Genomic DNA, 72,089 nt, shown 5'->3' on the forward strand with positions numbered 1-72,089 from the left:
CACCGTTCTTACGGTTGACACCCGATTTAGTTCAGGTGACCTAATGAATTCCAGGTGAATTCCTAGGATTTTACGTTCAATGGTAATGAACGCATTGAAAATAGGGTTTTCAGAAAACAAATCGGTTTATAATTTTGATCAAAATATTTTCTCGTTCAAGCTCGAGTTTAGATATCATTGAATTCCATGAGTTTGAATTCTCAATCTTTAAGGTCAATCTCTAGGATTGAGTAATATCAGTCTTAAAAGCTGATTTTTAATCTTTAAGGAGATTATCCTTTCTGGGGATCTGATTCATTAGTCTTATCCAGCTAATTTGCATGGTGCCCCCCCCATTGTACGAGATAAATCCTTCTCATGGTTAGGATAAATCTGACCACTTGGCGACCCTGTTTAATGCTGAGGTCCGTGGATTTCCTGCTGATTTTAGTGATGACTTTTCTAGATTTTTCGTCAACCTACAGCTGGTCTGGACGACAACTTCATGACCTAAATCAAGAAGCGCGTGTCTTTTTCGGAAGACTTTACTTCCTTTTAAATGATGGAATTGATTCATCGTGTAGATCCATCTCTTCTTTTCTTTTATCGGGTAAAACAGTTTAGTTTAGTCCAAAGCAAAAGTATTTTCAGTTATTTGTTACAGATATATGTGACATATGTTTAAAATAACTTGGTAAATTTTCCCACACTTGGCTTTTATTTTCCTTTTTATCGTCCTCTATTCCATTTTAAATGAATTTTGACATTTTAGTTTGTTTCTTAATTTATGTTCTTTCTGAGATAACAATAATTTCGGTGTTAAAACCTAGTTTTATCGTTCATAAATATGTATAAACATGATTTGAATTCATTTAATTGAAAAATTTTACTAGATTTGGGTAGTCAGTATATAAGACTAGGGCTGTTCTTTTTTATCAGAGAGCACTAGATTCTAATACAACTACTGCTTTACTAGTATTTTTAATGGTAACCAAGTGTATAAAGTAAAAAATTTTAAAATCCGAAAGAATTTAACCCCTTCCCACACTTAAGATCTTGCAATGCCCTCATTTGCAAGAAATCAGTAACAATTTAAATTATTGAGGGTTATTAGCGTAGAAAAATGATTAAATTTTACCAAAGTTTCAAACATATTGTCGTTTGATTGTTGAATGATAAATGGTGCACGTCATTTGTTCATTCCGTCTTGTTGTTATTTCACATATATTTTGCATCTTTGTCGTCAAAATTACTTGCTTTTGCTGAACTTAATGCCAGTCTTTGAAAACGCGTTGTTTTACCCTGTTTTGTGCATAAAATAGAATACATACAATACAAATATAATCATACATGCAATTTGAAATGGAACTTTGGCATCCCACTTTCAAACTATAAGAAAAATATTAGTACATAATAATGAAAAGAATATCAAACATTACATAAACGTAATAAAATGCTAAGTGTTTAAAATAATAAAAATATAAATTACCAACTTATCTCTACTGATCAGGAGGTGGGTTAGGAGGAAAATTAGGATATGGATCCCAATTCATGTTCGCGTCCGGGTTCCATGGCTGATTATAGGTGAACTGGTATGCTGCGTCATAATCATAAGAATCATAGGGTGGTCTCATTTCTGGCTGATGTGCGGGATAGTATGCGGGTCGGGTCGGATAATACATCTCGCCAGGCTGCAACTGGCTTATAATTTGGCGCTGATGATAATCCCATCGGCCATGCTCTCGTTGCCGGGAATGCTCGTAGTCATTCCGACGTTGCCATGCCTCGTACTGCATATGCCTATCATAGTTCGTCATGTATTCATCCTCCATACGAACGCCTAAATCAAGAGCAGTCTCCCGAACAACTCCTATAATGTTGTTCGCCTCTTCCATTTCGTCATCCGAACCTCTTTCTACCTGTCGCTGAGGTCCCTCGTATCGATATACCCGACCACGTCTCATCAATAATACCCTTGCACCGTGATAAAGGTTTGAACTTATAGTTTCACCTTCGTCCTCTATTTCGTTCATTGGACCCCCTTGGTGCTTATCCACACCTAAATACTCTCCAATGAGAGTAATGAAAATACCACCACCTATAATACTCCCCGATTTCATCCCCCAAACTACATTAGCAAGATAATAACCAACACAATAGGGAATGTTAACGAAACTCCTCGGGTCTCTAATACACTTGAGGTAGAACAAATCGTTTACGGTCAATTTCTCTTTATTCTTACCCCTTTGTGTAATTGTGTTTGCTAAGAATCTATGAATCACCCGGAGTTCAGCTCTGTCTATATCTAAGTATGTATGATTTCCACTGGCGTGAAATTCATTAAAGTGGGACATACACCTCCAGACGGCGTTAATATCAAATTCCCTATCTCTCCTTTCTCCTTGGGCAATCAGGCTATTACAGTCGGGGCTCAAAAGTTCAGCAGGGGTGTAAATCTGTAAGGCCCTGGCTAAATCTATCATGGACATTCTGTACATGCGTCCACCTAACAGAAATCTAATAAAGCTTCTATCATCTATCCTCCTAACATCACTGTTTAACTTAATAGTACTAAGTAATTCTATACACCATTCCCTATATATGGTTCTACGAATGGAAAATAGGCGCATCCAATCGTTAAACTGAGAATTACCATACCTTTGCACCAATAATTCCCGAATCGGTTCGGCAAGGTCAACTGTTTCCAAAGGTGCCCAGTCAATTGCCCTTGGCATTTCAATAACCTTAAAGTAGAGAATGTGCATGTTCTTTTGATAATCTGGATACTCTATCCAACATCGATCAAATCTCAGATTTGGGTGTAACTGATCTTCATTAATGTCTAAGCTCAGAATCATTTGATGTGGAGCGAATTGACGAAACTGATTCATGAATAATTGATCTTGATCGTGATATGGAATATGTTGCTCCTCATGTTCTTCTTCTTCTTGTTGCATATGTTGTTCTTGTTCATGAAACATTTCCGGTTCGGGCTCTGGTTGTCTGGACGATGATGCACCGTCCGTATCTGTATTTCTCTTTCTCCTGAAAGGGTTGAGACTACTGAATCTAGGCATGATTGTTGTGAAGTTTTGCAAGAAATTTGGTGAAAAATGATGAATTTTTGAGGGGATTTGGGAGAGTTTTCGTGTTTGTGTATGTGTGTTTGTGAAAGAAGCAGCAGCGACTGAGTTATTTGAACCTGACCAGTTTTTGGCTTCCATGCGAGTCGCATGGTTTCCTGCCCATCCCCATGCGACTCGCATGGGGGTATTTTCCAGGTTTTTTTTTTTTTTTTTTTTTTTTTTTTTTTATAAAAACCTTATACTTTTAAAACATAAAATTTAATAAAATTTTAAAAATTTTGTTTCTTTTTAAGACGAGGTCGTTTCGGGACGATGCCCTAGTCCGTCCTTCGACAAAATTTTAAAATTTTGTCATTTTCAAGCGATTGTTTTAAAAGCTTAGATTTTTGGATTTTTTAATTTTTTTTGGCATACTTTAAATCAAAAAGATTAAAAATAATGATAATAAAAGTTCTCGTCCCTCCCTCGGGTAAAGCAATTTCGGTTCAAAGACCTAGTCTTCAACTTACGACGAATTTTAAAAATCATATTTTTAACTTAATGAGATAAAGTAAATTTTTGTTTTTAAATTCACACAACTTAAATATAAAATTCAAAATTTATATTAAAAATTCACACCAAACTTAAAATTTGAAATGCATAAAATTAAAAATTTATATTTTAAAAATTAAAAATTCACACCAAACTTAATTTAAAAATTTATAAATTCATATCAAACTTATATTAATTTTTCAAATATTTACAATTTTAAATATATTGTTTTTACAAAATTTACAATATTAATTTAAGATTTAAATATTAATTTTAAAAACATGTTAAAAATAAAATTAAAAATCTTTTTGTATTTTTATCCCACTTTCATCAATCAAATATTATCAAAAATATGCGCCCCTCTTTTCGGTAAAGTAATTTCGGTTCCAAGACCTAATTTAACTCATGACGAATTTTTGAAATATTTTGGGTTGATTGATTAAAGATATTTATACCTTAAGAATAAACGTTAAATTTCGCAGTGATGTAATAAATTTTTGAATGATATCAATAATTTCGGTCGCCAAACCTAATTTTATTCAATACCAATTTAATACTTTTTAGCGAACAAATTAGCGTTTATTATCAAAAGGTTAAAAATAAAAATAAAAATAAAAACTGTACAGACATACCTGTGAAATAGATTTCTTAGTTATATGATCTATTCCATTCATAAGATAGTCGGTTTAATTGGTTTTCCATGGCTACATAAGCATAACCTCGAGCATTCAGTATCTTTTCTTCTAAACATATGAACGGTCCGTCTCTGCATAAAGTAACAAATTCGGTATTTGAATAGGTTTGATTATTTGAACATTTACCTCCATGTGACCATTTTCCGCATTTGTGACATCGTTCTAGGTGTCGTGCTCTTCTTTTCGCTGCGGATTTTGATTTTCCTTTACCAAATTGTAACTTATTATCTTCGCATCTGGATTCTTTTCTAACTCCGTCCATTCTTTCTCTGATTACTGATACTAATTCGCTCGGTAGTATGTCATTATTACGTTTAGTGATCAAAGCGTGTAGCATTAGACCATGGTTTAGTTCACAGGCAGTCTTCATTTTGTAAAAACCTAAAAAAATAAAAATTCAGAATGGGGGGAGAAGACTAGTTCTTTAGGGTCTGCTAGGGAAAGACCATACGTGTTCCATTTTCGAGAACTACACGAAAACAGACAATCTAACTCTAACAGAAATACATATTATCCTTTAAAGACTTGATTCTCCCCACACTTAGTTAGTTGTGGTATCGAAATTGTGATTAACTTCGTTGTCGACTTCCCTCGGACCATGTATGTAATGTTTAACTCTGTGACCATTAACTTTAAATTCAATCCCATTTGAATTTATCAATTCTATCGTTCCGTATGGGAAAACTCTTTTGACTATGAATGGTCCAGACCATCTTGATTTCAATTTTCCAGGAAATAGCTTGAATCGTGAATTGAAAAGAAGAACTCTGTCTCCTTCTTTAAATTCTTTTGAACTTCTGATTCTTTTATCATGCCATTTCTTCGTTCTTTCTTTATAGATTAACGAATTTTCGTATGCTTCATGTCTTAATTCTTCTAATTCGTTTAGTTGACTTAATCGTAGACGTCCAGCTTCATGTAAATCAAGATTACATGTCTTCAAAGCCCAAAATGCTTTGTGTTCAATTTCTACTGGAAGATGACATGCTTTTCCATAAACAAGTCTAAAAGGTGTGGTTCCAATTGGAGTTTTGTAAGCTGTTCTAAAAGCCCAGAGTGCATCCTCCAATTTAATGGACCATTCCTTCGGATTTGATCCTACAGTTTTCTCTAGAATACGTTTTAAAGCTCGGTTGGTATTTTCAACTTGTCCACTTGTTTGTGGATGATATGCGGTGGAGATTTTATGAGTTACTCCATATCTTTTAAGAACTTTCTCAAGTTGATTATTACAGAAATGAGTTCCCCGATCACTTATTAAAGCTTTCGGTGTTCCAAACCTTGCAAAAAGACGTTTTAAAAAGTTGACTACAACTCGTGCATCGTTAGTTGGGAGAGCTTGTGCTTCCGCCCATTTAGATACATAATCAATGGCTACGAGTATATATAGATTATTATGAGATTTTGGAAATGGACCCATAAAGTCAATACCCCAAATGTCAAATACTTCACATACTTGGATGACATTTTGTGGCATTTCATCACGTTGACTTATTTTTCCGGCCCTTTGACATGCATCACAGGATTTGCAAAGAAGGTGTGCGTCTTTGTAAATTGTAGGCCAATAGAATCCAACTTCATAAACTTTTCTTGCTGTTAGTTGAGGCCCATAATGCCCTCCTGTTGGTCCTGTGTGACAATGGTTTAATATTTTACTGGCTTCATCTCCGAATACACATCGGCGTATTATTCCATCGGGACAACTTTTAAACAGATGTGGATCTTCCCAGAAATAGTGTTTTATATCACTGAAGAATTTCTTTCGTCTTTGGTACGATAATCCTTTTTCAAGGAATCCACAAACTAAGTAGTTTGCATAGTCTGCAAACCATGGGATTTCTTTATAATCTATCTTCAATAGATATTCATCAGGAAAGTTGTCTTGTATGGCCGATTCATTTAGAACTTCTAATTCGGGATTTTCAAGACGAGAAAGATGATCAGCGGCGAGATTTTCTGCTCCTCTTTTATCTCGGATTTCAATATCAAACTCTTGTAAGAGTAAGATCCAACGGATTAATCTTGGTTTAGCATCTTGTTTTGAAAATAGGTATCTAAGAGCAGAATGGTCGGTATAGACCACCGTTTTTGCTAGAACGAGATATGATCGAAATTTGTCAAAAGCAAAGACAATAGCAAGGAGTTCTTTTTCAGTAGTTGTATAGTTCGTTTGTGCTCCTTGTAATGTCTTACTAGCATAATATATAGGTTGAAATCGTTTTTCAATCCTTTGTCCTAAAACGGCTCCCATTGCAAAATCACTTGCATCGCACATTAGTTCAAATGGTAGATTCCAATTTGGTGTTATCATGATCGGCGCATTAGTGAGTTTTTCTTTAAGAATATTAAAAGATTTGATACATTCATCTGAAAAGATGAATGGCGCATCCTTTTCTAGGAGTTTATTCATAGGAGTGGCAATTTTAGAAAAATCTTTTATGAAACGTCGGTAAAAACCGGCATGCCCTAGAAAACTCCTAACTCCTCTAACATCTGTGGGATGTGGAAGTTTAGCAATTACATCTACTTTAGCTCTATCCACTTCAATTCCTTCTTTTGAAATTTTATGTCCAAGAACGATGCCTTCTTTAACCATGAAATGGCATTTCTCCCAATTAAGTACTAGATTTGATTTTTCGCATCTAATTAGCATTCGTTCCAGATTAACTAGACATGATTTAAATGTATCACCGAAAACTGAAAAGTCATCCATGAATACTTCCATGCATTCTTCTATCATGTCATGAAAAATCGCCATCATACACCTTTGAAAGGTTGCAGGGGCGTTACAAAGTCCAAATGGCATGCGTTTGTAAGCAAAAGTATCATAAGGGCACGTGAATGTGGTTTTCTCTTGATCCTCGGGTGCTATTGGAATTTGAAAATATCCGGAAAATCCATCTAGAAAACAATAGTAACTATTTCCGGCTAATCTTTCCAACATTTGATCTATGAAAGGTAAGGGAAAGTGATCTTTTCTGGTGGCGTCATTTAATTTTCTATAATCAATACATACACGCCATCCTGTTACAGTCCTAGTAGGAATAAGCTCATTTTTCTCATTTGTAATGACAGTCATGCCACCCTTCTTAGGCACGCATTGAACTGGGCTTACCCATGGACTATCAGAAATTGGATATATCAAACCTGCATCTAGCAGTTTAATAATCTCTTTCTTAACTACATCTTGCATATTAGGATTTAGTCTTCGTTGGCGTTGCACATACGTTTTATGACCTTCTTCCATAAGGATTTTATGTGTGCAATACGAAGGACTTATTCCTTTAATATCATGAATCTTCCATGCAATGGCTGGTTTATGAGCTTTCAACACAGAAATGAGTTGTGATTTCTCATTTTCAGTAAGAGAAGACGATATTATTACAGGTAATTCAGATTCACCATGTAAATAAGCGTATTCCAAATGGTTTGGAAGTGGCTTTAACTCTAATTTCGGAGGTTCTTCTATCGATGATTTATATCGATATCTGTCTTCTTCTTTTAGCATTTGAATTTCTTCTGTTGTTGGTTCATATCCATTAGCTATAAGTGTAGCTAACATTTCAGCTTCATCAATTGGTTCATTACCTTCTCCTAAAGAACATTCTCCTGTTCCTTGTAATTCTGGAAATTCTTCTAATAATTCTGCATGTGCATCTATAGTTTGAATATAATAACATGTATCATCTGCAGATTGTGGTTGTTGCATTGCTCTATCAACTGAAAAGGTAACACTCTCATCCTCTATACTTAGGGTCAGTTTCTTACCGAACACGTCTATCATTGCTTTAGCCGTGTTTAAGAATGGTCTTCCTAATATGAGAGGAACTTGAGAATCTTCTTCCATGTCCAAAATAACAAAATCTACTGGAAATACTAAAGTACCAACTTTAACTAGCATGTTCTCTATTATCCCTCTAGGATATTTTATTGATCGGTCGGCTAGTTGTATGCTTATTCTGGTTGGTTTCAATTCTCCAAGGTCTAGTTTAGCGTATAGTGAATACGGCATTAGATTTATACTAGCACCTAAGTCTGCCAATGCTTCTATTGAACTAAGACTACCCAGAAAACATGGAATTGTGAAACTTCCTGGATCAGATAATTTTTCTGGTATCTTATTCAACAGCACTGCTGAACAATTAGCATTCATAGTAACAGCCGAGAGTTCTTCCATTTTCTTTCTATTCGTGATTAGATCTTTCAAGAATTTAGCATATCTTGGCATTCCTGAAATCACATCAATGAAAGGAAGATTTACATTTATCTGTTTAAACATATCCAAGAATTTGGATTGCTCGGCTTCAAGTTTTTCCTTCTTCATTTTACTCGGATAAGGAAGTGGTGGTTGGTATGGTTTAACATAAGGTTTATCCTTAACTGTGTTATCTTCATTAACCTTTTCAACTACCGGTTCTTTTTCCTTATCTTGATCAGGTTGTGGTTCTTGTGGAGTAGGAATAGTTTCATCAGAAGTTACAGGTATTTCAGGTGGTTTAAGTGTTGTACCACTTCTTGTGGTAATAGCTTTAGCTGTTTCATTCCGGGGGTTAGCATTTGTATCACTAGGTAAACTTCCCGGTTTTCTTTCACCTATTAACCTTGCTAGGTTACTTACTTCTTGTTCCAGATTTTGAATAGAAGCTTGTTGATTTCTAAATGCTTGAGCATTTTGTTCATTGGTTTGTTTCTGAGATGTGAAAAACTGCGTTTGAGTTTCAACTAGCTTCGTCATCATATCTTCTAAATTTGGTTTTTTATCATCGGTTTGTTGTGGTGGTTTGCTTTGAAAATTAGGTCTTTGCTGATTATAATTATTATTGGATACTTGTTGATTGCTAGGACCTTGTTGGTTGTTGTATGGAATATTTCGGTTATAATTCTGGTTTTGATTGTAAATCGGTCTTGGCGGTTGATAATTATTCTGATAATTATTTCCAGGCCTTTGGTTTATGTATGAAATATTCTCTCTTTGTTCCATTGTTAATTCAATACTGAGACAATCTTTTGTCAAATGTGGTCCTCCACACTGCTCACAACTAATTCGTATAGCATGAATATCTTTAGTCATCTTTTCCATTCGTCTCTCGAAAGCATCTATCTTTGCGGAAATGGAATCTAAGTCATGACTAGAATCGGCTCTAGCTGCTTTAGATGATCTAATGATATCTTTTTCTTGGTGCCACTCATGTGAGTGGGAAGCAGTATTATCAATAATTTTGTAAGCATCAGTTTCGGTTTTCTTCATAATAGAACCACCAGCTGCTATATCTATGTCTTTCCTTGTAGTGATGTCGCATCCTTGGTAGAATATTTGTACTATTTGACAGGTGTCTAAACCATGTTGCGGACATCCTCTTAACAACTTTCCATATCTTGTCCACGCCTCATATAGAGTTTCATTTGGTTTCTGTGTGAACGTAACAATTTCTGCTTGAAGTCTTACGGCTTTAGATGCAGGAAAGAATTGCTTAAGAAATTTGTCAACTAAAACGTCCCATGTATCAATCGCCCCTTCAGGTAACGATTCCAACCAATCTTTGGCTTCTCCCTTTAAAGTCCAGGGAAATAACATGAGATATATCTGTTCATCCTCCACTTCTCGTATTTTAAATAGTGTGCAGATCCTATTAAAGGTACGTAGATGTTCATTTGGATCTTCCTTCGGCGCACCACTAAATTGGCATTGATTAGTCACCATGTGTAGAATTTGTCCTTTGATTTCATAATCTGGCGCATTAATGTCTGGATGAGTAATTGCGTGACCTTGGCCAGTGCGTTTAGCTCTCATTCGGTCTTCCATACTTAAAGGTTCCAGATTCTCCATAATTGAATTTGTTGAATCGGTATCACTAGATGATTCTGATTTAATGGTTCGTTCCTCAACAATCTCTGTTTGAATGATTGGTGGTTCCGGAGGAAAGTTTAATGGTTCGGGATCTATGAACCGTTCCTGAATATTCTCTGGATTCTCAATTGTGAGTTTGGGTTCAAAAAATGGATTATCGGAAATTTGAACTGAAGTACTTGGTCGACTTGATGACGATTCTAAAGAAAAATCAACGGCGGCTATATTTGTTAAACGATGTCTTGATCTAGTTACAGGTGGTGAACGTACAAAAGGTGGTGAACGTCTTGCTCGGTGCATTCACTGAATATCCTATTAGTTTTTAAAAGGAAAGAAAAATTATAATAAGTTATCCAATTAATAGACTTTTCTGATTTTGCCCACGTTTCGAATAGCCAAAAGATGCAGCAGAGGGGCAGGATTCGTTTGGTCTCAATATAATTGAGGACTGTTTGGCTCCAATAACCCGGTCCACGTACAAATCCAACTATTACTACGAACCAGAAAATTTTGATGTCTATTAATTTAACCACTTAAAATAAATTTTCGTAATTTTAAGAAATTTAGATAAGAAGTAGAAAAAATTCTAAGTCCTAAAACTAGAATAGCGAGAAATAAGAAAGAAAAAGAGTTCGTCGAAAAAGGTTGAAAAAGAAAAAATGGTTGAAAATAAAAGGTGACGGAAAAATAAAAGAAACTTATAAAAACTTAAAAAATACTTTACTAACCTAACCTTATTACTACAACTAACTTAAAATTATAATCGCAAATTGAAATTACTAATTGGAATGATAATTGGTACATAGTAAAAGGTCTAAAACTATTAAAGCTTACAGGAAAAACTAAATCCCAAATGGAAATAACTTAAAAAGAAACTAAAACTTCAAAAGGCGTCGCAAAATTCTAAAGCACCTAAATCTTAGTCTAAAGAAAAAGTACTTAAGGAATTCTACGGCAAAACCTAAAAATCTAGGAGTAAAAATAACTATAGCAAAAACTAAGTTTAAAATTAAATATGAGCTAAAAGATACAAATATTACGCTACAACGATTAAAAAGGGACAAAATATTAAAAGTTATAAAAAGTTATAAAAATATTAGATTTTATAAAAATATTATATTTATATTTTTTTATATTATAGTATTAAGTAAATAAATAATAAAACTTAAACAAAAGTAAAAATAACTAAATAAATTAAAAACTTTAATTATAATAATAATAATAGTTTTAGGGTTTTAGTAATAATAATTTAATAATATCCGTAATAAATGCGTGATTAGGGTTTGGATGTGGCCTGGTCAACCCCTTCATGCGAGTCGCATGGAATAAGGGGGTAGGTCATGCGAGTCGCATGAACACCCTGAACTGGTTCAATTGGACTGGTTCAAATGACAGGTCACGTAATTATTTTTTTATTTTTAATTTCTGTTTTAAATTTAAATAAAATATATATATAATTAAAATAAAAACTTAAAAATAAACTTAAAATACTTTATAATTTTGTAAAAATAAAAGAAAAACTTAAAAATATACTTAAAATACTTTTTTTTTTATCTTTTATCTTTTTAATTTTTATAATTTTTAAACAAAAATATATATATAACAAAAACTAATTAAAACTTAAAAATATTTTTTTTTTTTATATTGACGTTTCGCTTCGGTGATTCCCCGGCAGCGGCGCCAAAAATACTTGATGTCAAAGCAGAGGGGTATAAAATACTATTAAATTTTTGCAGGAAATACTATTAAATACGATACAATTTTACACAAGATATTTATTTATTTATAGAATGGATATACTTAAACCTTGCTACAACACTTATAGGCAGTGTACCTAATCGTACAGTAGTGTAGTTTTTAGTAAGTCCGGTTCGTTCCACAGGGAAATCTTTAAACAAAGCTCAACGCTATATTAGTTTACTTTTATAAAAATACAAATATATATATAAGTAATATTATTATTATAAAGGGGGGTTTTTACCGTTTAATGACCGGTTTGTCGATTTTAAGACTTTAGTCGCAGTTAAAACCTAATGTAAAATATAAAATAAATACAAGACTTAAATTAAAGCTTAAAGTAAATAACGATAATGAAATTGCGAATAATAAAATTGCGATAATTAAAAAGTACGATAATTAAAAGTGCGATTAAATAACAATAAATAAAAGTGCGATAATTAGAAGTGCAATTAAATATAAAATAAAGGAAATTAAATATGAAATAAAAGAATTATGCTTATTTAAACTTCCGTAATCATGATGTTTGACGTGTTGATTTTAGTTTTATGCCCATGGGTTAATTGTCCTTTGTCCTGGATTATTTAATATGTCCGTCTGGTTTTTGTCCATAACAGTCCATCAGTCATAAATATAAAGTGCGAGTGTCCTCGTCAAATTATTATTATACCCGAAGTTAAATATTCCAACTAATTGGGGATTCGAATTGTAACAAGGTTTTAATACTTTGTTTAATGAATACACCAGGTTATCGACTGCGTGTAAACCAAGGTTTTACTACTTTGTTAACAATTACACCAATTACCCTTGAATGTAATTTCACTCCTGTTTTAATTATTCTAGTGGCTATTAATCCATTCCCGTGTCCGGTTAAATGAACGATTATTCGTACATATAAATACCCCGCCCATTGTGTCCGATCGAGTGTATATGGTAATTTATAGGGACGCCCAATTGTAAATCTTTATATTAACATTAACAAACTTTCATTTAGTTAAACAAATATAAAGCCCATTAATAGCCCATAGTCTAATTTCCACAAGTGTCGTTCTTTTGTCCAAACCCCAATTATGGTACAAAGCCCAATTACCCAATTTTAGTAATTAGCCCAACATCATGATTACTTCGTTTTAAATAAGCATAATAATAACTTAGCTACGAGACATTAATGTAAAAAGGTTGAACATAACTTACAATGATTAAAAATAGCGTAGCGTTACACGGACAGAATTTCGACTTACACCCTTACAACATTCGCTAACATACCCTTATTATTAGAATTATAATTAAAATTAAAATTAAAATATAAATTATATATATATATATCGTATAGATATAGAAGAGAGAAAGATATTATGTCTCTAAAACTCGGCAGAAAACTGGCTTTATATAGGACCTGACCAGCAATTTCACTCCATGCGACTCGCATGGATTTGTGCCTCTGGCCATGCGAGTCGCATGGCCACCCTGGATCCAGCCAAATTGATTTGTTTTCTTCTTGCCGACGTAATATAATAATAATATATATAATATAATATATAATTATATATAATTATATATATATTATATTATATTCTTGTGCATAGTAGACTAGATATTTTTGGTCCGTTGCGTCGGGCGTTTCTTCTTGGCTCAGGTCCCGGTTCCGGATTTTCGGACGTCTTCGCGTATTATTTTATATCGTGTACTTTGCGTCTTGTAACTTGTACTCTTGTCATTTTGAGACGTTCCTCATCAATATTTTGAACCTTTTTAGTTGTATCTTGTACTTTTTAGCTCTTTGGACCTTTTTGTCTTCAATTTGTCGAATCTGCCTTTTGTCTTCACTTTTTAATATTTAAACGAATATTGCTTGTAAATCGAACAATACCAACTAAAATCTTGTCTTTCTTGGGGAATAATGCTATAAAATATATGTTCCTTTTTAGCCTTATCAGATATACCCCACCTATCAAAGGAAAGCCTTTTATAAACTAAGGAATTTATGGAAAGTCTTTCAAATGTTTGACAAGTTAATTTTGCCATAATTAATTGTGCTGATGAATTCTGACCGACTCTAAACAAGATTTCCTCAATCATATCCTCTGGTAGATCTTCTAAAATATTCGGTTGTCTACCCTTAACGTCCATTTTGTTTTTATACTGTAAAATAGACAAGGGTTAGATTCGTAAAAGATAATTTACAAACAATACTAGCAATTTTTACATAGAACATAAAAGTACAAGCACACTACAATACATATAATACACAACATGATTACAACCCTCTAATCTGAATCACTGGTTTCTTCTTCTTCAGACTTGGTTCGTTTTCCTAATTTTCTAGGAATATATGGTGTTCCTCTAATACGAGCCGTCGTTTTCCACAATAGTTTAGAAAAACCTGGTGGTTTAGAGGTTCTCGGGTCATTGTTACATTTTAGGAAATACGGATGTTGTCGATACATATAAAGTTCATCGGGGTTAGAATCGGGTTTCTCTATTTTTATACCTTTTCCCTTATTATTTTCTTTCGCTTTATTAAATTGGTTCGAGGTAATTTCTATAACATCATCGGAATCCTCATCGGGATCCGATTCATCGAAAAATTGGTAATCTTCCCAATATTTTGCTTCCTCGGCGAAAACACCATTGACCATTATTAACTTTGGTCCGTTGGTTGAGGATTTTCTTTTATTTAATCGAATTACTGTAAGTATCAATATTTCTTCCTCCGGTTCCTCCTCTTCCGGTTCCTCTTCTTTCGATTCCTCCTCTTCCGGTTCCTCCTCTTCCAGTTCTTCTTCGGGAATTTGTGAATCTTCCCAAAATATATTCTACTCTTCATTATTATTAGGTGAATTGATGGGATTTGTACTAGTGGTAGACATCTATCACACAATATCAAACACATTAAGAGGTTAATATATCACATAATATTTACATGTTAATATTATATAGTTTCCAACAAAAGTGTTAAGCAATCGTTTTTAAAGAAAACACGATCGAAGTCCAGACTCACTAATGTATCCTAACAAACTCGATAAGACACACTAATGCAAATTTCTGGTTCTCTAAGACCAACGCTCGGATACCAACTGAAATGTCCCGTTCATATTGATTATAAACGTTCCATATTAATTAATTTCGTCGCGAGGTTTTGACCTCTATATGAGACGTTTTTCAAAGACTGCATTCATTTTTAAAACAACCATAACCTTTATTTTATCGATAAAGGTTTAAAAAACATTACGTAGATTATCAAATAATGATAATCTAAAATATACCATTTACACACGACCATTACATAATGGTTTACAATAAGAATATATTACATCAAAAATAAGTTTCTTGAATGCAGTTTTTACATAATATCATACAAGCAAGAACTCCAAATCTTGTCCTTATTTTAGTATGCAACAGCGGAAGCTCTTAATAATCACCTGAGAATAAACATGCTTAAAACGTCAACAAAAATGTTGGTGAGTTATAGGTTTAACCTATATATTATCAAATCATAATAATAGACCACAAGATTTCATATTTCAATATACATCCCATACATAGAGATAAAAATCATTCATATGGTGAACACCTGGTAACCGACATTAACAAGATGCATATAAGAATATCCCCTATCATTCCGGAAAATCCATCGGACATGATAAAACAATATCGAAGTACTAAAGCATCCGCAACCATGGATGGGGTTCGTTAGGCCCAATAGATCTATCTTTAGGATTTGCATCAATTAGTAAATCGGTTTACTAATTCTTAGGTTACCAAGCAAAAAGGAGCATATTCGGCTTCGATCATTCACCCATATAATGTAGTTTCATTTACTTGTGTCTATTTCGTAAAACATTTATAAAACTCCATGTATTCTCATCCCAAAATATTAGATTTTAAAAGTGGGACTATAACTCACTTTCACATATTTTTACTTCGTCGGGAAGTAAGACTTGGCCACTAGTCGATTCACGAACCTATAACAAATATGTACATATATATCAAAGTATGTTCAAAATATATTTACAACATTTTTAATACGTTTATGTTTTAAGTTTATTAAGTCAGCTGTCCTCGTTAGTAACCTACAACTAGTTTCTACAATTAGATGTACAGAAATAAATCGATATATATTATCTTGAATCAATCCACGACCCAGTGTATACACGTCTCAGGCTAGATCACAACTCAAAGTATATATATTTTTGGAATCAACCTCAATCCTGTATAGCTAACTCAAACATTACTGCATATAGAGTGTCTATGGTTGTTCCAAATAATATATATACATGGGTTGATATGATATGTCAAAATATTTGCATACGTGTCTATGGTATCCCAAGATTATATAATATATTAGAATACATGTATAATACAATATAAGTTAGCTAGGATATGATTTGTATATAATTGTTACAATATTTCCAGTAGCTAAAACAATCAAAAAATATCCAATCTTGTTTTACCCATAACTTCTTCGTTTTAAATCCGATTTGAGTGAATCAAATTGCTATGGTTTCATATTGAACTCTATTTTATGAATCTAAACAGAAAAAGTATAGGTTTATAGTTGGAAATATAAGTTACAAGTCATTTTTGTAAGAGGTAGTCATTTCAGTCGAAAGAACGACGTCTTGATGACCATTTTGAAAAACATACTTCCACTTTGAGTTTAACCATGATTTTTGGATATAGTTTCATGTTAATAAGAAAAATTATTTTTCCAGAAGAACAACTTTTAAATCAAAGTTTATCATAGTTTTTAATTATCAAACCCAAAACAGCCCGCTGTGTTACTACGACGGCGTATATCCGGTTTTACGGTGTTTTTCGTGTTTTCCGGTTTTAAATCATTAAGTTAGCATATCATATAGATATAGAACATGTGTTTAGTTGATTTTAAAAGTCAAGTTAGAAGGATTAACTTTTGTTTGCGAACAAGTTTAGAATTAACTAAACTATGTTCTAGTGATTACATGTTCAAATCTTCGAATAAGATAGTTTTATATGTATGAATCGAATGATGTTATGAACATCATTACTACCTCAAGTTTAGTAGGTAAACCTACTAGAAGTTATAAGAAATGATCTAGCTTCAAAGGATCTTGGATGGCTTGAAAGTTCTTGAAGTAGAATCATGACACGAAAACAAGTTCAAGTAAGATTATCACTCGAATTAAGATAGTTATAGTTATAGAAATTAAATCAAAGTTTGAATATGAGTATTACCTTGTATTAGAAAGATATCTTACTGTAAATAAGAAAAATTTCTTGAGGTTGGATGATCACTTTACAAGATTGGAAGTAAGCTAGCAAACTTGGAAGTATTCTTGATTTTATGAAACTAGAACTTATAGAATTTATGAAGAACACTTAGAACTTGAAGATAGAACTTGAGAGAGATCAATTAGATGAAGAAAATTGAAGAATAAAAGTGTTTGTAGGTGTTTTTGGTCGTTGGTATATGGATTAGATATAAAGGATGTGTAATTTTGTTTACATGTAAATAAGTCATGAATGATTACTAATGTTTTTGTAATTTTATGAGATATTTCATGCTAGTTGCCAAATGATGGTTTCCACATGTGTTAGGTGACTCACATGGGCTACTAAGAGCTAATCATTGAAGTGTATATACCAGTAGTACATACATCTAAAAGCTGTGTATTGTACGAGTACGAATACGGGTGCATACGAGTAGAATTGTTGATGAAACTGAACGAGGATGTAATTGTAAGCATTTTTGTTAAGTAGAAGTATTTTGATAAGTGTCTTGAAGTCTTTCAAAAGTGTATGAATACATATTAAAACACTACATGTATATACATTTTAACTGAGTCGTTAAGTCATCGTTAGTCGTTACATGTAAATGTTGATTTGAAACCTTTAAGTTAACGATCTTGTTAAATGTTGTTAACCCAATGTTTATTATATCTAATGAGATGTTAAATTATTATATTATCATTATATTATGATATATTACTATATCTTAATATGATATATATACATTTAAATGTCGTTACAACGATAATCGTTTCATATATGTCTCTTTTCGAAATCCTTAAGTTAGTAGTCTTGTTTTTACATATGTAGTTCATTGTTAATATACATAATGACATGTTTACTTATCATTTATCATGATTAAATATAGTGTATCAATATCTTAATATGATTCATATGTATTTAGTAAGACGTTGTTATAACGATAATCGTTATATACATCGTTTCGAGTTTCTTAATTCAATAAACTCAATTTTATGTATATAACTCATTGTTAAAATACCTAATGAGATACTTACTTATCATAATATCATGTTAACTATATATATAATCATATATATGTCATCATATAGTTTTTACAAGTTTTAACGTTTGTGAATCACCGGTCAACTTGGGTGGTCAATTGTCTACATGAAACTCATTTCAAATAATCAAGTATTAACAAGTTTGATTGCTTAACATGTTGGAAACATTTAATCATGCAAATATAGTTTTCAATTAATATATAATCATGGAAAAGTTCGTGTCACTACATATGCTAATAGACAAAAGTTATGAATAATACTATTTTAACGCTTTAATCACTTGTACATCGCGCAACAACGCTTATAAATAGTACTATTTTCACACTTTAATCACTTGTACATCGCGCAACAATGTTTGTACACGGATCACTATTCACGTGAACAGTACTATTCACGTGAACAGTACTATTCACGTGAACAATACTATTCACGGTACTATATCAATTTTTATTTTTATTTATTATTTTTCTAACAGTTTTTTTCCATTTTTTTCTTTTTTGATTTCCTTTATATTTTTCTTCACCCGCAGTAAATATCTACTAGACAAAAAATATGAATAGTACCGCTGGTTTCTTTATAATTAGCAGCAACAAATATCTACTAGGAAAAAAATATGAATAGTACCGATTGTTTCCTTTATATTTTTCTCTACTCGTTGTAACAATTTTTTTTTATTTTTTATTTTTTGGTTTCCTTTATATTTTTCTCCACCGGCAGAGATGCACCTATATTATTAATTTAAAATAACATTTAAATCTTTGACGGGTTATACCTTTTAGTTCGACTCGAGTTGCGCTTCAACGACATTATCGTTAAATTAAACGCAATAAAATACATTGAAAACCGAACCCCGGCGCGAAGTGAGGGTAAACAACTAGTTAGATCAATTGAAGAAACATGTATTCTAAGTTAGAACACATCTATAATCAAAAAAAATTGGACGGAATATTAGTAACGAGAGAGTAATATCTTTATATTACATATCTTCTCAAAATTTAATAAAGCTAGCTAAACAAAACAGAAAAGTACTCAAATTTACACAAACATTTTCACATCATAACAAGTTACATTGATAAATCATATTTAAACCTTGTGTTATAGCTCATGTGGTAGTGGTCTGCCTCTCTTAACGAGAGTTCATGAGTTCGACTCCCGTGGGGTGCAACATTGCACACAAGGTTGTCCCTTTACCTTTGAATTCCACCTAATGGTGCCTTCTGCATATCGCGTTGCGGGAGCTGTATGGGAGGGGTTTTACCGCCCATGCCCTCGGATTGGACCGGGTTTCCTTTTGGACAGCAATTGGAGGCGGATTATGCAACTGCGAGAGATGAACGTGTGGGTGGTTAAGTCTTCTGAGTGATCTTGCTTTTCAAAAAAAAAAAAAAAAAAAAAAAGAATATAATTTTTACATTGTAATTTATGTTAGTTTTATAGTTTTACCCTTACGTTTTACTTATTTTATGTATTACATGTATATAACAATGATATAAAATAACAACAACAACAACAACAAAACTCAATCCCACATGTGTGGGGTATGAGGGAGGAGACGTAGACAATTCTTCCTCTATTCTAGAATAAAGAGAATGAAATGTCCCGTTTATATCGATTATAAACGTTTCATATTAATTGATTTCTTTGCGAGGTTTTGACCTCTATATGAGACGTTTTTCAAAGACTGCATTCGTTTTTAAAACAAACCATAACCTTTATTTTATCGACAAGGTTAAAAGGACACCACCTAGATTATCAAGAAATGATAATCTAAAAATATCACACTTACACACGACCAATACATATTGGTTTACAATATTAATATGTTACAACAAAGTAAATCTCGAATGCAGTTTTAAACAATATTATACAAGCATGCTGACACCAAATCGTGTCCATATTTTAGCATGTAACAGCGGAAGCTCTTAATAATCACCTGAGAATAAACATGCTTTAAACGTCAACAAAAATGTTGGTGATTTATAGGTTTAACCTATATATATATCAAATCGTAATAATAGACCACAAGATTTCATATTTCAATACACATCCCATACATAGAGATAAAAATCATTCATATGGTGAACACCTGGTAACCGACATTAACAAGATGCATATAAGAATATCCCCATCATTTCGGGACATCCTTCGGACATGATAAAAACGAATTCGAAGTACTAAAGCATCCGGTACTTTGGATGGGGTTTGTTAGGCCCAATAGATCTATCTTTAGGATTCGCGTCAATTAGGGGCCAGTTCCCTAATTCTTAGGCTACCAAGCAAAAAGGGGCATATTCGACTTCGATCATTCACCCATATAATGTAGTTTTGATTACTTGTGTCTATTTCGTAAAACATTTAAAACTGCATGTATTCTCATCCCAAAAATATTAAATTTTTAAAAGTGGGACTATAACTCACTTTTACAGATTTTTACTTCGTCGGGAAGTAAGACTTGGCCACTGGTCAATTCACGAACCTATAACAAATATGTACATATATGTCAAAGTATGTTCAAAATATATTTACAACATTTTTATTACGTTTTAATGATTTGAGTTTGTTAAGTCAGCAGTCCTCGTTAGCAACCTATAACTAGTTGTCCACAGTTAGATGTACAGAAATAAAGCAATATATATTATCTCGAATCAATCCACGACCCAGTGTCTACAAGTCTCAGACACGATCACAACTCAAAGTATATATATATTTTGGAATCAACCTCAACCATGTATAGCTAACTCAAGCATTACTGCATATATAGTGTCTATGGTTGTTCCGAAATATATATATATATATATATATACATATATATATATATATATATATATATATATATATATATATATATATATATATATATATATATATATATATATATAGATGGGTCGATATGATATGTCAAAACATTGTATTCGTGTCTATGGTATCCCAAGATTACATAATATATGTTAGAATACATGTATAATACAATATAAGTTAGTTAAGTTATGATTTATATAGATTTGTTACAAATTTCACGTAGCTACAACAAGCAAAATTATCCAATCTTGTTTTATCCATAATTTCTTCGTTTTAAATCCGTTTTGAGTGATTCAAGTTTCTATCCACTTAACTTTATATGAAATAATTAGATTCTATAAAACAAAATAAAACTGGCTTTGGCAATGAGGTGGGATCGGGTTAACACAAATTATGGAATTCCTAAAGTTTGGTTTACTGTCCAATTGTTAACTCAATATTAAGAGGTTAACTTAATTATCATTATATCATATCTTTATTTTATTGTACATAATTAATTTTTAATACAAACATATAATATTTCAAATTATATTTTCAATATATATATATACACACATATCTATTTACAATTAATTATTCGTGAATCGTCGAGAGCAGTCGAAGGTCAATTGAATATATGAAACAGTTCAAAATTTTTGAGACTTCAACATTACAGACTTTGCTTATTGTGTCGAAACCATATAAAAATAAAGTTTAAATTTAGTCGGAAATTCCCGGGTCGTCACAGAGAATTTCATTTTTCCATTCCGAGTGAAACACTCACAAGAGTAGAGAAAGTCCTCCATCTCTATATTCGACGGATAAAGAGAGTATTTCCAAAGGGACATCCGGCTAAAGAAAGAAAAAGCTATGAAAATGGTAGAATCAGCTTTACATGAGTTTTAAATCATGCTTTGAGTTCAATTTAAGCTTTAATCGACATTCAAGTTGTCAGTAAATCGACGCTTACTTTTGAGAATGATATAAAATAATTTTAACTTAATTATAAATTTATAGAACTAAATAATTAATTTGAAAATTTCAAAACGAAAATGAATTTACTGATAAATTGAGGGAGTTAACAGTAATATGAATATCCACGCGCACCACCTGGTACACGTACACATCCATCACTATGGAATGAATGGTCCTATCATCTCACCATATTTCCCCCTTTTTTTTAATTCATCAATCAGTTTTTATTCATTTCCAAACATTAGGGTTTTTTCTTTTTGGGATCTGCAATCATCAATTCATAGCGATCTCATCCTCATAAAACCCTAATTTTGGACCATATAACCTCCGTAATCACCAATTTTGCATCTTTATTTTCTATACCTATACATATACATATACCTGTACCTATACGTATATATGTTCTGTTGTATTCTACGTTAACTTGTACAAGATGAAGCATCCAAAGAAGAAAAAGAGACCTAGACCTCCAATTTTAAAGTCAAACCCGTCAACCGGATCTCAAAACCCTAACCCTAGCCAGATTGATAATCAACAATCTAGGGTTTTAAACGGTTTAACTCAAGAAATTGCTTCAATTTCCATTGAAGATGACGATTCTGCTTCGGAAGTGGTTGCGAGTTCGACCGAAACCGGTTCTAGCTCGAGTGGAAGCTCGGGTTTATCGAACTGTGACGGTTATAATAATCAAGTAATTGGAGGGAAAATTGGTAAAGGAAGTAAAGGGAACAAAGTGATTGCTGCAACAGGAATGGTGTCTACTGTTATAGGGAAGGATTATGTGCCTACTGTTGTTAAAAAAAGAGGATTTGATAAATGGAAAAGAAATAGTGATGGTGTTAGTCAGGAAGATGCTGAACAGTTTTTGTGTTCTATGCTTAGTGATGACTGTGAATTAGGGATGGATTTGGTTAAAGATGTGCTTTGTGAGTATTGTTATAAATATATATGTATATAATTGTGTTTTAGTGTGTTTATGGTTGTTAAATGTGTGATCTTTTTTTGTTTACTGAAGTGGGTATGTGTTTTTTGGCAGGTCAGTGTGCTTATGATGTTGAAAAGGTTAAGGGTTGTTGCTTCTTTTGCTTTAAATTGGTTATTGATGGATGTTTTTGGTGTGTGGTTATTGATCATATTTTGTTGTATATAGTTAAACTGTCATAGAGTACAAGTTTGTGATTATGGTATATGGTGTGATACTTTATATGGATATAGTAACGTATGCATCAAATTGGGTGACTAAGTTGAGACTGTACTGCTTTGGATATAAGTTTACTGAGGATATTACTCAGGTTTTGATTGTTGATATGATAATGTTTTTATACTTGATATATTGTTTTCAGGCTTTGGATATATTGCTTGAATTAACATCCCCTTCATCTGAACCTTGTGAAAGTGGCCAGCTTCATAGAGTAAATGTAGAAAGTGAAGACAGTAGGCCTCCTCTGGAATCAAATGACAGTGTAAGTAACTTGTTTCTTCTGCATCTTATAATTAGTTAATTTGTCACTCTGCATGTATGTTGTGCTCTAACGATATGTTTGTATTTATATAATTGTTATGATTTTTGTTTCATTAAGTAACTCGTAAGTCTTAGGATTATGAATGAAGCAATATGGAAATTTCACGTCTTTGGATAGACCATGTTAATCAATCATACATTTAAGGGGTGTTTGGACGTGTATAATTCTGATTATATGATTATTGCAACTTGTAGTTTGAACCGTCCGTTTTCAAATGTTTGGATAAACTAATTTTGTATGATGTTTTAGAGGACTAATAATTTGTTTTACACTAGCTCCACAAAATTGACCCTGAGAAGAGCTCAGGAGCATATAATGCTATCCACTTCTCTAACCTTATATGAGACATTTACTCTCATCTTATAAGACGTGTCGTGTTGCGTGTCCTGTTTAACATGAATGTCCGTTTTAGTCATGTTATGCACCATTCTTTGAATAATCAGAGTTAAACTACTCCAAGAACAAATTATCTGATATCTACAATCTAAAAGAACAAAAGAACCTTTCAAGTTTCAAACACTATCAACTAATGTAGTCTAGTTTAATATAGCCAGTAATCTGATTTTGTTTTTTCAAATTACGTAAGCATATCTATAACCACATCCAAACAACCCCTTACATGTAAATCATCTATTAGTTACATGGTTCTATGCTCTTCTATTCTTCGGTCTTCTCTGCAGCGGTACATTTTCGGTTGCTTGCTAATTGTATATCATTTTGTAATTTTTGCGTGTCTGTGCTTAGTGCATAGCTTCTATTTTCTATGCTCTTCGATTCTTCGGTCTTCTCTGCAACGGTACATTTTCGGTTGCTTGCTAATTGTATATCATTTTGTAATTTTTGCGTGTCTGTGCTTAGTGCATAGCTTCTGTTTTCTAATGCATTAATGATACAAAAATGTTGCCATCTAATATGTCTGTGTGTTGATATGATACCTTTTGACAGACATCTGATTTAGCTTCGTCATCTGAGGGTGATATAGGCTTTAGCAGCAGGTAAACTGCCTTTAATCATATTACATTGTTTTGTATTGAAGAATGATAATGATAATTATAATTATTTTCTTGAAATCTTTCTCAGTTTGGTGGATTTTTATGTAATGCTCAAAATGTTTGTCAATTTTCCTATATTTTATGGGTGTATATTTGGGACCCACAATCACAATTTATCTTTCTTAAACAATATGTTTAGAATATAATTATATATATTTTTCAGGAATTATTTTGATGCTCTTGCTAATATTGGAACCGATCGTCCACCCAGCCCCAAAAGTACCTCCGAACTCACTCAGGACGTGTTGGAATCTCTTTTTCATACGAAAAAGAGTTCAAAACATGAACCCAGAAATATGAACTGGAGGAGTGTGGTAAAGAAGATGGAGTCATTTGGTCAAATGTTTGACTATCCTTCAGAAGATACAGAAAAAAAACAGCATGTTTTTGGTAATTAAAATGTCAGTCATAAGTAACATGTGGGTCTTTTGATGGGTTTATTTCTTATATAATATTTATACGAATGTAGCTAATGGAGAGGATTATCAGCATTATCGGAGTGATGCAAGCCAGCACTGGGATTCAATGAAAAACTACTATCACAAGGCAAGTTATGAATGAGGTGTATTCAGGCTATGGTTTATTTTTAATAACCGGATATGTATTTTTGAAAATAGGCTATAACAGTTTGAAATATTAACCTCTTTAAAATTATTTGGCAACAACTATATCTAAAAATGAAAATTCCCTTCTTTTATTGCGTGTGCACAAATTGTGTTACTTAGTAAACCTAATTAGAACTGTATTAAAACTTGACCCGTTTCAACCTGTTACCAAATCTGCCTGACCCATCCATTTTTCTACATATATATTATATAATAAAGCTTTGCTCTATTGAGTCTCATGGAGCTGTGTATATTGTTGTACCACCTGTGATGAGTTTTTATCGCTTTTATATTTCAGGCTGCAACTGCATATGCAAGTGGAAAACGGGAATATGCAGGGTATCTATCTGATCAGGTGTGTAAATTCCCTTTTTATTATGTGTGATCGTTGACAGTAAATAATGTATTAATATTGATTGATGTAGGGAAGGATATGTAACGAAAAGGCTAGGAATGCAGATAAAAGGGCAAGCCAGGATATATTTAATTCAAGGTTTGTCATTCTGTGTTGGAAGCCATTGTGAAAAAACAGGAAAGTAGATTATGTAGATTGACTAATCTTACTGAATGAATGCAGGAACAAAAATATTGAAAATGTGATAACAATCGATCTACATGGACAACATGTGAAACAAGGAATGAAGCTTTTAAAACTTCACCTCTTATTTGGTGCATATGTTCGTTGTAAGTAGCCCTTTTTAATTTTTATATAAAATAAATTTAATACTTTCTAATAGTCATTTAAGGGTTTATTGTATTTAGGTGTATGGAGAATACACTTTCAACGTTTTTAAAGTATATCTTCATATGTTTTTTTGTAAGTCGCACACGCATAATAGTAAGTTAGTAAGTTACTGCATACAATATAGGTCTCAGAAACTAAAATACACTATATAATTTTCAAAGTTTGCTTCTTTTAAAATCAAAAGTAATTAGCATACAAAAGTAGCTTGTTTTATAATATAGATCACGTTTGTGCTTGTGATGTATAGCTGTGCGGCTTTTTAGAGTTATTACGGGATGTGGCAGTTCTGGTCTTGGAAAGTCAAAGCTTAAGCAGTCGGTATGGAATTTTTTTAATCACCCTCTTTTTTTTTTTGGGACATCAGTTTGGGATCACCCGGGGGGGCTTAACCACCCACGCGTTCATCTCATGTATTTGCATAACCCGCCCCCAAAAACTGCCTGGAGGAAACCCGGACCAATCCGAGGGCATGGGCGCATGGCCGGTAAAAACCCCCTCCCCGCTGCCCCCGCACTAATCGAAAGGCGACTTGGGTGGATACTTCAGGTCAGGGATAACATTGAGGGTCAGGGGTAACATTGAGTGTCACATGTTATTTGTGCTTTACTTATTTTAATTACATAGTTGATTGTGTTAATTAATGTTTGATACCAATCATGACCAATAATTTTGGATTTTGATATGCGATGTACATGGTCTTTCAATTTACCATTTTTAAAGATGATTCCAATTTATTTATATATATCTATCTATATTATGTGTAAAATCAGTTTATTTTGATACTAATGATGTTATATTGATATCGATTAAATTATTAGCATTTGTATATGGAAAAAATTAGTTATTAATGTTAGTAAGTATAAAATTTATCAGGGTTATTATAACACATCTCCTTAAATAAGTCGTCTTTAAATCATCAAAATTCAGAAAATAAAATTAACTATGTAGTATTTATTTGTGGTAATTATATGGTTGTTGTAGGTTGTTGATCTATTAGAATCAGAAAACATTGATTGGGAAGAAGAAAATAGAGGAACATTGCTTATCAAACTGAATGGGCAGAGAGAGTTCAGTTTTTTGGACTCTTCTAGTGACAGCGAGTAACCCTTTTTCGACCATTTGTTGTATTCTCCGTATTGTATGCTGAAGAGAGAAATATGCGACTATAGAGCTGATTTCTTCAGGTATAATCAAGAAAATGTTAACGTTAATGTTGTTTGTAAATTACCTAAGATTAGTTTGGTGTAGAGAGACAATGCAGATGACTTGGGATTAGTTGTAAATTAAGCTAGTCCTATATTTTTTTTCTTTTTAAGTCGTGACCATCATGTATAATACTTATCCAGTTACTTGAAGTTGAGGGATTTCAGTTCCTCTTTTTGTCAACATGGTGTTCTTAAAGCTCGGGTTTGTTTTTTTTTACTTCCCCCCCCCCCCCTATAAATGTTGATCATGCGTACATGGCCAGATATATGGTCAAAAATGGTCAACAAGATAATCTAGTTATATCGTGTACAAATGAGTAAATTATTCGTTGACGAGTAGCCTGAACAAAGATCTGAAATTCTTATTGGTGGTTGATTCGTATGTGTGATTTGTGTAGAAGTTAATCGTTCCTTGTTGGGTTAACATGTGTCCGAGTTTGGAAACTAGAATACATTAACTCATCTTAGTTTGTCGGATTGATGTATGATGAGCACTTAGAATGTTCATATCAGTCTATAAGACTATCTTCCATATATAAAAAGTTCAATATAATCTATATTTCTCAAGATAGTCTAATTGTTGGGTTAATATCCCCCAAAAGAAGTTCAAATAGCATGTCCATTGAAAGGTTTTAATCAGACTCTTTAGAGCTGTTAGATTCTTCTTTATTTTTTCTTTTTTACTTCATTCAATGGGGAACGAACGGAATGAAGTGTTTAAACCTCAATAGCAACATAACTTACGTAAAAGGTCAATAGCAATCTAAGATAATTCGGTTATATCGTGTCCGAGTAAAACAAAATTCACTCCCGGGTAGCCAGAACATAAAAAACCTTATTCGTCTACATGTTTTCATAGTTGACTCAGTCAATTTATATAAAAGTCTTAGAGATCTGGTATCTATAGTTTTATACCTGACACTAAGTTGATGGTTGTTGATTCGTACGTGTGAAGATTTTGATAGTTCCTTGTAGGGTTAAACATGTGTTCCAGTTTGGAAACTAGAATACATAAACTCATCTTAGTTTATCGGCTTGATAAGTATGATGAGCACTTACAATATTCATTTCAGTTTTTAAGACTATCTTCGATATATATATATAAATAAATAAAAGCAAAATACGATATCAATGAAGCTGCAACAACACATATCCTCATTCTAGCATTTAACACAAACAAAAGTTCGTTATGTTGCATAAACTTAACAGACTAATAGGACAAAGTTCAACTCTAAAGTTCGGTTAAAAACTCAAAGCCAACATTACAATTCGAAATTCAAAATCTGAAGAAAACGAAAACTGCTATACTAATACTAAACGAAAAAAGGTAACCCCATCAAATCTAAAATGTAGCGGTTTATTATAGGGGTAGTTCACCACTGTCAGCAATAGTAACTTTGCTTTTCGGTGTTCCACTCTGTGTTCCCTCAGCTTCCATCTTGTAAACAAGATCCATCCCAGACAACACCTTCCCAAATACAACATGCTTACCATCCAACCTGATAATTATTATCCAAATAGTGCAATGACCCGTTAAGAGATATTTATATCTGTAATTTGTAATCAACTTTATAATAAATAATAACAATTCATTTGATGGTTATGCAAATTACCAGCTGGTTGTGACAGTTGTGATGAAAAATTGTGACCCATTGGTGTTCTTTCCAGAATTTGCCATTGACAACAGTCCTACAAAGCAACTTGGCAAGTATCAGAATTGCAAACGCTAGTAAATCAGTAAATGCTTTAAGTTACTAATTATGATTGAGGCGATTGATAGATTCTTTACCTGGTCCAGTATGCTTGATCTTGAAATTTTCATCATTAAATTTCTCACCGTAGATCGATTCTCCTCCTCTCCCATCTCCAAGTGTGAAATCACCGCCTTGAATCATGAAGCTCGGGATAATCCTGTGGAACGCACTTGCCTTGAAGTGAAGAGGTTTTCCACTTTTTCCAATGCCTTTTTCCCCTGAGATAATCAAAAAGAAAATTAGAAATGAACGTGCAGATGATTACGTGTTTGTATACTGTTACGTATCAAGTGCTATATAAAGATTTAAAGCTAATATCATCATACCGGTGCACAACGCTCTGAAGTTTTCTGCAGTAAAAAGAATTCACATCAGTATGAATAAGCAATCGTGCGAACTGTTTCCCGAATACACATGGAAACAAAAGTGAGTGAATAAAATCATACCTGCTGTTTTTGGTACGGTTTTTCCAAAGAGACCGAAAACAATTCTTCCTGAAAAACAAGTACATATTATCTTTAGATACATGTTTCAAATATCACAAACTATTTAACAAAGAAAGGTGCTCGTAGGAGTTGTAAACTTTGTTTATAAAAGCGTGACAAGGGACTCTACGGGAAACATTAACATAAAGCGGGGCCTAGGTGCCACACAGTGCCTTAGGCGCCTTGCGTATAAGCTTTAATTGTACTTTATTGAAGTCCTTTATTCAATATCAGACTATCTATACTAACCCTATCCTAAATTTAAGTTCCTGACACAACTAAATAGCTCCAACACAACTAATAATTTAATTCTCCAAAGTCTAAAATACCAAAAGGTCTCAAGTTCAAACTTTAATAGCATCATGGAATACAAAGGTTAGGCCGCATACATCTGAGCAAAAATATTTCTCGCCCTTACTCATCCTTTTATTGTTTACCCTAATTTCTTTTTAAAGATTGTAGGGAATAGCAAATGATACTTTGACTCTTTTAATACTTTTAGTATGTAAGTGAAGTATATTCAGTGAGTGACAAGGCCCTTGTTATTACACCTAGTGGAGCCAGTGTGTGTTCATTAGTCGACTTCTTTCAAGTTTCAAGCAAGCAACAATATTTAAGCATGTTGTTCCTCACAAACACTACTATCTCTCATATACAAATATATAATTATCATTATCATTACTCTGTATGTACACACATATAAATATATATACAAATGATTGACATTTTGAATGAGTTGAACCTAAAATAAAAAGTTTTTGCATTACCTGCAGGTTTTCCAGCAATCTCGACATCAAAATATACTTTGTGAGTAACTTCCTTCAAATCCTTGTCTGCTTTCTTAGCCTGCAAAGCATACAAAATTTAAATTTCAAATAACTTAATAATGATCTTTCTTAATTCTAGATACACAAATTAATTAATATAATAATCATAATCATACGCATTCATTTAAGGTAGATTTAATTAACGCTTTATCAATTTATATACATGAAAATATGAAATAAACTTTTAACAAGTAACTCTCAAATTACAGCTAATTATCATAGATCTAAAACAACCTAACAGCAAAAACATAAATCCACAAAACAAGTACCAGAGATTATAGATCGATTGGTGAATCAGTTAATATCATAACCGAGGACTGTGATTGAAACTAAGGATATTGAATAAAATATTAGGACTAAATTGTGTTACCTCAGTGAGAGCTAGGGTTACGATGACAAGTAGCGAGCAAAGAATTGCAGCTGACAGCTTCATTTTCGTGATTTTGACGTTTAATCGATGGTAATGGCCGGAGTTAGCAAGAAGATTTATTGAGGTTTATAAATGGTACTGACGTATTATGAACGAATAAATTGATGACGCGTGTCTTTTTTTAAAGTGGTTCGTAGTGATTTGGTTAAGTTATTTATTTATATTTATTTACTCTATTTTACTATTTTGTCATTAAATTTCCAGTATTTTGGTTGATGTTTTTAGGGTTTGATGATTAGAGTTGTTGACACTTTTTAAGTGTGAGATTATTGTTTAAGTAGGAAGAATTTTATCAATGAACATTTGTAGTACTGTAGTAGACACGAGATTGCGAAAAACGATCATGGGCTTGCGAAACGCACGGCCCATGTGGCACGCGAGATGAAGTATTGGAATGCGACTAAGTTGTCAAGGATTGTAGCCTTTAATGTTCGCAATTTGGATCAGAGGATCGCGTTTGGTTACGGAGCTTGCGGAACACGAGGTGTCCCTAGCGAAACACGAGGCTTGACGTGGACATAAAATTGGACGATTTGTTATCCTATTTGAATTGTTCAATAACTTGTAATCCTAATGTATCATTGTAACCTGGGTACGAAAATAATAAGAAAAAACTGTCTAGTTGACCGTGGACTAAATCAATCACACCGATTGCATATAAGCACGTCATTTGCTTGTGTCGATTTAAAAATTCTCGCATTTATTTTCTTCGTTTCGACCGTGGGTTTGTGATTATGCGCAGTCACTTTCATATTTTTGGCCTATATTCCTTGCATTTATGATATTCCGTTACCTATCGGGTATACATGAAAGTAATGTACGTGTTCTTGTTTCCGATTCAAGCATCATTCAGAAATGCTTGAAGATTGAAAGTGGATGATCCGTCGTTGCTTAAAGCTTCTCGCGCCAAATCCCTCCATTTCTCGGCATTTCTTTTCATTTCCACTTCATTCATCACCAACTCCACACACATCTTAATCTCATCTCCTTCCACCGCTCCATCACCCAACTTCTTCCTCACTCGAATCCCCGTTTTCCACACGTCTTCAATCATCTTCGCATTCGTTAGTTAATCGGTCCACAACGGAAACACCGCCATAGGAACACCACAACATAAACTCTCTATTGTCGAATTCTACCCACCATGCGTCATGAAACACCCAATCGCTTGGTGGCTTAATAACGCTACTTGATCACACCAATCCACTATGAATCCTTGTGTTTGCAGTTCATCTTTCTTGCTCAATTTTTCTACCTGCTCGTTATCTCTTATCACCCATAAAAACGGATGACCAATCTCCAACAACCCCTTTGCGATCTCCTCCATTTCATCCACTGATAATGTTAGTAATGATCCAAGTGAGACATACACAACCGACGACTTATGTTTTGTGTTTAACCACTTCATGCAATCACAATTCTCCAATGAGCCTTTTTCGTCCGATGGATTTAATGGTCCAATTGGAAGGAACTCAAGTTTATCAGTTGCTTTAATAGATTGTATTTCTAGTTCATTAAAACTATTAACAAGTACCCTTGGAGATACTTTAAGTACATCAAGATGGTCTTTCATAAAGAATATCATGTTCCATTGGTCTTGTTAGCAAAAAAAATGACGGAAGATCATACTTGGTAAGTTGTGGAAGTCCGGGTAAATTTATCGAACATTTGGTTGTTATCATTGCTAACGTTGGTACTTGATATCAAGTCTTTATAGCCATTGAAATAGTAATAGTAAATAAACCAAAATAATGGCTGGTTGGCACCAAAGAAGGGTGGATTTGGCACCATGGGCCTTTGCAACCGCGGCTGCCCATGGTAGACCAGTGGTGTAGACCAAGTTGTCAAACGGTTGGCTTGCAACAGAAGCCGAGCGCATAAGTTGTTCAATGACTAAAGTGCCATTTGTAGTAAAATCTGCGATGAGTTGTTGAAAGGTGACAGGTGGTTGTAAGCCGTTATCATGTCCATCAGAGAATGAAACAATGGTTAGGTTCAATGGCGAAGCCAGGATTTTAACATAGGGGTGGCTTACGCAATAAATAGATATTACGAAATAATATATTTTTTTTTAAATTGAACTTTGCGCAAATAAAGTCGGACACATCTATTTTTCTTAGATGGTAAATTATATTTGGTTTCATTCAAAATTTTAATGGTTGAGAAAGTTGTGACAAAATATATTAAATTAACTTTTGGCTTGAAAAAAGTTACGGAATTATTAATTAAACTTATGATTATTGTATTATAAATTACTTGATTACAAAATAAAAAATAAATATAAATAGTACAGGTAATATACTATAATTGAACTTTTGAAAGAATTATTAGAGGGGGTAAAAATATTTTTCCTTATTTCTTGAAAGCTTGGAAGAGTAAATAAATTTTAAATATTAATATTAGTATCAATATAAAAAATTGAATAAAAGATAAATATATATATATATATATATATATATATATATATATATTAGCGTAAATAAAATAGGAAATAGGAAAAGACAATTACATGAAAAGACGGGATGTGACACTAATAAAACTTTTACATATTTATCTTTTTTAATTAAAAATAAAATATAAAAAAATACTTCTCTCACTTTCTTCTTCCTCATCTTCTATCCTCTCTTCTTCCTTTACTCATCTCTGTATTTCTTTTTCAATAGAACTCACCTCAAAGTATAATCTTATCAAAAATCAATATATTATACACTATTGCTCAAAATCTAGCAAGAACCACCCCTTAATACGAGATGCTCGAAACAATTAGCATTAGAGAAATAGTAATGGACTAGAAGTATATGGGCTCAATAGGGGATGCTCAGCACCCCAAAGCACCCCTATTGGCTCCGCCATTGGTTAGGTTATCCGGAATGGTTTTTTTGTCGAGGCGTTTTATTATAGAGATGCTGGTGCAAATGGTGACATCAGCACCCTTTTTTAAAAGGTAGTTCGCTAAGCGAATGGATGGGTTAATAAAGCCGTGTAAAGGATAGGTGAGGATAAGGATTTTTTTTGTGACGTGTCATTGAGATGAAGGCTCTGATTATAACTTAAGCACGAAATTAAGTTATGGAAAGTAATGAAGGCTCTGTTTTTTATAGACCATGTTTAGAAGAACACAAATATAAGTAACTACAACTGACCTAAAGACATTGTTTTTATTGTAATTACGAGTATTTTATTATTTTAAGAGGATTTAGTTAATCAAGGAATAAGATATGTCATCGTACGTCTCAACTGAATCATTTTACTATTATATTACTATATATATATATATATATATATATATATATATATATATATATATATATATATATATATATATATATATATATATATTATTACTATATATGCTAAGGATCATAATATGATCAAATCATATTGGTCGGCCACTATTCATCAACAGTTGCCAGCCACTATTCACTTTTTTTTTTTTGATCCCTTCACCTTTTTTTTCCCTTCGGATCCCTCATTTTAAATATTTTTTGTCTTTTTTTTTTTTGCCCTATTATGTTTTTATCATTTGGAGAAAGTTGATAAGATAGTATACATGAATACATACACTCGCTATTACGCGGTTTAAAAAATATATATATATATATATATATATATATATATATATTTTTTTTTTTTTTCTTTGGATCTCTATTAGTCGAGCACTGTTCATCATTTTAAATATATTTTTTTGTCTTTTTTTTTGCCCTATTATGTCTTTATCATTTGAAGAAAGTTGATAGGATAGTATACATGAATACATACACTCGCTATTACACGGTTTAAAATATATAATATTTTTAAATTTTTTTTTAATTAAATCGCTAACACTTTTCAAGCAGCAGCGCGCGAACCGTCAGTCACTATTCATCAATAGTGGCCGGCCACTATTCATCAATAGTGGCCGGCCACTATTCATCATTTTTTTTTTTTTACACTTTCACTTTTTTTTCCCACTTTCACTTTATATATACTATATTGGCCGACTCCTATTCATTAATAGTAATTTTTTTTAATTTCCCACTATTCATCATTTTAATTTTTTTCCTCAAATACATGAATACATACACTCGCTATTACACGGTTTAAAATATATAATATTTTTTTAATATTTTTTCTAAAGTTAAATCACTAACACTTTTAAAGCTGCAACGCTCGAACTCACCTTTCTTGTTAGTATCATATACCAATACTGGAAACTTTGATGAGATCATATGATAACATCATGAGGTCATCCTATTTTTTTCTAAATATCTAACTTTTTTTTCTTTTTCTTTTTTTTTTAATTATCTAGCAATTTCCTTTTTGCTTTTATTTTGTTCTTTTTCCTTTGTGAAATATAATACTGAATGATTCACGTTACATGTATCAAGTTTTTTATATACAAGAAAAAATTTAGGAGTGAATTATTATTTTTAGTATAATACGTCTATTTTTTGAGTAAAAGTTATATGAAAAAGCAAATATGTATTTAGTTATAGATTTTAATCTTAAAATAAAAATAATAAAATGTATTAACAACCTTTCAGATTAATGAGATACTACATGGAGCTTAAAGAAACTCATGTTTTTTATTACTTTATGTAACACGTTATAGCATTACAAAAAAATATCGCAAATACTTTACGCAATAATGTGCGGGCTTAATCCACTCGTTGAAGAGCATTGCCTAAAAGAATATTAAGGAGGACCCATATATGTATAGTTTAGAGCATAGTAGTACTAAATCCGACATCAAGTCCCTTGCCTATAGTTTAGAGCATTGCCTAAATAATTCACAATTTTATTTTAGCTACAAAGGTGATTTGGCAAAATCATTAGGTATGCTATTTAAGCAACGTCGATGTGTGCATTTGAGTTTTTTTGTTTAATCGTATAATTGAATAATGCACAATTTTACCTATAAAAATAAAAGCGATCATGGGACGATCATTACTATAAGCAATGTTAACATGTGCATTTGAGTTTTCTCTTTTAAGCATGGTCTTTTAGTGATATAAGCAACGGTAACATGTGCATTTGACTTTACTCTTTGAGCATGCTCTATAAGCAACGTTAACATGTACATTTGAGTTTTTTTGTATGGTATGATCGAATAATGCACAATATTATATTTTATTGCATCTAAAATATTGGAAGTAGTATCGTCGCCTTCGAGTAAAGGGAGTTTGACTTTTTCTACAATTATGTGGAAAAATGACTTCTCTTTTATTTTAAGGTAGTAGAGAAAGAATGTCTACATCTAACGTTCACAGACTCCACATTAGTGAAATTGCGAATTGTTGTTGTATCAAATAAAAATGATTGTCGGACTATCATTACCATTTGGTAAAATCTTTAAACATGCTCTGTAAGATTTACACATGCATTTGAGTTTTTTCTTTAAGCAGGCTCTGTGAGCAATGTAAACAACGTTAATATGTGCAATTTGAGTTTTCGGGTATCGTATCGTATAATCAAATAATGCACAATTTTATTTTGTCTATAAAAGTGATTATGGGAATATCATGGTAGAATATTTAAGCATGCTTTATAAGCAACATTAACGTGTGCAGGGGCGGAGGGAGTATGGGTCAAGTGGGGGTCAAATGACCCCTATGATCCATCCAAAATTAGTGTTAAAATCTTTAATATTTTGGATTGCACCAGGTCCGATGAAGCCCCATTACTTGTTAGATGAAATAGTGGGCTAAACAAAAGCATTGACTTAATATAATGGATACTTCCATTTGGGCTTATGTAAGGATGAGATAGTGGGACAACTATGTGTATGTGTCGATGTGGGACTCCACTTCCATTTGTAGTTTATAATAATGAAAAAAGTGGGATAATAGGTGTATTTGTCGATGTGGGACTCTTTAGACCACACTCACTCTATTGAATTGTCATTGTATTACGTAGTCTTTAAACAAGTTATTTTGAACAAGATTGGACATAATACGAGTATATGATGCTGAGAGTATAATCTCTTCGTTTGTATGATATTACTAAAATTTTCAATTGCGATTTGTGATAAATTTTGAAAGCTTCAACATATACATAGTATAATAAATATATGTAAATTTTAAAATCAATGAACAAATCGATTAATATCTCAACAGTTCTTATATATAGAATTTAATAATGGAGATCATTTTTATGGTTTGTACATAACCTGACCCGGATTTTCATATATAACAAGACCCGTTTTGTGTTCGACGAATTAATGTCCCTAGTAAAAATATTTGCTGGATCCGCCACTGAGCGTGTGCATTTAAGTTTTCCAAGATTATACTTCGAATCATTTGAAGACGTGTCAACCACTCTATTGGGTATCATCAATCATGTACTCATCACATATAAGGCTCTTTACATACCATCTTAGGATAAGATAAGCTAATTAAGTATTGAAGATGATGCCTGAATATTAGAATTAGCTAAGAAAATTATCTATTATATAATTCAAAATCAAGTAACATTTCAAAGATAGAGATAATAAGTGATAAAAGCAGAATGCTATGTTGCACAGATTAAGTCCTAGACATGAGTAACTTGTCGAGCCTATTGAAGAACTAGACCAGTTGAGCCGGGCAGTATTTCTATCTATAAATTAAGTTGTTGCAAGGTTAAAAATAGACTTTTTTGCTCAGTTGGTCCCTCTATTATATCCCAAATCGCTAGTTTGGTCCCTCAGTTTTTAATTTGGCAATCAGAGTCCCTGAGTTATTTTGATTTTGCAATTGGCGTCCCTCCGTCAAATTTCTGTTAAAAATGTCCGTTAACCTTGTCATGTGCAATGCATGTGAGGGTAAAATCATCTTTTTACTCTTTTCTTCACTAAAAACAAGGGACCACCGGTGCAAAAATATCTTAACTGAAAATGAGGGACCACTGGCGCAAAAAAACTTATAATGTTTATATTTTTATTTTATAAATTTATAAAAACAAGAATCTATAAATTATAATAATAATAATAATAATAATAATAATAATAATAATAATAATAATATAATAATAATAATAATAATAATAATAATAATAATAATAATAATAATAATAATAATAATAATAATAATAATAATAATAATAATAATAGTAATAATCTTTTAATCTTTATCTTCAAAACTATATGCGAAGCTGTCACGACTACTCAATATCAATGGTAGTGGTCAAATACCAAAATCAAAAACATTGAAAATTTACAATCAAAATTGAATTATATAAACCGAAATTACTACAATGATTCACTGATGCTACCATGTAAGTACAAGAAATGAGTGATGGATGTTACCATCATCGCAGTCAAATAACCCAACCAGATCTAGGGTTTCTCTTTTTTTTTTTTTTAAATTTTCGATTTGGGAACGATTTTTGGATCATGGGTAATTGATATAGAATATGAATGAATCTGGGAACGATTTACGACATCGTTTCAATATCTTCTCGAGATTCTTAAACCCTACACCATTTAATTTTTACGTCTTCTGATCTTGTATATGCATATATTTTTCAAACTTTTTACAAAACTTCATTGTTGAACTAAATTAAAATTTGTGAAGTAATTGTGAGTTTTAATTATATAAAATCCAGTAACTGTTTTGAAAAATCCATATCTGTTGTTATTACCTGATGATGAAGAACAAATCCGAGAAGATGATGGATGATGAAGATGAAGAGGTTTTGATCCACTAAACATGTTTCCGGCGAGTTTGCAGACGATGAAGATGAAGATTTATAAGACCATGTAAATTTATTTTTTTAAAATTTATATTTATAGGTTAGATCTGATTTTGAGTTAAAGATCTATAATTATATGCCCACAGATCAAACAACATTCAAACATTCAGTTTTTGATTTAGTTGAAGATGGGTTTGGTTTATAAGATTTTTTAAGAATTTTTAAAGATGGGTTTGGTTTATAACATTCAAAATTTTTTATCTCCAAGTAAATATAATTATATTATAAGAATTTTTAAAGTAAATATAATATAATTATATCATAAATTTATAAATTAAAAAATAAAAATTTTAAGAATTTTTTGCACCGGTGGTCCCTTGTTTTTAGTGAATAAAAAAGTAAAAAGACGATTATACCCTCACATGCATTGCACATGACAGGGTTAACGGACCTTTTTAACATAAATTTGACGGAGGGACGCCAATTGCAAAATCAAAATAACTCTGGGATTCTGATTGCCAAATTAAAAATCGAGGGACCAAACTAGCGATTTAGGGTATAATAGAGGGACCAACTGAGCAAAAAAGTCTTAAAAATATTGTTAGTTGGGATTTATCGGCAAGGACCATGTACGAATCAGATAAGCTAAATTCGACTTTTGATCGGTTTTGACCCTTGAACTGATTTTGAAAAAGATTAGTCGATTAAATTCTAAAACCGATCACTCGGGGATTCACCTCGGTTTTTACACTATCAAGTTGAATTCATTAGAAGAGATAGACAAAATTTTACGCTGGTCCCTAAACTTTGTATCAAATAACATAAGTGACCTTTTTTTTTTTACTTCGTTAACCTCGAACTTTAAACTATTTCATGGTTGACCTTGGACTAAACGGGCATTAATTTTATCCCGTTAAATTATATAACATGACATAATGCCCGTTAAGTCCATTTAACGGGATAAAATTAATGCCCGTTAAGTCCAAGGTCCAATGTAAAATAGTTTAATAGTTGAGGTCAACGAAGTGATAAAAAAGTCGTCGATGTTATTTGATACAAAGTTTAAGAATCAAAACGGCGAAATTTTGTCGCAGAGATATATATGAATATAATAGAAAATCCGTATATTCATATACACAATACTACCGAATCTCATTAAGCATTCACACATTGTAAGGAAGATAATGAGCATTCAGTCCTATGATTGAAGTACTAAAATGGTTTGCAAGTATGTTCTCTGTTTAGAATTATATTTTTTTATCAGCCGATTGTCTCTACGGTAGATTTATCCATGAACAAGATATAATATTCGATGTAGATTAATTGCTTATATTGGGGCAATCTTTCTTCAAAGTCATAATTATGTCATCTTTTGTCAAAAGATTGATTATTAACTTTAGATAAATCTATAACAATAATTTACAATCATTAATTTTGATGATGATTTGATAAATGTCTCTCTTCAGAATCAATCATTGATTAATTGATTAGTAACAAACTCAGCTTTTACGTAAAAAAAAAAAAAAATAAACTCAATTATCTTTATTCTCTACTATATATACAAAAAAAACTTATTGTTATTTTTATTATTATTTATAATAATTATTGAATTATTAATTCCGCGAAGTCGCGGGCGTAGACTAGTTAAATATTAAAAGATTTATATATATATATATATATATATATATATATATATATATATATATATATATATATATATATATATATATATATATATATATATATATATGATTGTCACGAAAGGGCCGGATATGATCGCATGATAATCTAGTTAAACTGTGCACATCTAAGTAAAAATAGTTGTCTTTATCAGGTAGTCTGAACAATAAAAACCTTATCCGTTTTTCAGAATAATTGTTGAATTAAAAGAGTAACGTGCGTATTCTTGTTTCCGATTCAAGTATCATCCAAGAAAGCTTGAAGATTAATAGAGGATGATCCACCATTGCTTAAAGCTTCTCGCGCTAAACCCCTCCATTTCTCCGCATTTCTTTTCATTTCCCCTTCATTCATCACCAACTCTACACACCTCTTAATCTCATCTCCTTCCACCACTCCATCACCCAACCTCCTCTTCACTCTAACCCCTATTTTCCACACGTCTTCAATCATCTTCGCGTTTGTACCTTGATCAGTCCACACCGGAAACACCACCACCGGAACACCACAATATAACGTCTCCACTGTAGAATTCCATCCACCGTGCGTCATGAAACACCCAATCGCTTGGTGGCTCAACACCGCTACTTGAGCACACCAATCCACTATCATCCCTTGTTTTTGCAGTTCATCTTTCTTGCTCAATCTTTTTACTTGCTCACTATCTCTTATCACCCATAGAAACGGACGACCAATCTCCAACAACCCCTTTGCGATCTCATCAGTTTGTTCCATTGATAATGTTGCTATTGTTCCAAATGAGACGTACACAACCGAAGATTTATGTTTTGTCTTTAACCACTGCAAGCAATTGCAACTGTCCGATGAATCTTTTTCGTGCGGTGGAGTTAATGGCCCAATCGGGAGGAACTCAAGTTTATCAGTTGCTTGAATAAATTGCATTTCTAGTTCGTTAAAACTGTTAACGAGTACCCTTGGAGATACTTCGAGTACATCAAGATGGTCTTTCGTAAGTTGTAGCAGAAAATCGTGTTCCTTTGGTCTTGTTGGCAAAAAGAACGACGGCATATCATACTTTGTTAATTGTGGTAGTCCGGGTAAATTGATAGATAACATATTATAATTATCGTTGTTGATGGTGGCACTTGATATCAAGTCTTTATAGCCATTGAAATAGTAGTAGTAAATAACCAAAATAATGGCTGGTTGGCACCAAAGAAGGGTGGACTTGACACCATGGGCCTTTGCAACCGCTGCTGCCCATGGTAGGCCAGTGGTGTAAACCAAGTTGTCAAACGGTTTGCCTGCAGCAGAAGCGGAACTGATAAGTTTTTCAACGACTGAAGTACAGTTTGTAGTGAAATCTATGGTGAGTTGTTGCAGGGTGACAGGAGGTTGTAAGCCGTTATCATGTCCATCGGAGAATGGAACAACGTTAAGCGCATCAGGAATGGTTTTTTTGTCAAGGCGGTTTGTGATGGAGATGCTGGTGCAAATGGTGACATCGGCACCCAATTCCAAGAGACGGTTCGCAAAGCAGATGGATGGGTTGATAAAGCCGTGTAAAGGAAAGGCGAGGATAAGGATTTTTTGGTGACGTGTCATTGGGATGAAGCTGATGAAGGCTCTGATTATAACTTGAGCACGGAATTAAGTTGTGGAAAGTACCTTTACGATTTGATCTTTTTATAGACCATGCTTACAAGAATACAAGTTACAACATGTCTCACCCATCTGATCTTACCACGTATAAACAAGCAATTACAAGTCTACAACTCACCTGAAAACTTTGTTTTTATTGTTTATTTTAAGAGGATTTTCAAAATTTACAGAAAATTTGTTTTTATCCTATTAGAGAGCATATCATGTCAGCCTCTATCACGGGTACCATGTGCCCATCACATGAAATGACAGGAACCCATCTTAGGATAAGATAAAATATATGAAAATTCTAAACTTCTAGTATATATAATACTCGTAATTGATTAAAAAAAAATGTTATCTTGAACAAATCATGTCCTGGAGATGAAACAAGTCAAGCCGATTGAAGAACTCGACGAGTTGAGACTGACAGTCATTCTATATATAAATATAACTTGTTGCAAGGTTATAAAATTTGTCAGTCGGGATTAATTGGCATGGACCTTGTAGGGATTACTTGGCCAAATCATGGATTAATCAGATAACCATCACAAGATAGCTCAGGGCAATTCCTTATAAGAGGTCTCATGTTTGAATATTGTCTATAACGAATATTTAGTGGTCTCCATGGATGAGTTAAAACAACCAGATAATAATCCTATTGGGTTGTGTACATCAGAGTATGGGGTCCGATTACTCGCCCTCCCGAGTAGCCAGAACATAGAAAACTTTCTACCTTTTACACAGTACCGTTTTTATGGATTAATTAGATGTTGACCAACTTTAAATTTGACCAACTAAATATGACTTTTGACCGATTTTGACCTTGGACTGATTTTGAAAAAGATTAGTCGATCTGCTTCTTAAACGATCACTCGCAGATTAATTTCGGTTTTTACACTACTACGTTGATTCATTAAAACATATTACAAGTACATTAACAAAGACGTACATATAAGCATTATCGTATATTAAGCTTAGCCAACAAGAACCCAACTACATTTCAAGATTTAAAACTTAAAAAACAATACAAACCTCAGTAACTATTTAATTCCATTCAATTGATGACATCTCATCTCATGAGAAATCAATAGACTAATTAAACAGTAACAATCAGCAACAGTCTAATACGAACAATTCTACATTTACAAAATTCTTACTAAAATATGTTTACAAAATGATGCAAACAAATCATGATGTTAGGGAAGTGTGAACCAGCAGAGATAAAAAAAAATTTAATTATTTATCCTAATTGGTTAATATCTATTGACAACTCATTTTGTGGTAAAAGAGTATTTGTAAGGTACTAACCCGATCGGATGGCCGCAAAGTTGATGTTCCAAAATGGTTGATCATCTTTTCTTAAACCCGTATTTTTTACGCTCATAAAACAAATCCGTTTTAGCACTCCCCAAATTCACAATTTTCGGGCATCCATCTCTATCTTTCTCCTGTTGTGTGCACTCTTTACAATAATACTAGATTTTAAGAGCCCGTGCGTTGCACGGAAGCTCTATAAAATAGTTTTCGTAATTATTATTATTTGTATAACATTGTTTGTTGTTGATAGCAGTTTAATGACGGAACATTTTAAGAGCTCGTGTGTTGCACGGTTGCTCTACAATCAAAGCCCTTCCGATTATCCAAACAATTTACCAGAACAATATTATATGGATAATTTATAAACTTAACTATTAGTTTTAGTATATAATTCTACAACCATTGAATAAATAATACAACAATAGAGGAATTTTGATATGTAATTGTTTAGAAACATGAGCATTTAAGCTTCATGATTTTATACTAAATGTTTGAAATGCCCATATGTACGAATAAAATGTTACAAAAACAAAGGAGTCACACCAATATAAAAATTGAAATCCCCATATGACCAAGGGTATTATATCCTCTGTGATTTCTACAAAACTACCAGTACACCAACAGTTACATTTAATTGGTTTATAGAAGAATTGTAGCACACTTCATTGACACCCCATACGCCACTTCAATGCATTTACATTGTAGCTCCAAATCTTTACTAAAAAAGATGATTAATTTAAAGATTAGGTTTTAATAGTATTAGAATGAAGAATAAATGACAAAACAATGTTGGTGGGTAAATGACAAACCAATGTTAGTGGGTAAATCTAACGCTAATTTGTTTCGACGTGTATCAAGACAACTCTTTTTGATCTGTACGGAACATTGACATCTTTATTTTTTCCACCCCCAAAACAATGATATCACGTAACTCTTGTGCTTTCACACTACATTGCAGCTCCAAATCTCTTCCCTATTGACACATAGCAAATGGGTAGTATGTATTAGAAATACATTTAGGTGACTTTCAACCCTATTTGACTGGCCTTCTTTCTTAATTTTAGCTAAATATTAATGTATAGCAAATTCTAATCTCTTGACCCCTTGGAGATCAACACAACCCAAAATTGACACATTCACAAACAAATGGATTGAATTGGTACCTAATGCCATTAATAATCCACCAAGAGATATTATAAAACAGTAAAAAGATTGTTTATGACCTCTTGCTGACCACCAGCAATACGGTTGTAATTTTTATTATGGCGGCGTAGATATCCACTTGTGTCAATGTGATGAAGCCTAATTCTTTGATCTTGTCTCCAAGTTTTGCCGCTTCCCTCGATTTCAACTCTTCAACATAAATAAAATTCAAACACAATGGTGAATATAAAAACGATGTATTTTTCGGTGTAATTTAACATTTACCATGTAAAATTTACTCAATAACAAAAATAACTGAGAAATACAAATGAAGTTCTCACCTCCAATAATCTCCAGTATCTGAATTACCATCATCTCTAAAGCAACTTACCAACATAAATGATCACATAAGTGACTTGAACACTCTAAAATTTCATTCTAGTTTTATATCTTTCACATATAAGTAAAATTTCAATTAATTCTGTTGCATAAAAACAATAAAAGGGTCAATTCACTCACCTATAGGTTGCCTGATATTAGTGAAGCATGCAAGTGGCTATGGAGCCATTTTCTTGTTTGCATGTATTGCATCCTAATAATAGTTCTAGTTTTAATGTTGTCTCCCGACTTCGCGAATGTCTCGGGCTCAGGCCTAACAATCTGGTTGTAAAAGACCAATTGTAAGCAGCAAATAAGAAGTAATATGGTGCAATTGAGTTTAACACTTACAAATTAGATATTTAAATATAATCGACAGAGATAAGAACACGAACATACCCACTAACTATTAGCATCTTCAACATTTGGAAAGCCAGTAACAGATCACGTCACAAAATCACATTAATTATAGTAACTATCATCAAAAGAAATTAATTTAATCAAACAGTGTTAGCCGAGTCATGAGTCATTTTCTTTGATAAAAACGAAAGAAATTTTGATTGATAAAGAAATTCTTTAATTGCTTATTAAAGCTACACTTAGAGTTAATGACGAATTGTTTAACAAAAATCAAGCTCATTTACTCCAGGCTATCAAGCCCATATGTAACACTTTAAACATTGCAACCAACACTGATTTCAAAAATTGTTTCCTTTTAAAACAGCCTTAAAAAAAAAAAAAAAAAAAAAACTATATGAGTGACGCATGACAAACATGGAAGAAAGTCTTAAATGTTTTGACAACTACAAGTAATGTAATAATACTCTGATAAAAGGTTGCAACACAACTATAAGTTTGACGTGCTTTAACCCGACGCTGTTATGGCCGGTTATTCAACCCGAAATACTGACTCATCTTGCCACCTTTAGCTATTATGCGTCTTAAAGATCGGGGAATTAACATAAGTAAGATATAACATATGACTCGACCAAATAAGCATGAAAATGCAAACACTCAAACTATCAGTGTACTAATATGAGAAATTCTCTCATGATAAACACACTTTGATTGACATATGACAAGATTCTGTACTCTAACTTATATGAAACTGCAATATGTAGTATGGACTCTAAGGATCAGATGCAACCACAAACTTTTTTAAAAGACACAATAAAATAAAAAATTGTATAATTTCTCCTCTCTTAATGACTAACATAATAATTAAAGTAATGATATTCAGTTTAACAATCTTCACCTGATTTAGCAATCGATAGCCATTGGGAGCCAACATGCACTAATGGACTAAGCTCATTTCGACCAGCCTTTTTTCTAAAGATACCAACCAAAATTCCGTCAAACCAACAACAAATCACATCCTTATATACAGTTGCATATGGTAAATCTATGTCACTAATATTAAGTCAATATCAGATAAGAATGAAGGTAATTGCAGGTAAGAGACCAAAGAAACTAACCTTAGAAACTGAATTGAAGGCACACGGGATAGCACCAAAAAAAGAAAAAGTGAAACACAACTCCCACAAAACTTTGCAACTTCAACGAAACTTAACAAACAACCTGGGAACAGAAAATACTACACAGATTATAAGAATCCGTATACATACATCCGTTTAACTTTACAGATTCAAACACTACTCTATCTGTATAATACAAAACCTAAAATCAAATAAAAGCTAATCGAAAACAAACATTATTAACAGACAAAATGAAACAACTAAGTTAAAAATGAAACAAACCTTCGAACACGTTTTTTTTTCTCTTTTTGGTAGTGGAGATATGTTGGAAAGATATACCAGCACCAGCAGAAGTTGAAGGAATGATGTAACCAAAGAGCTTCATCAACCAAAGCCTGCAACCACCATTAACAGACAAAATCGAATATAACCTCTAAATACTTGGGCCTATTGCAATGGGCCGTGTTAGACCCCCAAGTGCCCGGAGCACGCCTCCAACACGCTGGTAACGCGGCCTGTTGGGATAATTCTTTTCATTGTTTATGTGCGACCAACGCCAGACGTGTTTGATTATGTTTATATTGTACTTCATTTCACAAACTGTAACGGGGAAGATGATTCTTTTGACCAAGATTAGCGCAAAGCAACACATGAAAACATGTCAAATAAAATAAATGCACAAAATTAGCCCTTTTTCACTTGGACATTTCATCAAACACATAGTGTGCATCTTGTAGTGTTAATAAAAAACAGAATATGTCAAAAGTTAATACCTCTGTAACATCCAAAGTCTCATCCATTACTCATTTTGGTCAGTTTGTGGTCAAATATCACTCCAATTTCTAGTGTCCTACACTTATTGCTCTTATGGTTAATCAACACGTATTAAATTGAAGGAAAAAAACAACCATTATAAGCTCTTCAAAAATGATCCCAAATACCAATTAACCTCAATTGATATTTATATATTTAAATTTAAAAATTTGAACATACAATTAACTGAACTGAAACGATAAAACAGATACCTCTACTGTCTAGGGTTCAGACGATGCCATGGCCAATTGAATCTGAAACGTAGGTATATGCTCAATTGATTATCAGAATATTGAATTGCTAAACCGCCAAAAGATTGTCAACTATAATATTCTTCGTAAAATTGGCATAACCAACTTTGAGCTTGATCGTCAGTAATCAATTTTATAGGGTTTTTTTCGACCTGATTCATCAGACCAGATATGATGTCGTAGATGAACGAATATCTGCCACTCCATCGTGATACTTTTGCAGATTAACAACTTTATTAGTTTCGATTTCGTTACGCAAACAAAAATTATGAACCCTAACTGAGTTGAGTTGCAGAGGGTTTTCGCATAGAACCCAAATATATAAAATTTATACCGTTCTGAAGAGAAAATCGTTACCGATTAATTAATGGTGCCGCCGTTATCTATTACAGCGACATGAGGCCATAATCGACGGTCAAAAGGATATGGGTTTGCTAAATTTTGAAGAGAGAGAATATGTAGTTTTTTTATTTCGTAGTTAAAGGTTTGATTGGGACGCGTGGTATTTTGAAGAATTTTGCCAGAAAAAAATAAAAAAATTCAGGAAACAAAGAGACTTGACACGTGGAAGTCCTATAGTGGGGTCACTGACAGTCTGACATGTCAGCAATAATCACACGCTTTATGTGATGAAGAGATGCATCAGAAATACGAACACCTCCACATATAACACAACGGCCCTGAAAGGACCCATAGTTGCACTCGTCACAGACCCTTACAAGTGTACACGGACGTACGTAAGAATCACAGACCACACACATTCCGTCACATTTTTCACAGAGTCTTCCAATTGCAATTCCTGGCTGCTTTCTGCACATGATTAGATCAGGATGATGTTTCGCCATCGTTCCCTCAACAACCTTTTAACCACAACAATTAAAATCTGCATTGTACAACAAACACTAGAATTAGAATATAACCTATAAGAAACAAAATTGAAATAAAACTCACAAGGCTATAGTACACGTTTGAGATATCAATAATAAAGCTTAACAGGGATGGATATACTCATAATATACATATTTCACTGTTAGTTGAGAATTTTCATATACAAACCTAAGAATATAAACAAGAGAAGCAATTCTATTAGAATACTAGTGGTGTCCTGTGACACCACTGGAATTTTTTATTAAATTTTATAAAATATCAATCAAATTGTATGGGACACCACTAAATCTATGCTAGGACCCCATATGTTTTCAAATTTATGGTTTTGTGGAGGTAAACAACCACTCAAATTGTATATGTCCCCTTTGAGTTTTGATCCTAGAATCGTACTGGAATCGTATGACATTGTTAAGGATGTACATAAATAAAACAACTATAAAAACTTAGACAAACTACGTAGAAAAAATATTGGTCAAGTGTCCAGAAATGTTTCAAACTTCAGCCAAAGCTATATTGTATGTTTCCATCCAACTATTAAGTGTTTAATTTCAACTGTAGGCACCGGTTTAAAATACAAATGTCCACTTATATGGCTGCCACATCATTAATAAGTTATATTGTGATTTGTAAATCAATCATCGAATACATACACAAACGATTAGGTGAAAAGTAATATAAGCGTATCAGGCACTGGATTTTATACATTTTATCAAAAAGCTTCAGCAAAACAACCTATTCTCAAGGTAACACTCACCTTATAAATTGCAAGTGGTCTCAGGTTCGAATTTTTCTAGTACAAATATTTAGTAGTGGCCAGGGATGGGTTGGAAACAGCCAGGGAGTAATCCTGCTGGGCTGCGTACATCAGAGTATGGGGTCCGATTATCCGCCCTCCCGGTAGCCCGAAAGCTTAACTTTTACTGTACTTTTATGTCACTACACTTTTCAGCTACAACTACAAATTAATTTGTATCCTTTCGAATTAATTACTTAAGTATTTACAAATTACAACCCCTGATAACCTTCTCATTATATGTATACAAACAGAGCACATACAACCACTAAATTAAAACAACTTATTTTTCATAAATATATAAATATAAATATTTAATAAAAATAAATATTTAATAAAAATAAAAATATTTAATAAATTGCATCTTGCTTTTCAAAAAAAAAAAAAAAAAAAAAAAAAAAAAAAAATTAATAAATTGCAGCACTGTCATCAAAAGTCAAAACCTTGCTCTATCCTGAACATGAAGCAAAATTCAGAAAATACTAAACCCTAGCAGAATGCTAAAACACATGAATCTCTAACTACTGATAACAACGATCCATATATATACATATACATAATACGTAATTCGTGTATTTACATATAAAGAGAAAAAATTAAAGTAATTTGAACGAAGACCTAACCTGATGATGAAGACGAATTTGCCGAAACCTTGATTTAGGGGCAAACGGTTAATCGATTTTCTAGAATAGTATTTTATTGAGGTTTGTACAATAATACTACAGCCTTATTATTGGGGAAGTGATATTTACAAACTTTAAATCGTTACATACAAACACATTTGTTGCTTTTTTCTAATAATGCTCTTCAAAAAATTGTATCAAGAAATTTGTGTAACATATCATTAAGGGCAGTTTAGTAAATCTAGTTGGATCTATCAAATACATGTTTGGAAATATCAATTCCCTTATTGGGATTGTAGATGCAAGTCACACAAACCGAATTAGGCCTAAAGTTCAACCGACTTTAGCCCAGATCTAAACCGACTTTAGGCCCATTTAAACGGGGATATAATTTTTCCAGCCCAATGCTTGGCAAGTGACTTTTCAAACGGTATTTATAAGTAGCCGTTATGGTTATGGTTAGGTTTATCACTAAAATGCCCAAATATTTTTCACCCCTTGCATCAGAGCCCAAAAAAAAAAAAAATTGACAAAATGCCCTTGCAAGGCGGCACAAGGAAGCTTGCGTACCCACAAGCGCAAGCACGCAAGTTATCTTGCGTCCTTGCGTCCTTATCTTATCAGGATAGGATTTTCAGGATAAGATTTCATTAGATTTTCTAGATTTTTATGGATAAAATTTTGATCTTATATAAAAAATGACCCTAGAACTTGTAATTCATCATTTCATAACAACTCCTTCCAAAAGAATTTCAGTGATTATTGGCAGAGGTACATTTTTAAGCATTTTTACAATAACTTAAGTATTTATGAATTGTGTTAATGAAGATAAATTTGTTGTTCATATATATTGTGGGGATTCTTTTGAGTATATTAACAACATTCCCACGTATTTACCCCTAGATTGTTTTAGAATTCGGCTAAAACAACGTGTTGCACCTTTAAAACCAATGAATCGGAGAATATTATTAAAAAATATTCTTATAAAAATAGAAATGTCACCCAATGCACCTGTTTCAATGAGATACATTTATAATAACCATGTTTTTGATAGTACAGATGATTATGAAGACTTTCAAGAGTTTTTACAATATGCAATTGTAAATGCTCCGATTGATATTTATGTTGTTGAGAAAGTACGAATGAATCTACCACAACGAAACCCAGAAACACACCTACCACAACGAAATCCAGTAACACATCAACCACAACGAAACCCAGAAACACTCCAACCACAACTAAACCCAGAAACACACCCAACACAAGTCACTGAACCAAACCTTCATAATAACAATTTAGAAGTGGAAGAGCATGAAATGCCACCTCCAAACACTGAAGAGTTTGATATGTTTAACTATGGTGTTGAAAACGTATGTAAAATTAAAGAAGGAGACCACCCGTTTGAGATATCTGTTGTCGCAATCTAGTGATTCGGATGGAGAAAAAGACGGAGACGAAGACGAAGAAGATCAATATGAAAAAGAAAAGCAAGATTTATTCTGGAATATGCCACCTCTATTGAGTTAGCAAGAGCAAGAGCCTGAATTTACGACACACACCAACCACGTATAGGGTATCAGATTTAATTAAAGTTCGTCAAACTTTTTTGAACAAGGCCGAGTTCATAAACACTCTATTTACAAAATGCCTTGAAGAAAACTTTCAAATTAAGCCTGTAAAGTCACGTGGACAGAAAAAATGGAATGGTTAATCTAGACGATAAAGTTTGTTCATGTGAGCAGTGGCAGTTATCGGGGATACCTTGCGGACATGTTATTGCAGCAGCACGACTTTTCGTAGTAGAGGATGTTACTCAATTTTTATCACATTGGTTCACAACTCAAACTTATATAAATACGTACTTGGAACACTTCCTTCCTTTGCCCCATCGGTCTGAATGGTCGTATCCGTCGCCCGGCGTTTTACAAATTGTAAACCCTCCTATTAAGAAAAAAAGAGCCCCTGGACGCCCTAAAAGTACAAAACGTATTCCGTCGAAGGGTGAAGATACTGAAAAAACTGTAAGAACTTGCACTCGTTGCAAAGAACCAGGTCATGGTAGGGATACGTGCACAACTTCTTATGAACGAACAGGTGAATCAACTTCTAAAAGGGTAGTAAAACATCGGCCTCAAAATCGAAGAAGGGTAAGGAGAAGGCCACAGGTGCTGAAGCTTTTAAGGCTTATCAGTCTCAGTTTTATGCAACGTGCAATTTAGGGAGCGATAATTAGTAACCCACTATCACAAGTTTATGTTTATTTTATATTATGTGTATTGTTGGATTTCGTTTGTTGTAACAAATTGTTGTATTCTAGGTACCTACTGTGTAATTTTATTTAATTTGCATTTACACGACACCCAAGGACGCAAGGAGGTTTTTGCGTACGCAAGCACCTCCGCAAAATGTGGTTTGACCTCGCTAGGACCAACGCTCTGATACCAACTGTGACGATCGCTCCAAATCCATATGGACGAACACGTCATTCATCGATTTCATTGCGAGGTATTTGACCTCTATATGATACGTTTTGTAAATATTGCATTCTTTTGAAAAGGCACACCATAAATGTCTATCAAGCTAGGTCAGGTCATAGTGTATCACAATCCTAATGCTCGAGATCGACATATAAAAGTTATCCAAAGTTGTTTCAAAAAGTCAATTTTGACAGTTGTTTAACAAAACGAGACGTGTCCTATATAAGGATTCATTTACTCGGCTGGTAATATTCAAAAATCCACTTTATCAATCTTATTAACAAGTTGTTTAAATATCAATTGCAGATTCAAAAGCAATTTCAATTAACGTTAATCATAATTCAGTTGATCATAACTTTTAATTCGTTCACCGAAATTACACGGTTTCTAAATGAAAAGTTATTGATTTTTCACCAGCTTTCCAACGACATGCATATCATATACCTTTTATCAGTAATATATGTATTTAATTCGTGATTCATTATAAACTGTTTAACGATGAAATTTAGCATACAAGCATACATAAACATATATATACTCGAGCACTAGACATGGATACACAATTAATATATAAAAGATAAGATATGAATGCTCACGTATCAATATTGTGATTCAATATTGCAGGAAAGTACGTAGACGCAACAGAGATGATAAACACTTGGTTTGGTTTGCAAACAATACCCACGACATTACCCATAACCTCCATAGCTATAACCCATAGTTTCCTTAGCTTTATCTCGTTTGAAAACCAGTTTTGAAAGTGACACGCTCATGACCTCGTCGTAGTATTTTATGTAATAATACTAATAATAATAACACTAATAATAATAATAATAATATGAATCTTAATAATAATAATAATAATAATAATAATAATAATAATAATAATAATAATAATAATAATAATATAAATAATAAAAATATTGAGAGCGGAGGGAGTAATATATATCGGATGTATATGTGTGTGCACAAATGAAACGAAAACGTTCGAATTTAAAGACATGGCCTCATTTCCTCAGCCATGCGATCGCATGGATGCCTTTTCCAGCTCACAATCCTTTGTTTTTATTCTCGTCGACATGATTTTATAATATAAATATAATATATAATTTATATAATTAATTATATATTATATTAAATTCATGTGCATAGTTGACCTGTAATTTTTGTTCCGATAAGTCGTACGTCGTCACTCGACTTATGTCCCGGTTCCGATTTTTCGAATGTCCTTTTGTACACTTAGAAAACTTGCATTTTACGTTTTTTTGACACATACCTTTGTCAAAATATAGCCTTAAATTATCCATAAACTATACCACTCAAAGTATATCTTAAACTTTCGAGTGTTTTGGTCATTTACTTCTATAAATCATCGTCTCGCTATTTGTTAATATATATATAATATATATATTTTCATTTTGAAATAGTGTTTTACTGTAGCAAAGTTATTGTAGTAAAGTTTTTTTACTGTAGCAAATAGTGATTTTTGAAAACACTGTAGCTTTTCGGGTACTGTAGCAATTCGAAAATACTGTAGCAAATTAGTGTTTTACTGGTTCATCTTAAACATTTTATTTAACTTATCTAAATATTAATCGAATCAATAATCGAATGTTACTATCGTTTACTAAATAACTTGAAATCATATATATATATATATATATATATATATATATATATATATATATATATATATATATATATATATATATATATATATATATATATATATATATATATATATATATATATATTGTTCGTGAATCTTCGAGAACAGTCAAAGAATAATTGATTACATGAATATAGTTCCAAAACTTGAGACTCAACATTACAGACTTTGCTTATCGTGGCGAAAACATTAAATCATTTAAAGATAAAGTTTAAATTTGGTATGAAATTTTCGGGTCGTCACAATAGCCAAATTTACTAACACACGCAAGGACGCAAAGCTTTGCTTGCGTACGCAAGCTAGACAAAAAATATTAACACGCAAGGGCGCAAGAGTTTGCTTGTTTACGCAAGCTAGCAAAAAATACTAACACGCAAGGACGCAAAGCTATGCTTGCGTACGCAGGAAATCACTTGCGTCCTTGCGTGTAATATCAAATAAAACTGTTGCAAAACTATTTCCCTATTTACACCATACAATTGCATTTACATAAAGATTACACCTATTAGCTACAATGTATCAATCAACCTGAATCTTTGATTTTGATGGTGGAGTTGGTGGCGGCGGTTCTTGTGTATCAAAACGTGCACGGAAGAACGTCCTTGCCATTCTTTTTCTATACTGCTCTGCAGCCTTTTGAGCATCTCCAAGGTTGTCATTCTCCTCCCATCCATAAATAATCCTCTCCATGTGTATGCATACCTAAACCCCACAATCACCATGACCACCACTCTGCATTGGCACAATCGGACCATTTTCAATCATCAACTCCACACTATCTTTATTTTCATAGTATACGACAATTTGGGAGTCTTGCATCTTGTTAAAATAGTCAATCGCCTTCAAGTACACTGGCAAGTTATCACCCAAAATCTTGAAAACTGCGTCAAGTTGTTTTGTACTGACACATCCGGGTAAACTGTCGTACACAAAAACCTTCATTTCTTCTAACTTCAACTGAAGCAGCATGAAATATTCATTTTCATAAAAATGTACTGGGATCAAGACCTGAAACAGGCAGACAGTTAACAAAGGAGACAAAAAAAATAACACGCGTAAGGACGCAAGATTAACCTTACGAACAAACAAAAACAGACGCAAGACCGACCTTACGACACATAGACAACGAGACTCAAGACTGCAAGATAAACCTTGCGACCTGTAACAAAGACGCAAGGTCGCAAAATTGGCCTTGCGTCTGTCACGGAATATTAAATGGTGTATAAATTAGTAGTGTTTACCTGATCACAGTCAGCCTAAGATGGATATAGGTCATCACTGCCGTCTCCAAGTCCAATTAAGAACATGTAATCTGGAGGATTATGGCCAATGATTCCCTCTCCGAACGTATTAGATTCCTCGTGATTGCCCTCCTCCTTCTGAGTATTGTTAAAATAAGTGTTGAACCTCTCAAGCATGTTCAGGAATCCCAGTGGCATAATAGTCCATCGAGAACTTGCTTTAAGCACCTCAGCTGGAAACTCAGGAGTGGAATAAACTTGACTGGCTCGGGGGAGAAATCTCTGACAATATCTCAAAAGAAATGTAGCCCAGCCATCAATGTACTATAAATATAACAAGTTAATATTAATATACAGGGTAACCCTAATATAAAATAAATTGCATAAAATTATTAATTAATAAAAGAATAACAAACTTACAAACTTACCAAGTTATCCAAATAACCAGAATGTCCTAATCCCAGTGATCGAAGCCAAAAGTCTTCATTTATGTAAATGAATTGGTCATTTTGAAAGATGAACATGCAGCGCGTCTCTTGCTTGCTCTCAATCATGCTCTTTGGATCTTTTGCTGGGCCTGCATGCTTTCTACCATCTCTCCAGGCATTAGGTGGCGGTGGTTGGAGAGTTCCTTTGTAGTGACCCGAACTTTTCAATGTTTATATATATTAGATGAAATTTTTATTTACATGATTAAGTGTTTCCAACATGTTAAGCAATCAAACTTGTTAAGACTTGATTAATTTAAATAGGTTTCATATAGACAATTGACCACCCAAGTTGACCGGTGATTCACAAACGTTAAAACTTATAAAAACTATATGATGACATATATATGATTATATATATAGTTAACATGATATTATGATAAGTAAGTATCTCATTAGGTATTTTAACAATGTGTTATATACATAAAATTGAGTTTATTGAATTAAGAAACTCGAAACGATATATATAACGATTATCGTTATAACAACGTCTTACTAAATACATATGAATCATATTAAGATATTGATACACTATGTTTAATCATGATAAATGATAAGTAAACTTGTCATTAAGTGTATTAACAATGAACTACATATGTAAAAACAAGACAACTAACTTAATGATTTCGAAACGAGACATATATGTAACGATTATCGTTGTAACAACATTTAACTGTATATATATATCATACTAAGATATATTCATAATATCATGATAATGTAATAATTTAACATCTCTTTAGATATAATAAACAATGGGTTAACAACATTTAACAAGATCGTTAACCTAAAGGTTTCAAAACAACATTTACATGTAACGACTAACGATGACTTAACGACTCAGTTAAAATGTATATACATGTAGTGTTTTAATATGTATTCATACACTTTTTAAAGACTTCAAGACACTTATCAAAATACTTATACTTAACAAAAATGCTTACAATTACATCCTCGTTCAGTTTCATCAACAATTCTACTCGTATGCACTCGTATTCGTACTCGTACAATACACAGCTTTTAGATGTATGTACTATTGGTATATACACTCCAATGATCAGCTCTTATCAGCCCATGTGAGTCACCTAATACATGTAGGAACCATCATTTGGCAACTAGCATGAAATATCTCATAAAATTACAAAAAAATTAGTAATCATTCATGACTTATTTACATGTAAACAAAATTACACATCCTTTATATCTAATCCATATACCAACGACCAAAAACACCTACAAACACTTTCATTCTTCAATTTTCTTCATCTAATTGATCTATCTTAAGTTCTATCTTCAAATTCTAAGTGTTCTTCATAAATTCTATAAGTTCTAGTTTCATAAAATCAAGAATACTTCCAAGTTTGCTAGCTTACTTTCAATCTTGTAAAGTGATCATCCAACCTCAAGAAATCTTTTTTATTTACAGTAGAATATCTTTCTAATACAAGGTAATACTCATATTCAAACTTTGATTCAATTTCTATAACTATAACAATCTTATTTCGAGTGGAAATCTTACTTGAACTTGTTTTCGTGTCATGATTCTGCTTCAAGAACTTTCAAGCCATCCAAGGATCCTTTGAAGCTAGATCTATTTTTATAATTTCCAGTAGGTTTATCCATAAAACCTGAGGTAGTAATGATGTTCATAACATCATTCGATTCATATATATAAAACTACCTTATTCGAAGGTTTAAACTTGAAATCACTAGAACATAGTTTAGTTAATTCTAAACTTGTTCGCATACAAAAGTTAATACTTCTAACTTGACTTTTAAAATCAACTAAACACATGTTCTATATCTATATGATATGCTAACTTAATGATTTAAAACCTGAAAACACGAAAAACACCGTAAAACCGGACATACGCCGTCGTAGTAACACCGCGGGCTGTTTTGGGTTTGATAATTAAAAACTATGATAAACTTTGATTTAAAAGTTGTTCTTATAGGAAAATGATTTTTCTTTTGAACATGAAACTATATCCAAAAATCATGGTTAAACTCAAAGTGAAAGTATGTTTTTCAAAATGGTCATCAAGACGTCGTTCTTTCGACTGAAATGACTACCTCATACAAAAATGACTTGTAACTTATATTTCCGACTATAAATCTATACTTTTTCTGTTTAGATTCATAAAATAGAGTTCAATATGAAACCATAGCAATTTAATTCACTCAAAACGGATTTAAAACGAAGAAGTTATGGGTAAAACAAGATTGGATATTTTTTGATTGTTGTAGCTACGGGAAATATTGTAATAATTCTATACAAATCATATCCTAGCTAACTTATATTGTATTATACATGTATTCTAATATATTATGTAATCTTGGGATACCATAGACACGTATGCAAATGTTTTGACATATCATATCGACCCATCTATACATATTATTTGGAACAACCATAGACACTCTATATGCAGTAATGTTGAAGTTAGCTATACAGGGTTGAGGTTGATTCCAAAAATATATATACTTTGAGTTGTGATCTAGCCTGAGACGTGTATACACTGGGTCGTGGATTGGGTCAAGATAATATATATCAATTTATTTCTGTACATCTAACTATGGACAACTAGTTGTAAGTTACTAACGAGGACAGCTGACTGAAAATATTTAAAACATTAAAACGTATTAAAAATGTTGTAAATATATTTTGAACATACTTTTATATATATGTACATATTTGTTATAGGTTCCTGAATCGACCAGTGGCCAAGTCTTACTTCCTGATAGTGCTCCAAACGAACATATATTTAGTCGCAATATCATCCCAATATGTAAAGTTTTTAGTTGTAATTATTCTATTTTTAAGTTGCAATCGTTTAAATAAATAAATGTGAAGACAAAGCACGAAGATTAAAAAATTGAAGAAAAAATGCCACTAAATACTGAAAAGTGCCACTAAAGCCATAGTGCACTCAAAAGTGCCACTAAAAGTGAGTTAAAGACTTGCGCGGATTTTGGGAGTTAAGGAAAATAATTTTTTGTGCAAATTACAAATTGCAAAACGCAAAGTACAAGATATAAAATTATACGAAAGGACGTTCGAAAATCTGGAACTGGGACCTGAGCCAACTATCAGCGCGTGACGCAACGGACCAAAAATTACAAGTCTACTATGCACAAGAATATAATATAATATTTAAATAATTATATAAATTATTTATATATTATATATTATATTAAATAACGCCGACAAGCTAGCAAACAATCAAGTGTGAGCTGGATTCCTGGGCCATGCGATCGCATGGCCAGCATGACCAAAATCCATGCGATCGCATGGAGGCCTGTAGCTGGCAACATATCTATAAAAGCAGGCCCTGGTCGACGAGTTTAAGACAAAAAAAATATATATATTACTCCCTCTGTTTAAGTATAATATATATATAATATATAGTATAGGTTAGTTTTATATTAGATTAGTTTGGGTAATGTAAATGTTATTTTACGAGTTTTAAAGTCGAAGTTCTGTCTGTGTAAAGCTACGCGATAAATACTCAATGTAAGTTATGTTCTCCTTTTTAAATTAATATCTAGTAACTAAGTTATTATTATGCTTATTTAAATCGAAGTAATCGTGATGTTGTACTAAATATTAAAGACGGGGTTATTGAACTTTGTACCATAATTGAGGTTTGGACAAAAGAACGACACTTGTGGAAATGGGACTATGGGTTATTAATGGGCTTTATATTTGTTTAACCGAATGATAGTTCGTTAATTTAATATAGAGATTTACAATTTGAGGTAATTATAAATAACCACATAAACTCAATCGGATACGATGGGCGGGATATTTATAAATACTAATAATCGTTCATTTAACCGGACACGGGGATGGATTAATAGTCAATGGACTCATTAAAACAGGGGTGAATTACATACAATGAAAATTGGTGTAATGGTTAACAAAGTATTAAAACCTTGGATTACACACGGTCGATAACCTGGTGTAATCATTAACAAAGTATTAAGACCTTGTTACAGTTTAAGTCCCCAGTTAGTTGGAATATTTGACTTCGGGTATAAGGGTAATTTGACGAGGATACTCGCACTTTATAATTATGGCCGATGGACTGTTATGGACAAAAACCAGATAGACATATCAAATAAACCAGGAAAAAAGACAATTAACCCAAGGTAATAAATTAAAAATCAAAACGTCAAATATCATGATTACGGAAGTTTAAATAAGTATAATACTTTTATCTTATTTCTTATCGCATTTTATTTTACGCACTTAAATTATCGTCATTTATATTTTTCATTAGGTTTTAATTGTGACTTAAAATATAAAATCGACAAACCGGCCATTAAACGGTAAACCCCCTTTTATATTATTATTATATATAAAAATTTTATATTTTGTACAAATATAGTTGTTTAAAATATAGTGTAAAATAAGTCGTCTCCCTGTGGAACGAACTGGACTTACTAAAAACTATACTACTCTACGATTAGGTACACTGCCTATAGTGTTGTAGCAAGGTTTAGGTATATCCCATCTGTAAATAAATTAAATAAACTTGTGTAATATTTCGTCGTATTTCGTAGTAAAAATATAACTATTTTGTACCCCTTCGCTTTAACATCAAGTTTTTGGCGCCGCTGCCGGGGACACGGCGGAACGCTATATTTTTAATATATATTTGTATAAATATATTTATATATCATTTTTAGAAAAAAAAATATAAAATATAAAAAAAAACCTGTAACCCAGGCCCATGCGATCGCATGAGCCGGGTGTTGTAAAACCATGCGATCGCATGGGTTAACCTGACAGCTCTGATCTGAGCATTAATTACGAAATTAGGTTAAAATATTTAATTATTATTATTATTAGGGTTTAATTATTATATAGTTTTAATATAATTTGTATTTTAAGTTTTAGTTATTATTATTTACATATTTATATTAATACTTTTATATAAATAATATAAAAATAATATTTTTATAAAAATTGTATTTTATAACTTTAGTTTTATTTTTATATTTTGTACCTTTTTAATCGTTTAATTCGTAATTTGTATATTTATCGTTCGTAATTAATTTTAAATTTAGTATTTTGTCATAGTTATTTTTATATTTCTAGAATTTTAGGTTTTGCCGTAAAATCCCTTAAGTGCTTTTTCTTTAGATTAAGATTTAGGCGCTTTAGAACTTTGCGACGTATTTAAATAGATTTTAGTGCCTAATTAAGTTATTGTCATTTTGGATATAGAATTTCTTTTAAGCTTTAATTCCTTTAGACACAACTTTTTAGATTTAGTTTTTAGACTTTTAAGTTTCGACGTTTTTCTTTCTTATTTTTATTTTTCGACGTTTTTTTTCGACGCGCTCTTTTTCTTTCTCATTTCTACGCTCTAGTTTTTAAGACATAGAATTTTCTTTATTTTCTTTAATTTTCGACGAAAAATTATTTTAAGTGGTTAAATTGATATACATCTAAAATTTTCTGGTTCGTAGTAATAGTTGGATTTGTTAGTGGCGAGTTGTGGGCTTCCGATTTAAAGGGTCCTGGCTACCTGCTGCATCTATTGGCTATTCGAAACGTGGGCAAAAGCAGAAAAGGTTATTAACTTGATAACAGATATAATTTTTAGTTTTATAACTAATAGGATAATTAGTAAATGCACCACATTTTAGCTAAAATTTGATAAAAAAATGTATTATGGAAAATTTTGAGAATATGTTGGAAACTCTTTCTGACATGCGAAATCAATTAAATCAATACTCTCAAACGAGTGTTGATGAAAATTCATTCGGTCAATCTTGGATCACGAATGACGAAACAATAATTGGTTGTGAAATCTGTGGAGATTATCACTCTACATGGGAATGTTTTTATTACGTTCCTATGGAAAATTACGCACCCACAGAACCTGAATGGAACAATTATGAAAAATACAATTCAAATTGGGATTATTCCCAAGAATATTTCCAAACTCAACAACCAGATGACGAGGAAAATTATGTGTCTGAAAATCTTTTAGACAATATGAAAATCAAACTCGAAGAACTCGATGCTCAAAATGAACAAATGAGAGAGTTTGTAAATCGGCAAGCTGAAACTCTATCAGATTACACACCTGTTGATCTGAGGAGTATTGTGCAAGAAAATCTCATATCATCGAATTTTGATTAATTCGAGAGCTCCGAAATCACCAATTATCCTGATGATACTTTTTATTCAGCTTTACCAAATTCACAACATATCGACAAATTAGCCTCTACCGACGAAATCATCGATCCGTCAATGAATGAAGAAGAAGTAAGGGTGACAAATTGGTACTCTTGGGAAAATGATAACGTTGAAAATTTTACCCCCGAGACCAAAATGGTGGGACCGATAAGTACCATTAATGAAGAAGAATTTGCTTCGATTCCCGAAATTCACCATTCCACAACCTTCCAACCCAATATTCTCAATAGACGAGTCATCTACCAAAGATGAACTACAAGCTGTAATAGATATTGACACCTCGAATTTCACCCAATTGGGTAATAGAGGTGAAAACTTTGATCCCTAGAATGAACGAAAGGAAATGTTAGGAATTGTCCACCCTATAGAAATATGTATGTCGGTGTATATCGATCCATTTGACCAAGAACCAGAAAAGAGACATATCCATTTACTAAAAGTTACACTTAAAAAAGAATTAAGTAGTGACGATCGGGTGGGTCTAAACTTCAAACCCATTGATATATTTTATACCACCCGAGATGTAAATAACTGGCTCACTATTTTAATTCGTGGAACTTATTCTACCGACTTCACATGTCGTCAGCTAAGTATGAGGAAGTCTAACCCCACTTAACGTTAAATTAGGGGTTCGGGTCAGTGCATAACTCGTTAATGAACATACATGATAAGTTAGGGTAAAATACGCATTTTCAAAAATTAACAAATAGTTCAGAAAAACAACCGTTTTTGAAGAAAAAAATGTGTGATAACACAACAAAAGGAATGAACGATGAGGCGCGCCATCTATTATTCGACGAGCTTTGTAATTACAAACTGGGTATTTTTAATCACTTTTCTACACTAATCACCCTCATGAATTTATAATTATAGTCTGATTTCATGCAAATGAGGGCATTGCATGATCTCAAGTGTGGGGAAGGGTTATAAATTCTCTCGGGTTTACACTTAGTTTAATTGCCAAATTTTGTGAAAATTTGAAAAATTTTCAAATAAAATAAATTCAAAATCATGTTTATACATATTTATGAACGATAAAACTAGGTGTTAACACCAAAATTATTGTTACCTCGGAAAGGACATAATTTGAGAAACAACCCAAAATGTTAGAATTCATTTAAAATGGAATAGAGGAGAATAAAAAGGCAAAGAAAAAGCCAAGTGTGGGGAGAATGTACCAAGTTATTCAATTAAAAACTATCTATCACATGTTTCTGTAAAGTTATTGCAGGTACTTCTATTTTGGACTAAATTAATTGTTTTACCCGTTTATTGTAATACATTTGAAAGAAAAGATGGATCTACACGATGAATCAATTCCATCATTAAAAGGAAGTAAAGTCTTCCGAAAAAGACACGCGCTTCTTGATTTAGGTCAGGAAGTTGTCGTCCAGACCAGCTGTAGGTTGACGAAAAATCTAAAAAAGTCATCTCTAAAATCAGCAGGAAATCCACGGACCTCAGCATCAAACAGGGTCGCCAAGTGGTCAGACTTATCCTAACCATGAGAGGATCTGTCTCGTAAAATGGGGAGGGCACCGTGGAAATTTGCTTGATAAGACTAATGAATCAGACCCCCAGAAAGGATAATCTCCTTAAAGATTAAAAATCAGCTTTTAAGCCTGATATTACTCAATCCTTGAGATTGACTTTAAAGATTGAGAATTACAAACTCATAGAATTCAATGATATCTAAACTCGAGCTTGAACGAGAAAATATTTTGATCAAATTAAAATCGATTTGTTTTCTGAAAACCTATTTTCAATGCGTTCATTACCATTGAACGTAAAATCCTAGGAATTCACCTGGAATTCATTAGGTCACCTGAACCAAATCGGGTGTCAACCGTAAGAACGGTGGTTGCATAGCATGGTCGAAGACAGAACCTTGTGCCAGACCGAAAAACTATAGGGTGATCTTTACTATTGCTCCTACAAAGGATAGTAATTGCATCCAACACGTTATAGACCATAATCAAAAGCATGTCACACGGCATTGCCTTAACAGTTGCTTGTTCAACGCTTTCCTTTACAACCAGACGGTAGTTTACCGAAAGGTAATATACGGAGCAAGTAAACTGGACGTGTTGCTTTTCCAATACAAGGTTAGCAAGTGGGTGACACAAAACCGCAAGTTTTAAGCTAAAATTTTCATATTGGTAACCCACAAAACCCACAAAAACAATTTGCAATCACCGGTGAAGGGTTATTCCAAAAAACTTATCTAGCGTAAAAGCTAGAATGAATTTTCAAAAGATCAAATGTTTTCATAAAGATCTAATTTCCTTAAGGATCTAAATTTTCATAGTCATGTGGGACTGTAAACCACAACGTTACTATTATTTTTTATACCGCCGTATCAAAATCACTAATGTATAAAGTGTGAAGAATAAAGAAGTGATTCGTGTGATTTAATTTCAAGTTCTGTATTGCTTGAGGACAAGCAACGCTCAAGTGTGGGAATATTTGATAGTGCTCCAAACGAACATATATTTAGTCGCAATATCATCCCAATATGTAAAGTTTTTAGTTGTAATTATTCTATTTTTAAGTTGCAATCGTTTAAATAAATAAATGTGAAGACAAAGTACGAAGATTAAAGAATTGAAGAAAAAATGCCACTAAAGCCTGAAAAGTGCCACTAAAGTCATAGTGCACTCAAAAGTGCCACTAAAAGTGAGTTAAAGACTTGCGCGGATTTTGGGAGTTAAGGAAAATAATTTTTTGTGCAAATTACAAATTGCAAAACGCAAAGTACAAGATATAAAATTATACGAAAGGACGTTCGAAAATCTGGAACTGGGACCTGAGCCAACTATCAGCGCGCGACACAACGGACCAAAAATTACAAGTCTACTATGCACAAGAATATAATATAATATTTAAATAATTATATAAATTATTTATATATTATATATTATATTAAATAACTTCGACAAGCTAGCAAACAATCAAGTGTGAGCTGGATTCTTGGGCCATGCGATCGCATGGCCAGCATGACCAAAATCCATGCGATCGCATGGAGGCCTGTAGCTGGCAACATATCTATAAAAGCAGGCCCTGGTCGACGAGTTTAAGACAAAAAAAATATATATATTACTCCCTCTGTTTAAGTATAATATATATATAATATATAGTATAGGTTAGTTTTATATTAGATTAGTTTGGGTAATGTAAATGTTATTTTACGAGTTTTAAAGTCGAAGTTCTGTCTGTGTAAAGCTACGCGATAAATACTCAATGTAAGTTATGTTCTCCTTTTTAAATTAATATCTAGTAACTAAGTTATTATTATGCTTATTTAAATCGAAGTAATCGTGATGTTGTACTAAATATTAAAGACGGGGTTATTGAACTTTGTACCATAATTGAGGTTTGGACAAAAGAACGACACTTGTGGAAATGGGACTATGGGTTATTAATGGGCTTTATATTTGTTTAACCGAATGATAGTTCGTTAATTTAATATAGAGATTTACAATTTGAGGTAATTATAAATAACCACATACACTCAATCGGATACGATGGGTGGGATATTTATAAATACTAATAATCGTTCATTTAACCGGATATGGGGATGGATTAATAGTCAATGGACTCATTAAAACAGGGGTGAATTACATACAAGGAAAATTGGTGTAATTGTTAACAAAGTATTAAAACCTTGGATTACACACAGTCGATAACCTGGTGTAATCATTAACAAAGTATTAAGACCTTGTTACAGTTTAAGTCCCCAATTAGTTGGAATATTTGACTTCGAAAATAAGGGTAATTTGACGAGGATACTCGCACTTTATAATTATGGCCGATGGACTGTTATGGACAAAACCAGATAGACATATCAAATAAACCAGGACAAAGGACAATTAACCCAAGGTAATAAATTAAAAATCAAAACGTCAAACATCATGATTACGGAAGTTTAAATAAGTGTAATACTTTTATCTTATTTCTTATCGCATTTTATTTTACGCACTTAAATTATCGTCATTTATATTTTTCATTAGGTTTTAATTGTGACTTAAAATATAAAATCGATAAACCGGTTATTAAACGGTAAACCCCTTTTTATATTATTATTATATATAAAAATATATATTTTGTACAAATATAGTTGTTTAAAATATAGTGTAAAATAAGTCGTCTCCCTGTGGAACGAACCGGACTTACTAAAAACTATACTACTCTACGATTAGGTACACTGCCTATAGTGTTGTAGCAAGGTTTAGGTATATCCCATCTGTAAATAAATTAAATAAAACTTGTGTAATATTTCGTCGTATTTCGTAGTAAAAATATAACTATTTTGTACCCTTTCGCTTTAACATCACTTCCCGACGAAGTAAAAATCTGTGAAAGTGAGTTATAGTCCCACTTTTAAAATCTAATATTTTTGGGATGAGAATACATGCAGCTTTATAAATGTTTTACAAAATAGACACAAGTACATGAAACTACTTTCTATGGTTGAATGATCGAAGCCGAATATGCCCCTTTTGCTTGGTAGCCTAAGAATTAGGGAACATCACTAATTTTGAGAATTAGTGCACGCCTAATTGACGGGAATCCTAAAGATAGATCTATTGGGCCTAACGAACCCCATCCAAAGTATCGGATGCTTTAGTACTTCGAGTTTTATATCATGTCCGATGGATGTCCCGAAATGATGGGGATATTCTTATATGCATCTTGTTAATGTCGGTTTCCAGGTGTTCACCATATGAATGATTTTTTATCTCTATGTATGGGATGTATATTGAAATATGAAATCTTGTGGTCTATTATTACGATTTGATAAATATATAGGTTAAACCTATAACTCACCAACATTTTTGTTGACGTTTAAAGCATGTTTATTCTCAGGTGATTATTAAGAGCTTCCGCTGCTGCATGCTAATATATGGACAAGATTTGGAGTCAGCATGCTTGTATAATATTGTTTAAAACTGCATTCGAAATTTAATTTGTTGTAACATATTAATATTGTAAACCAATATGTATTGGTAGTGTGTAAGTGTGATATTTTTTAGATTATCATTTTTGATAATCTAGGTGGTGTCCTTTTAACCTTGTCGATAAAATAAAGGTTATGGTTTGTTTTTAAAAACGAATGCAGTCTTCGAAAAACGTATCATATAGAGGTCAAAACTTCGCAACGAAATCAATTAATATGGAACGTTTATAATCAATATGAATGAGACATTTCATCCTTGATCATTTATAAACCTGTCAATCATCCCCCATATTTCTTCCTCACTAGCCTAGTCTTGTTCCTTTCTTTTTCTCTTAGTAACTTTAACAGGCTGCTTATCAACTCTCACCTACAATAATTCAACAGATAAGCTTAATAAAAAGTTAATCCAAATAGATGCAAGGACGCAAACATGTTCTTGCGTTGGTTGAAACAACGAGACGCAAGGACGCAAAACTATCCTTGTGCCTAAAAGAAAGGGGACGCAAGGACGCAAATTCCTGTTTGCGACAACTAAAATCTATGTAACCACCTCTGCTGGTGCATCTGTGTCCATAGGTACCACATCATCATTAATTTGTTGTTGACCTTGATCTTCTTCAGTCCCTAGGCGTACAACATTCATGCTTTCCACTTTCTCAACCACATCTTTTGACAACTGAGTAAAAAACAAAGAGTTACTTAGTAAACAACCATGCGCAAGGACGCAAACTAAACCTTGCGACACGCAGACGCAAGGAAGCAAATATGACCTTGCATGGCCAAGAATCTAGGATGAAAGAACACCCTTGCGATACGCAAGGACGCAAGGTATGTCTTGCATCCACAATAGTGACAGAAACACAACATTATTTGCTAAAATGTACCTTCTCAATGGGTTTTCTGTACCCAGGTGTTGTGAATGGGGACCTTAATACACCAGTTGGCCTTCTTTCTCTGATTCCACATCGAATGTGCATTGGAGAAGGCCTTTCGATTTCATTATCAGACAAAGATCTATTGAAACACGTATCATCATCCTAAACACAATAAATAACATAAATAACATAAATATTCAATTCAATTAATACCAGAAATACCAAAAATACAATTAAATATACCTGATATTGATATTGTTGTTGTTGCGATAAAAGTGTTTCGTGTTGCATAACAAGTTTTTTACAATCAATTAACTTTTTCTCTTGTTTTTCCATCCGCTTAGTCAACAAAACTAACATACGATGTAAATTGTGTACATCGGGATGGCCCTCTATATCTAGATCTTCTGTTGAATGCTTGTGGGGTGTCTGCTCAGACCCATCAACAACTGGATCATCTGTATCAACTAGATCATCCTGGACCTCATCCTCAATCTCATCTTCTGGTACCTTTCCTCCTCTAAAGTACACGTCACTCTGAATCCACCATTGACAACTCTTTTCTATATCAGTTGGCTGCAGACCACGTAAAGGTCTCTTTTTCTTGGGACACTCATCCTACATAATTATTAATTAATTATCAAATAATAAGAATATTAGCAGAATAGAATACGCAAAGACGCAAACTAAAGCTTGCATCAGTGTACGCAAGGTCACAAAAAAAATCTTGTGTCCAGGAACAAAAGCAAACGCAAGGTCGCAAACACAACCTTGCGTCTACAATAAAAACCAAAGGCAAAGACGCAAGGCCTACCTTGCGCCCATACCAGAACCTATCTGTAAACAGATAAACTATGCAACAATTTAGGATAACCTAACATTTTTAAAATGTAACTAACCTGAATATCTAGGAGTTTGAGGTATTCAGAGGTTCCATATGACTCGGCAGATGAACGCTTCCAAAAAAGAGCCCTCGGTACTCCATTCTTGTCAGTCTTTTTAGCAAACGGTTTAATGGTACGACGGTAAGACTCGAGAATCCAAATCTACAAATAAAAAAACAATTAATTTATGTTACATCTTAAATATTAACATTAAATAAATAAATATCTGCCATTTACCTTGAATGCCCACATAAATCCCGCCAAAGTGTACGCCTTTCCACTCTCTAATTGGCTTTCACGAATAACAAACCCTTCACTAACCGCTACGTAAGTTGGCTCCCAAATACGAGACCTCATGGGTACTCATTAACATGCGATAACTCTTCGACTAACCATAAAAACTTTTTATTCACAACATGGATCCCTTGTTTACCCATAAAACCTCTCTCTACAATCAAGATAATTGCTAGTCGCATCACATCATCGTCACTAATACGGCGGTGATCATATTTTAGAAGCATCTTTTCAACATCACTAATCAAAACATTTTGAGAATCTTTAAAACCCTTAAATAAACGTAGTCTAATAGGTGCGGTCTGGACGTCATAATTCTTCGGGATGTATGGTGCCATGTCCGTCCGACTACTAAACAAAAAACCCATCACAAGACAAAATTCACGGCGACCAAATCTAATTGAATAATTGTTCTGAAAACGAAAACATAGATCCTCATGCTCATCGGGGTACTTATCATTATCTAGTCTTTCCGGCCGCACACTCTTCCGTTGGAGCATGCAACGTATTCAAGATCTAACCATGGACCAAAACCCGTTTCTTTAAACTTTTTAATTTGATTCTCAGTCATGACCTTCTTAACATCCCCTATAACGCTCAACTTATTCTTCATCGTTAACTTTCCTTCCACAAATCCCTGCATAAGTAACAATAAAATTAGCAGAAAGTGTAAGGATGCAAGAACGCAAGATAAACCTTGCGTCCGTTTAATTGACCAACGTATCGTCGCAAAGACAAGCTTATGTGCAATACGCAAGGACACAAAGATACCCTTGCGTCTACTAACGTACCATACGCAAGGACGCAAACTTGACCTTGCGTCTGGTCAATTTCCATAATTTTACGAGCTACTAATGTTTGTTTCACTCGAACATATAACCCACAATACAGTTGCATATCATTAATCAACGGTTGTACTTCAATAAACACAAACACACCTCAAACAGACATTTCATCTAGCAGTTGGTGTGCACACTTATACAATTTGTATCGAACCCAAAATAAACATAAAAACGCACATAAACAACGAAGTAATCACTAACCTGGTTGCTCGCCATCTTTGCAAGGTTGATTCCTTGATTATTTGGTTGATTACTTTGTGAAAACCATAATACTTGGTGAAAACCCTTGTAGGCTTGTATAAAAGGTGACGGTGGTGGCAAGAGGGGTTTGGTGGTAGTGGAGGTGATGATGGAGGACAATCTGGTAGTAGCAATCGAAGCGATGAAGAGGGTTTGCGTTTGTGCTTGCGTTTTTCGGATCGCCTGTGTATGTGTTTTTTTGCATGTTTGCGAAGTCAGGCGAAAGTGTGGAGTGGCAGGTTTAAAAATGTCATTTAACCGTAATTTTTTAAGAAAAGGACGCAAGGACGCAAGATCGCAAGGTCGCAAGGACCCTTGCGCGACCTTGCGATCTTGCGAGGGTATTTTGTCATATATATATATATTTTTTTTTTTTGGGGCTCTAGTGCAAGGGGTGAAAAAGTTTTGGGCATTTTAGTGATAAACCCTTTTGGTTAAGTAATAAAATCTTGTATATGTGATGGCACATCTAGGTGGGCATGTGTTGTTGTTGAATCTGTTGTTGTTGATGGGTGATAGTGCTCCAAATGAACATATATTTAGGCGCAATATCCTTCCAATATATAAAGTTTTCAGTTGCAATTGTTCTATTTTCAAGTAATATTCGTTTAAATAAATAAGTGCGAAGACAAAAGAAGAAAACGAAGATTTGAAGATGCAAACGTCCAAAATGCTCAAACGTACAAGTTAAACTCCAAGTGGTTCAATTTATTGATGAATGACGTCTAAATATTGACAAGAGTACAAGTTGCAAAATGCAAAGTACAAGATATTAAATCATACGAAAAGACGTTCGAGAATCCGGAACCGAGACTTGAACCGAGCATCAACGCGCAAGTCAACGGGCCTAAAATTACAAGTCAACTATGCACAAGAATATAATATAATATATATATAATTATATATAATTATATAAAATTATATATATTATATTATATATTAAAATAAACTCAGCAGCCCACGTTTAAATCAATTGGTGAGCTGGATTCTGAACCTCCACGATCGCGGAGCTGCAGAGGGTAAAACCTCCACGATCGCGGAGCACACCAGGACTCAAATTCACCTATAAAAGCCAGCCTTCTGCTCGAGAATTTTACATCAGATTGATTAATTCAATCTTTTCTTTCTCTCTATATTTATAATTTATATTTATATTATAATTTTAAGTTAAGTTAATTTTAATAATAAGGTTATTGTAAGAATGTTTTACGGGTTTTAAAGTCGAAACTCTGTCCGAGTAACGCTACGCTATTAATAATCACTGTAAGCTATGTTCTTCCTTTTTAAATTAATGTCTCGTAACTAAGTTATTATTATGCTTATTTAAGCCGAAGTAATCATGATGTTAGACTAAATATTAAAGACGTGGTTATTGGATTTTGAACCATAATTAATGTTTGAACAAAAGACCGACACTTGTGGGCATTGGACTATGGACTATTAATAGATGGGGGGTATTGTCTAATTGAGTGACAACTCATTGGAGTCTGTCGAACCTATCTTCAAATTAATTAACTTAATAATTAATAATGATTATGGTTGTCCTATTTAGTGACGTTCATACGGAATCTATTATAATCATTTAATTAATTATTCGGGTTGGATAATTGATTATTCAAACTGGTCAAGTGGGTAAATTAATATTCATATCTAATTAAAACAGGGGTGGATTACATATAGTGATAACTGGTGTAATTGTTGACAGAAGTGATAACTGCGTCACAGTTTAAATCCTTAATTAGTTGGACTATTTAACTTCGGGTATAAGGGTAATTTGACGAGGACACTCGCAATTTATATTTATGACCGATGGACTATTATGGACAAAAACCAGATAGACGTATCAAATAAACCAGGACAAAGGACAATTAACCCAGAGTAATAAATTAAAATCAAAACGTCAAACATCATGATTACGGAAGTTTAAATAAGCATAATTCTTTTATTTCATATTCTATCGCAATTTTATTTACTGTTATTTTATTTATCGTCATTTATTTATCGTTATTTATTTTACGCACTTTAATTATTGTTATTTATCTTTACGCTTAAAAATATAAAATTGACAAACCGGTCATTAAACGGTAAAACCCCCTTATATATATATATATATATATATATATATATATATATATATATATATATATATATATATATATATATATATATATATATATATATATATATATATATATATATTGTATAAATATAGTTGTTAAAAATATAGTATGTATTCAACTAGCTCCCTGTGGAACGAACCGGACTTACTAAAAACTACACTACTCTACGATTAGGTACACTGGCTACAGTGTTGTAGCAAGGTTTAGGTATATCCCATCTATATAAATAATTAAAACTTGTGTAAATTGTACCGTATTTCGTATTAAAAATAATAGTGTTTCGTACGCCACCTCGCACACATCAATGGGCGCTAGCAAAATTCATCTGCCTGTAAAGCCTGGCAGCATTGCACACAGTCAAATTATATTATTGTTAATTTGATCTACGAGACCACTTAACATTATCTTTCAGTGTCAAAAGCAACCCGTGACTTGCTTTCTCTTTTCTCTCCACACTCCAATTTTTCAAGATCTAGATCTAGTTCATCACATCCCCTCATTTCTTCATCAATTAAAGCTTTACTTTCTTCCATCATCATCAAACCAACGGTTTGTAGCACCTACGCAACCTTCTTCTCCGACCACCAGCATCTAGCCGGTGGTTAGGATTACGTGCTTTTTGTG

At 32.8% G+C, this 72,089-nt stretch overlaps 4 protein-coding genes and 1 pseudogene across 5 annotated transcripts; 1 reads left to right on the forward strand and 4 right to left on the reverse strand.

Moving 5' to 3' along the window:
* Positions 1 to 22,093: 22,093 nt before the first annotated feature.
* LOC139899027 (SMR domain-containing protein At5g58720-like) lies at positions 22,094 to 27,233 on the forward strand. 2 transcript variants are annotated; one of them, XM_071881834.1, is made up of 11 exons: positions 22,102 to 22,848; positions 22,959 to 22,984; positions 23,266 to 23,385; positions 24,391 to 24,440; positions 24,661 to 24,887; positions 24,967 to 25,043; positions 25,401 to 25,457; positions 25,528 to 25,595; positions 25,680 to 25,786; positions 26,095 to 26,165; positions 26,829 to 27,233. In XM_071881834.1, exons 1-11 carry the CDS (start codon positions 22,356 to 22,358, stop codon positions 26,949 to 26,951), a joined length of 1,419 nt encoding a protein of 472 aa, XP_071737935.1. In that variant the 5' UTR covers positions 22,102 to 22,355; the 3' UTR covers positions 26,952 to 27,233. The 2 variants fall into 2 exon arrangements, with proteins under 2 accessions (XP_071737936.1, XP_071737935.1); XM_071881835.1 differs by lacking the exon at positions 26,095 to 26,165 and having other exon boundaries at positions 22,094 to 22,848.
* Positions 27,234 to 28,201: 968 nt separating this feature from the next.
* On the reverse strand, positions 28,202 to 30,613 carry LOC139899028 (peptidyl-prolyl cis-trans isomerase CYP20-1-like). Its single transcript, XM_071881836.1, has 7 exons — positions 30,489 to 30,613; positions 30,059 to 30,137; positions 29,253 to 29,300; positions 29,133 to 29,156; positions 28,842 to 29,024; positions 28,666 to 28,741; positions 28,202 to 28,551 (listed from the first exon to the last, which is right to left on the reverse strand). Exons 1-7 carry the CDS (start codon positions 30,549 to 30,551, stop codon positions 28,413 to 28,415), a joined length of 612 nt encoding a protein of 203 aa, XP_071737937.1. The 5' UTR covers positions 30,552 to 30,613; the 3' UTR covers positions 28,202 to 28,412.
* A 773-nt stretch (positions 30,614 to 31,386) lies between these two features.
* On the reverse strand, positions 31,387 to 33,567 carry LOC139902350 (crocetin glucosyltransferase, chloroplastic-like; annotated as a pseudogene).
* Positions 33,568 to 40,027: 6,460 nt separating this feature from the next.
* On the reverse strand, positions 40,028 to 41,629 carry LOC139899030 (UDP-glycosyltransferase 75C1-like). Its single transcript, XM_071881837.1, has one exon. The coding sequence runs from the start codon at positions 41,442 to 41,444 to the stop codon at positions 40,116 to 40,118; it is 1,329 nt and encodes a 442-aa protein (XP_071737938.1). The 5' UTR covers positions 41,445 to 41,629; the 3' UTR covers positions 40,028 to 40,115.
* Positions 41,630 to 42,711: 1,082 nt separating this feature from the next.
* Positions 42,712 to 49,270, reverse strand: LOC139899031 (PHD finger-like domain-containing protein 5A). The gene is made up of 3 exons (XM_071881838.1): positions 49,165 to 49,270; positions 47,478 to 47,743; positions 42,712 to 42,958 (listed from the first exon to the last, which is right to left on the reverse strand). The coding sequence occupies exons 2-3, from the start codon at positions 47,703 to 47,705 to the stop codon at positions 42,833 to 42,835; spliced, it is 354 nt and encodes a 117-aa protein (XP_071737939.1). The 5' UTR covers positions 47,706 to 47,743; positions 49,165 to 49,270; the 3' UTR covers positions 42,712 to 42,832.
* Between the last annotated feature and the right edge of the window lie 22,819 nt (positions 49,271 to 72,089).

The sequence above is a fragment of the Rutidosis leptorrhynchoides genome, chromosome 3 (assembly GCF_046630445.1).
Source record: "Rutidosis leptorrhynchoides isolate AG116_Rl617_1_P2 chromosome 3, CSIRO_AGI_Rlap_v1, whole genome shotgun sequence".
Taxonomy (NCBI): domain Eukaryota; kingdom Viridiplantae; phylum Streptophyta; class Magnoliopsida; order Asterales; family Asteraceae; genus Rutidosis; species Rutidosis leptorrhynchoides.

What these genes read in the sequence shown, in the direction of transcription:
- LOC139899031 (XM_071881838.1), bottom strand. Translation starts at nt 47,705, where the DNA reads ATGGCGAAACATCATCCTGATCTAATCATGTGCAGAAAGCAGCCAGGA. An exon ending in CTCTTCATCACATAAAGCGT is followed by an intron (nt 42,959 to 47,477) that starts GTGATTATTGCT and finishes CTTAAAATCTAG; the next exon opens with TATTATTGTAAAGAGTGCAC.
- LOC139899027 (XM_071881834.1), top strand. Translation starts at nt 22,356, where the DNA reads ATGAAGCATCCAAAGAAGAAAAAGAGACCTAGACCTCCAATTTTAAAG. An exon ending in GTGCTTATGATGTTGAAAAG is followed by an intron (nt 22,985 to 23,265) that starts GTTAAGGGTTGT and finishes TATTGTTTTCAG; the next exon opens with GCTTTGGATATATTGCTTGA. An exon ending in TGAAAAACTACTATCACAAG is followed by an intron (nt 25,044 to 25,400) that starts GCAAGTTATGAA and finishes TTTATATTTCAG; the next exon opens with GCTGCAACTGCATATGCAAG.
- LOC139899028 (XM_071881836.1), bottom strand. Translation starts at nt 30,551, where the DNA reads ATGAAGCTGTCAGCTGCAATTCTTTGCTCGCTACTTGTCATCGTAACC. An exon ending in GATTGCTGGAAAACCTGCAG is followed by an intron (nt 29,301 to 30,058) that starts GTAATGCAAAAA and finishes CTTGTTTTTCAG; the next exon opens with GAAGAATTGTTTTCGGTCTC. An exon ending in GATCAAGCATACTGGACCAG is followed by an intron (nt 28,742 to 28,841) that starts GTAAAGAATCTA and finishes GTTGCTTTGTAG; the next exon opens with GACTGTTGTCAATGGCAAAT.
- LOC139899030 (XM_071881837.1), bottom strand. Translation starts at nt 41,444, where the DNA reads ATGACACGTCACCAAAAAATCCTTATCCTCGCCTTTCCTTTACACGGC.